Source organism: Pistacia vera, unplaced genomic scaffold (assembly GCF_008641045.1).
Source record: "Pistacia vera cultivar Batoury unplaced genomic scaffold, PisVer_v2 Contig688, whole genome shotgun sequence".
Taxonomy (NCBI): Eukaryota; Viridiplantae; Streptophyta; class Magnoliopsida; order Sapindales; family Anacardiaceae; genus Pistacia; species Pistacia vera.
Window position 1 is genome coordinate 173,450 of NW_022196543.1, and position 70,623 is coordinate 244,072.

Below are 70,623 nucleotides of genomic sequence, written 5' to 3' on the forward strand. Positions count from 1 at the left end.
AGTAGGGGTGGTCCGCAGTATCAAATCACTATTGGCATAACCCTGGTAATTTATCTTTGTGGTCAGTGTGATTAATTTGAATCTATTAGTAAATATAAACTTGATGTTAATTTTTTCATTTCAGGATCCGAACTTAGGTAATTGGTGGTTAAAGTACAACAATAAAGTTGTTGGGTATTGGCCAGCAAATCTGTTCAGTCTCTTAAAGCATAATGCAATTTTAGTGGAATGGGGAGGACAAGTGTTTAGCCCGAGTGTGAAGAAAACTCCGCACACAAAAACTGCTATGGGAAGTGGAGAAATGGCAAATGCTCTTTTGGGTAATGCATGCTTTATCAAGAATGTAAGAATTATAGACAATTCTCTTCAACTGAAGTACCCTGAATGGGTAGCCACTTGGGGTGATGAATATTACTGCTACAATGTATTTAATGACGTCAAAGACTATAGAGATGGACCTATATTTTTCTTTGGAGGGCAGCCTGGAAGTAATCTATACTGTCTTTGAGGGTACAAATTGCAGTGAAACAGAATGTAATCGGTTAGTATATTTCAGTGATTGTCACAGCTCTTCAGCTGCTGCGATAAATAAATGAAATTGATGCGTCATTCGAATAATTCTATCTTTTACTCTCTACATGTAAAATACTTTAACTGCAAAGAGTTGATAGAGAATAATGAAGATTGACGAATAAAGGGCAAACGGAAAACTGATTGAGAATAGAAATTGATCGACAATTGGGGTGGGATGAGAGAGAAAGTAAATAGTACAGTCAAAATCTAACTTCTTTTTAACAGTTAAAAAGAAAAATAAAAAAGATTTTAATTTAATTGTCTGAACACATGGCCATGTATTAGTGGGCAGTCTTACCACATTGCATGATAAGGTGGTAAGCTTATCCCATATAAGTTTTTCCAAGAACTCGGAAGAAAAATAATTACAGCCGAAACTGTTAATAGAATAGTGGTTTACGCCAAAATCTCCATGCTCAAAGCCTTAAAACTGTACAGGCTCGCATTTATGGTTTACAACCGGCACATCTCGGTCACCCGAGTCTCATGGGAGCGTCCGAATTTCGTGGGATAGGGAGAATGAAATGTGAGAATAGGCATTTAATTAAATGCTAGCATTAACAGCGATAAGTAATGACATTTGCAATTGGGATCGCATTTTTAAGAATTGTATTGAACATTTTCCTTTTCTCACATCTCTTGCAGTTTTCTTTCTATTGTTTTTAATAATTTTGTCATTATCAATTATATCTAGATTAAACGACATGTTCCCACCAAGGTTTGCCAAAATTGAAGGTTACCACCCTTGGTTTCATAAATCCCATATTTCCACCCTTAAATGAACACCGTGGTGGATGTTGAGTGCTATTACCCTATTGTCCTTGACAAAACCCACCCATGGATTCATAAATTCCAACACCATTTGGTTGCTTCCTCGCCAGAAGATCCACTAAACCTAGCATGAATCACTCCCCCAACATCGTTTGAACTCCCCCAGCTGCTCTTTGACCAAATTTGGCCAATTGCACTGGATTTGCACTGCCACTAGTGACCTCCTCTGCCTTGCGATCACCGTTTTCTGACCAAATTGGCCAACTCTGATGTCTTTGGAATGCCCCGACACCACCAAACACACCCCTCACGCTCTCATCGAAATCCCTATCATCTCTGCCCCTCTACACTACCAAATCGTCGGCTGCTGCTAGTGGAATCGGTGCTTCTTGCTGATTTCCAGCCAATTCTAGCGACAAATACCCACCTCGACACCACCTTTTGATCCACCAACATCCCCTCTCTAAAACCCCCACACCCCAAGCTTTGATTGCCACGAGGCCCTCACGTAGCAGCCAAAATCTGGCCACCGTGAGGCCAAGAAGTAGCCATTTGGCTACTGCTTCTTGGCCCTTGTGTTGGCTAGATTTTGGATGTCGCGCGAGGGCCTCAGGCGGCTGGTTTTGAGGCCACAAAGCCCTCATGCGACGGCCAAATTCTGGCCACGAGAGGGCCAAGAACACCATTGTGCGCTTTTTGGCCCACGCAAAGGCCAAGTCTGGGCCATGAAAGAAATGTTAGAGAGTGGTGCTTGTGAGAGAAATTCAAGATATGGAGGGTCATTTGAAATTGTTATATTCAGACTTATTATGGATAATGACCATTTTACCCTTATCCGTTAAATTAAACGTTTTTCAGTTAATTTAAGAGTGAGAATATGGAATTTATGAAACCAGGGTGGTAACTTGGGTTTTCGCTAAACCTTGGGTGAGAACATGTCGTTTACTCATTATATCTATGATCATCTATAAGTAAATCGATGGGTAAACACAACGGAAAAACGAAATTTTTTTTCATCGATTACTCTAAAAACCCAAGATCAGGGTCTGATATGTATTATTTTATATGCTTAAATTGAAAGAACAATATGACATTAATCCAAACAAGGATCAGAAATCACACGCACTTTGGAGAAACCTTCAAATATCTCTGAATGCGATTTCGCTATCGATCAAAGAGTAGAATCGAACTACATCGTCCACATGAAGACAGTACAACAGAGACCAAAATGATTTTGCTAGAATCAATCTTGGCTTTAAGGATTCAATGTTTGGAAGAAAGAGTGAAGAAAATGAAGAGAGAAAATATTTCTCTCAAAATCACTCACGGCCAAGAATGAAGTAATCTTTTAAACCTAACTTTTGCTTCCTTGATATAAAAAGCAAAATATCAACCCAAACTTAGGTGGAATCGCATATAAGTCTCTGTTTAATTATTTAGTTAAATATAATATTAACTTCAATAATTAAACTGTAATTTTGCTAAATTATTCCAATAATAAATTGGACACGGGCTATAACCTAAGTAAAATTAATTACACAGTAAAATTGACAATATGCTATTTCATCCAAAAGATGAATACCCTTCCATAGTTAACCATCCTTAAACTGTCTCCTTAGTGTGTGACCCGTAGGCTCCTCATCATACCAGTAGTGAGTAGTATCGCGATTGACATCAATCAATCGTCTCACTACACATAGACCAAGATTGACCTAGTAAGATATCATGCCGATAGATTCAAATTCAGCGAAATAGCTACCTGTCAAGATATGGTTACCGTGCAATCAAATCTTTTCATCATCTGTTATCTCATGAGACTGTGGTATAGAAATAGTGTCAACCTATTTATCCTTGATATATTTGTTTCAGTTACTAGACCAATGACCGAATAATAAATTAGATTCAGCAACAACTCAATCCCACTGTGATCACAGATTTAGTGTCATTGTCATTAACTGAATTGCACTGTGAGATAATTCTCTCGTACCTGGGAATGATGAATCATTGTCGATCCACCATAGTCTTGATACACTCTTGCTACAACCAATCACTACCGTATTGATAGCTCTAAATAGAACTACGTTAAGCTAGTATCAAACTATACCAATCGGTGCACAAGACGTTCGTGATCTCAAGTCTAAGGATCACATGCACTACCATTCGTTAGAGGATTTGTTCCACAGACACTGGGATTATCATCTATATGAAATCATTAAGTGGATAAGCTTTAATAATGAGTGCCCGAGGACATATTTGGCTGGATTATTTATGTCAGCTATTCATATTAGAAAAAAGTATTTGGCCCTGCTTGAAATAGGCTATATAAATAATTATTTGACAGGATTTTGGGCAGGCATTAAATGGAAAGGGAGTTAAATATTCTAATAGAGTTTGACCTTCCAAATTGACTTGGAAGCAGGATCATTACACTGTACTGAGTTATACAACTGTAACTTGAAGATTAATACTGGGCTGCAAATATTTCTAAAATGATCATCATATGTGTTATAGAATTTTCTATCAATATTTAGAATACTTGATACCCTCATTACAGTTCTATTATCTTAAAGAATATACCATTATATAACTATGATTTACATGATATAATAAATAAGTTTTTCTTATTAATAAATATTATTACAAAGAGTCAATTCACGATAATTAATTACCTACACCAACACCATCCAAGCCTGCAATTCGTCCAGCCCTAAGGAACCCTCAACCCTGGAACAAAATACATTAAGCTTTTAAATGGCTGCCCGAGGACATATTTCGCTGGATTATTTATGCAGCTATCCATATTTAGAAAAAAGTTCTGGCCCGCTTTGAAATAGCTATACAAATAATTATTTGACAGGTTTGGCAGAGCATTAAATGGAAAGGGAGTTAAATATTCTAATAGAGTTTGACCTTCCAAATTGACTTGGAAGCAGGATCATTAGACTCTACTGAGTTATAATAATGTAACTTGAAGATAAATACCGAGTACAATCTATCATCCAAAAATAAGACTGAAAATTGATGGTTGAGTTTCATATGGAATAAATTTCAAAAACTCATAAGTTTATCATTAAATGTTTAAATTTTTTTATTGATTATATATTTGCTCATTGGGAAATTGGAACACAGTTAACTGGAACATGGGGGGTCTGATGTCGGAGGCTGGGAAAAGGGCGGCTAATGCGGTTGTGGAGGTGTTATTAACAGGAAAAAATGGACGCTGAAGCAGTGTTGGAGGTTGTGATAGACTGATAGTGACGTAGGCGATGTAGAGGAAGACGTGGTGATAGTGACTAATGGCATGAGTTAGGATAGAATTCTTGGAAAAAGGTTTTCTCCTAACTAGTTAGTATAATATTTTCAATATACTTGACAGATGTTAATGAATAATTGGTTAGAATAGATTTTCTCTGTATAAAAAAAGAAAAAAAAAACTCATATTTTGGTTTCTGTTTCACAAATCCCAATCACTCTTACTACCATTCAACAACATCAGCGGCCATGGACGACAAAGTAAAGCTTCACATTGCATTGTTCCCATGGTTAGCTTACGGTCACATTATGCCATTTTTTCAGGTGGCTAAGTTCTTAGGTGAAAAGGGTTATCATGTCTACTTCATCTCCACCCCAAACAACATTAATCGTCTCCCTCAGATCCCTAATAACTTATCTTCCCATCTAAACTTTGTTCAACTTCCTTTGCCTCACGTTCAAGGCTTACCACAAGGAGTTGAGTCCACCGCAGATTTACCCATTCAAAAAGTCCCTTATCTCAAACAAGCTCACGACTTGCTCCAGTTCCCTTTAATAAACTTCCTCAAATATTCACAAGTCACTTGGATCATTCAAGACTTTGCCTCCTACTGGTTACCCAGTGCCGCCGCTCAACTAGGTATCAAGACAGTTTTCTTCAGCATATTCAGCGCTACCACCTGCTGTTTTTTCGGCCCACCCTCAGATTTAATCGATGGTCACCGTCAGAAACCCGAGGACTTCACGGTAGTCCCCCAGTGGATAAACTTTGATTCTAATATCAAGTTCAAGCTCCACGAGGCGACGGGTCACCAGGAGTGCATGGACTCGGTGTCTGACTTTTACCGTCTTGGAACGGTGCTTAAAGATTGCGGAGCCCTGATTGTGAGGAGCTGCCCTGAGTTTGAGCCTGAAGCTTTTACTGTATACAGAAAACTTTTAGAAAAACCAGTACTTCCGGTCAGCTTATTACCACCATCACTGCAAGCTTATACCGTGACGGATGGAAAATGGCAAGTGTTAAAAGACTGGCTTGACAATAAGGAGGAGAGATCTGTGGTTTATGTTGCACTCGGTACTGAGTTGACTCTGAGTCAAGAACTTATGCACGAGTTGGCTTATGGCTTAGAAAAATCTGGGTTGCCTTTTATTTGGGTGGTTAAAAAACGGCCACTTGTTGAAGGGAAGATGGGTTCGGATCAAGTTCCGCTCGGGTTTGAAGGTCGGGTTTCGGGTCAGGGCTTGATATGGATGGATTGGGCACCTCAACTAAGGATCTTGGCTCACTCATCGGTTGGTGGTTTCTTGACTCACAGCGGTTGGAGTTCAGTTATTGAGGCGCTTGGATTGGGGCGGCCACTGATCATGCTTACAGGGGGTTCGGATACGGGGTTGGTCGCAAGGATGATGCATGGGCGGGTAGGGTTAGAAATTGATAGAGATGAGGGAGATGGGTCATTTACAAGTGAGTCGGTGGCTACGTCCATTGGGCGAGTTTTAATTGAGACAGAGGGCGAGCCACTGAGGGCAAATGCATGGGCCATGAGAGAGATTTTTGGGAACATGGAGTTACGTACCAAATACTTGGAAGAGGTGGCTGGGTTCATTGAAAACGATAATACTCCAAGCCTCACTGTTTGACCGGTTGGTGTTATTACACATGGATATGGAAATTCAAATTAGTTGTGGTTTGTGAAGATAAAAATCTAAATCTTCTGTAATGATTTTTATTTTTGTTTATTAAATCAGAAATTTGAATGTGATATAAACTCCAAGTCATCTTTTTGAAACTGCATAAAATTGTTAAGTGAAGCAAAGACAATAAAATGTGAATCCATTGACTCTCTTTCTCCATCTTCTCACTAACTGTGTTATATAATTTTTTTAGCATATGAGTTACAATGTGACTAAAGGTGTTTTCACAGTAAAAATCTCTTTTTCAGTAAAACATAAATTTAGATGAAAAAAAAAATATATTTTATATTTCATTAAAGGATTTTGATACTTTTATGAAAGATGCCTAAAAACATAAAAATATATACAATAACACTAAGGCCGAATGACATCTTCCCACCCAAAGCTTGTCCTAAAGACAATTTATTACTTGAAAAGTTTCACACCAACATTCATCCACTTTCCGCGAAGATTTTTTAATGATGAATTAAAAAGAAGGTTTTATGAAAGTTTATACATAAAAGCATATTCACGGGTTTTATGGTTTTACACACGGCACATCTCGGTCACCCGAGTCTCATGGGAGCGTCCGAATTTCGTGGGATAGGGAGAATGAAATGTGAGAATAGGCATTTAATTAAATGCTAGCATTATAACAGCGATAAGTAATGACATTTGCAAATTGGGATCGCAATTTTTAAGAAATTGTATTGAACATTTTCCTTTTCTACACTCTCTTGCAGTTTTCTTTCTATTGTTTTTAATAATTTTGTCATTATCAATTATATCTAGATTAAACGACATGTTCCCACCCAAGGTTTAGCCAAAATTGAAGGTTACCACCCTTGGTTTCATAAATCCCATATTTCCACCCTTAAATGAACACCGTGGGTGAATGTTGAGTGCTATTACCCTATTGTCCTTGACAAAACCCACCCATGGATTCATAAATTCCAACAACCATTTTGGTTGCTTCCTCGCCAGAAGATCCACTAAACCTAGCATGAATCACTCCCCCAACATCGTTTGAACTCCCCCAGCTGCTCTTTGACCAAAATTTGGCCCAATTGCACTGGATTTGCACTGCCACTAGTGACCTCCTCTGCCTTGCGATCACCGTTTTCTGACCAAATTGGCCTAACTCTGATGTCTTTGGAATGCCCCGACACCACCAAACACATCCCCTCACGTCTCTCATCGAAATCCCTATCATCTCTGCCCCTCTACACTACCAAATCGTCGGCTGCTGCTTAGTGGAATCGCGTGCTTCTTGCTGATTTCCAGCCAATTCTAGCGACAAATACCCACCTCGACACCACCTTTTGATCCACCAACATCCCCTCTCTAAAACCCCCACCACCCCAAGCTTTGATTGCCACGAGGCCCTCACGTAGCAGCCAAAATCTGGCCACCGTGAGGACCAAGAAGTAGCCATTTGGCTACTGCTTCTTGGCCCTTGTGGTGGCTAGATTTTGGATGTCGCGCGAGGGCCTCATGGCGGCTGGATTTTGAGGCCACAAAGCCCTCATGCGACGGCCAAATTCTGGCCACCGAGAGGGCCAAGAAACAGCCATTTGGCTGCTGCTTTTTGGCCCACGCAAAGGCCAAGTCTGGCCGCCATGAAAGAAATGTTAGAGAGATGGTGCTTGTGAGAGAAATTCAAGATATGGAGGGTCATTTTGAAATTTGTATTTCAGACTTATTATGGTATAAATGACCATTTTACCCTTTATCCGTTAAATTAAACGTTTTTCAGTTAATTTAAGAGTGAGAATATGGAATTTATGAAACCATGGGTGGTAACTTGGGTTTTCGCTAAACCTTGGGTGAGAACATGTCGTTTACTCATTATATCTATGATCCATCTATAAGTAAATCGATGGGTAAACACAACGGAAAAACGAAATTTTTTTTCATCGATTACTCTAAAAAACCCAAGATCAGGGTCTGATATGTATATATTTTATATGCTTAAATTGAAAAGAACAAATATGACATTAATCCAAACAAGGATCAGAAATCACACGCACATTTGGAGAAACCTTCAAATATCTCTGAATGCGATTTCGCTATCGATCAAAGAGTAGAATCGAACTCACATCGTCCACATGAAGACAGTACAACAGAGACCAAAAATTGATTTTGCTAGAATCAATCTTTGGCTTTAAGGATTCAATGTTTGGAAGAAAGAGTGAAGAAAATGAAGAGAGAAAATATTTCTCTCAAAATCACTCACGGCCAAGAATGAAGTAATCTTTTAAAACCTAACTTTTGCTTCCTTGATATAAAAAGCAAAATATCAACCCAAACTTAGGTGGAATCGCATATAAGTCTCTGTTTAATTATTTAGTTAAATATTAATATTAACTTCAATAATTAAACTTGTAATTTTGCTAAATTATTCCAATAATAAAATTGGACACGGGCTATAACCTAAGTAAAATTAATTACACAGTAAAATTGACAATATGCTATTTCATCCAAAAGATGAATATACCCTTCCATAGTTAACCATCCTTAAACTGTCTCCTTAGTGTGTGACCCGTAGGCTCCTCATCATACCAGTAGTGAGTAGTATCGCGATTGACATCAATCAATCGTCTCACTACACATAGACCAAGATTGACCCCTAGTAAGATATCATGACCACCCGATAGATTCAAATTCAGCGAAATAGCTACCTGTCAAAGATATGGTTACCGTGCAATCAAATCTTTTCATCATCTGTTATCTCATTGAGACTGTGGTATAGAAATAGTGTCAACCTATATTATCCTTGATATATTTGTATTCAGTTACTAGACCAATGACCGGAATAATAAATTAGATTCAGCAACAACTCAATCCCACTGTGATCACAGATTTAGTGTCATTGTCATTAACTGAATTGCACTGTGAGATAAATTCTCTCGTACCTGGGAATGATGAATCATTTGTCGATCCACCATAGTCTTGATACACTCCTTGCTACAACCAATCACTACCGTATTGATAGCTCTAAATAGAACTACGTTAAGCTAGTATCAAACTATACCAATCGGTGCACAAGACGTTCTGGTGATCTCAAGTCTAAGGATCACATGCACTACCATTCGTTAGAGGATTTGTTCCACAGACACTGGGATTATCATCTATATGAAATACATTAAGTGGATAAGCTTTTAATAATGAGTGCCCGAGGACATATTTGGCTGGATTATTTATGTCAGCTATTCATATTTAGAAAAAAAGTATTCTGGCCCTGCTTGAAATAGGCTATATAAATAATTATTTGACAGGATTTTGGCAGAGCATTTAAATGGAAAGGGAGTTAAATATTCTAATAGAGTTTGACCTTCCAAATTGACTTGGAAGCAGGATCATTACACTGTACTGAGTTATACAACTGTAACTTGAAGATTAATACTGGGCTGCAAATATTTCTAAAATGATCATCATATGTGATTATAGAATTTTCATTATCAATATTTAGAATACTTGATACCCTCATTACAGTTCTATTATCTTAAAGACATATACCATTATATAACTATGATTTACATGATATAATAAATAAGTTTTTCTTTATTAATAAATATTATTACAAAGAGTCAATTCCACGATAATTAATTACCTACACCAACACCATCCAAAGCCTGCAATTCGTCCAGCCCTAAGGAACCCTCAACCCTGCTGGAACAAAATACATTAAGCTTTTAATAATGGCTGCCCGAGGACATATTTCGCTGGATTATTTATGTCAGCTATCCATATTTAGAAAAAAGTATTCTGGCCCTGCTTGAAATAGCTATACAAATAATTATTTGACAGGTTTTTGGCAGAGCATTTAAATGGAAAGGGAGTTAAATATTCTAATAGAGTTTGACCTTCCAAATTGACTTGGAAGCAGGATCATTAGACTCTACTGAGTTATATAATTGTAACTTGAAGATTAAATTTATCTTTATACTTTCTCCAGACCAAACAGAGCTTCTCTTTGTGGTGCTGGCTGTTTTTCCCGTTAGTTGTTAGAACAAATGGAGAAAATTATTTCTATGATTTTGTTGGCAATGGTTGTATTTGTTTTGAATGATGGAGTATATGGTACAGCCAATGATAGAGAAACTCTTTCTGAGATTGATAGGAGGTTGAAGCTTCTCAACAAACCTGCAGTGAAGAGTATTAAGGTATGCCATATTCTACCATCTAAAGAACTTTCATAAAAAACTTGATATCTCTAACGCAATGAAATGTTTATTTAGAGTGAAGATGGAGATATAATTGACTGTGTTGACATCTATAAACAACCTGCTTTCGATCATCCAGCTTTGAGGAACCACACTCTTCAGGTTCTTTCTTCATTACTCTCTTCTCTTGTTCGGACCTCTTTGTGAAAAGCATAGATAGAAAAAGATAGCACTAATTAAACATACATAAGAATCTCAAATATGTTTCACTCGGTAAAAAAAAACCCCGGAACATAATCTTTTCTCATCTTAGTTCATGTAATGTGCAGTTGACACCGAGTATTGATCTACCAACTGAGAAGGTGGATAAAATAAATGAATCTGGTTGGCCAGTGGTAATTCAAACTTGGCAGAAGAATGGAACTTGTCCAAAGGGAACTGTTCCCATTCGCAGTATCCGAAAGCAAGATTTATTGAGAGCAGCTTCTCTTGAGCATTTTGGAAGAAAAACCCCAGAAATTTCCTATACAGCAAATCGAAAAGAAGCAACTAATAATAGCAAATTTATAAATATAAACAACACCAAACTCGACACTCGTGATCTATCTATGGTTAACCGTTCGGTGAGCATCCTTTAAGCTGTTGTAGCTTTTCTATGTCCTTAACATAACTTTGCCAGAAAGTAAACAATAATATTTTGTTGTCTCACTTCCCCTAATTTACTCGATCGCATTTCCTAAACCAGGCTGCAGTTCTAGTTACAGTTGGATACAACTATTTAGGAGCTCAAGGAGATATTAACGTTTGGAATCCTAATGTTGATTTGGAAGACGATTATACTACTGCTCAAATTTGGCTTAAAGGTGGCCCTGGTGACCGTCTCGAAAGTGTCGAGTCAGGATGGATGGTTAGTACATTATTCAATTCGTACTTGAGAAATCCGATTTTTACAATTTCCCTTACTTATCACACTGTTTTCAGGTAAATCCCAAGCTATACGGTGATAAACGCACACGATTTTTCACATACTGGACTGTAAGTGTCATTGCGGCTTTGAACGAAATTTCAGAAACATATGTAACTTATCTTTGCTTATGCAATTGTTTTCATCTATCCTTAGGCTGACGGTTATGACACAACTGGTTGCTTCGACCTCACTTGCACTGGGTTTGTGCAAACAGACTCCGAAGTAGCCCTTGGTGCGAGCATTGATCCTATATCCAGTAAGGGCGGTCCGCAGTATCAAATCACTATTGGCATAACCCTGGTAATTTATCTTTGTGGTCAGTTTGATTAATTTGAATCTATTAGTAAATATAAACTTGATGTTAATTTTTTCATTTCAGGATCCGAACTTAGGTAATTGGTGGTTAAAGTACAACAATAAAGTTGTTGGGTATTGGCCAGCAAATCTGTTCAGTCTCTTAAAGCATAATGCAATTTTAGTGGAATGGGGAGGACAAGTGTTTAGCCCGAGTGTGAAGAAAACTCCGCACACAAAAACTGCTATGGGAAGTGGAGAAATGGCAAATGCTCTTTTGGGTAATGCATGCTTTATCAAGAATGTAAGAATTATAGACAATTCTCTTCAACTGAAGTACCCTGAATGGGTAGCCACTTGGGGTGATGAATATTACTGCTACAATGTATTTAATGACGTCAAAGACTATAGAGATGGACCTATATTTTTCTTTGGAGGGCAGCCTGGAAGTAATCTATACTGTCTTTGAGGGTACAAATTGCAGCGAAACAGAATGCAATCGGTTAGTATATTTCAGTGATTGTCACAGCTCTTCAGCTGCTGCGATAAATAAATGAAATTGATGCGTCATTCGAATAATTCTATCTTTTACTCTCTACGTGTAAAATACTTTAACTGCAAAGAGTTGATAGAGAATAATGAAGATTGACAAATAAAGGGCAAACGGAAAACTGATTGAGAATAGAAATTGATCGGCAACTGGGGTGGGATGAGAGAGAAAGTAAATAGTACAGTCAAAATCTAACTTCTTTTTAACAGTTAAAAAGAAAAATAAAAAAGATTTTAATTTAATTGTCTGAACACATGGCCATGTATTAGTGGGCAGTCTTACCACATAGCATGATAAGGTAGTAAGCTTATCCCATATAAGTTTTTCCAAGAACTCGGAAGAAAAATAATTACAGCCGAAACTGTTAATAGAATAGTGGTTTACGCCAAAATCTCCATGCTCAAAGCCTTAAAACTGTACAGGCTCCGAGTACATCTAGGAGTTAACAAGAGGCATAATTGAGTTACACAGATAAGAAACCGTACACGAAGGTGAAGGGTGTTGGAAAACTGCAGAGTTGACCTGATGATCAAGAATGTTTACTCTTTTTTATTAGTTCTTGAATTCAACCTTTGAGGTCATTTATCATAATAATATTATGGTTTATCTAATCCTTTGGGTTTATAGAATGTTCAATAAACTCTGAAGATTAGTTAAGGTATGTTTAAGCTATCTCAGAGTACTCCGATTACAAAAAAAAAAGTACTGGATAACTGTATGTTCGATTTCGAGGTCTGATGACTTTGATTCACAGTTATTGAGCAAATTATATTAATATTAGGTTTTTCACTTACAAAATGTGTTGAGTTAGCCACAACATGTCATCACCAAGAAGTCTTTTTTCATAAAGTTTTAAATAGATATGATTTTTTTTTTTTTTTGGGTGACTTAGGATGTTCAGGTCAATTTATGGGCACCTGTACTAATTCTCTGTGGCCTTAAAATTGACAACTGAATAAATTCAGTAAGTGGTCACCCTTATTAACAACCTATGTGGAATTGTGGATCGAACTCATAACCTCTTGAATAATACATCCAAGAGTCTTGGTTGACCGTTGAGCTACCAGTGATGGTTTTTATATAGATATGTTTCCATACTTCTAAAAATTTTCAAATTTATATTTTATACAAGGTGAGCTTTCAAATTTGAATATACAAAAAATATAATCCAAGATTTCAAATTCGATCATATTTTAAAAACCATTTAAGAATTCGAAAAGACCCATATCACAGAAATAGCCATTTGTAAAAACAAGGACACTTCACATATCAGAAATTATCGATCATCATATTACATTAACTCTGTTTCCATTTTATTTTACATAATACTGCCCCAACCCAAAGCCACCATTTAGCCAATTGCATATGATGCGGATACAGTCATGCAACATCAAATGGCATTAATATTCTTTAAAGAACAAACACTAATGAACTAAATACAACAGAAAAGATATTTTAGAAGTATTCTTTTTTTTTTTTTAAAAGGTTTAATTTCTAATGACTAAACTATTTGCACCCATCATCTTTTTTCTTTTGTTTTGACTAATGAATTAATCTTTTACTAAACAAATACGATGTTGCTTGTATTACTGAATTAATTTTTTAATCATTTTTATTGCTTGAAAAGATAATCACAATTTCAAATTATAATTTGCCTTTTAATAATCAGAAGATTGGGCCTTCACTGCGGAGCCCAAAGGCCGAAACTAGTACAGGTCAATGCCACCATTTTTTGGTCAACTCCGTGGTCCCTGCAACTTCCGAGCCACAATAACTCTCAATCAGAAGTCAACAAGTTTAATTGAAACCACCAAAATGAGCCTCTCCATTGATGGTGTTGGAGGTGCTTCGGCAGAGATGAAGTCAGTGGCGGTTGCCGTGAACGTTGGAGAAGGAAGTGGAGGAGGCAATGGAAGTCGACGTGCCGTGCGGTGGGCCGTGGAGAATCTCATGAACAAAGCTGATCGTTTTATCTTAGTCCACGTTATGCCCCCCATCACTTCGATTCCAACTCCGTGTAATTATCTAGAACATGCAATATTTTAATGAGCTTTTGGTTTGGACGTTGAATTGAATTTGTTTTGTGGTGCTGTTAAATCAATCTGTGTGATCACACTAGAGTAAATTCTTTTAAAGTAATGAAACTCAATATAGAGTTGAAACTGATGATTTTGTTTGATTTCTGAGATTTCTTAAGAGATTCTTAAGAGAAGAAAGAAGCGTCATATTACAATACTTATACTTTGCCCGTTTTATATATAAAAATATTATCAATTTGTTACAATATCAGACGTATAATATTGAATTCAAGAGTTGTAAAGCTTTTTAGCTATAACATTAAACCTCCGAATTGTATGTTACATGTTTCAAGTGTAACATTAAACCTCTAAATTTTGTAAAGTTTTGTAGCCATATCCAAGAAAATTAATGCCAAAGCTTAAGCAAAACCCTTCACTAGAAATTGTTTATTTAAGTAAAAGCTGTTTCCAAGGCTGGTAAATTGATTGTGGATACATATTCTACAGCAGGAGAATGTATACCGGTAGCTGAGCTGGATGAGAATGTGGTGAAAGTGTATGTGCAGGATGTCAAATTAAAGACGGAGGAAATCTTTATTCCATATAAAAAACTATGCAAGACAAGGAAGGTAAGTTTGAGCTTCTTTGGTGCTTTAACCTAGGTTGATTTCTACTGAATTCTGAGTGTGAGAATTTGAATTTGTGCTGAATCTTTTGCAGGTAGAAACGTTGGTCTTGGAGGATGATAATCCGGCGTCTGCACTTCTAAGATATGTATCTGCGGCTAGGATTAATAACTTAGTTTTAGGTTCTTGCTATACAAATTGTATAGTGAGGTAAGTTTTCATCTTTTTAGTTCTTTATCATTTGCCATTCAATGTCCTGTCCTAATGATAATTGATGATATTTATTATAATGTAAGGATTGCTGAATTATTCAACATCACTATCTTCAAATCAGTATATATTAATTGTGAAATCTTGTCCACACACTTTTGAAGTCGATCAAAATTGCTTCAGAGGGGTGTGTGCAAGACAGCGGGAGTTTGAATCAATGGAATATCATATGCTTGTATGTGGTGCTGTCCCTGTGGATGTTTTTTTACTATGAACTTCGTGTTGTTGATTATTTTGTGGCCAGTATCTTATTAATCATCTCTCTCTCTCTCTCTCTCTCTCTCTCTCCATCTTCCTTTGATTTCTTCATCTTTCTTTCTTATTTTCTTATTTTGGTGTAATTGAAATAAAGCATTTTTTCTCTTTTGCACATGTCTGCTAAGTTTCTGTCACTTTTCTTTAGGAAACTGAAGGGACCTGGGGTACCAACAACTGTCCTGAAATCTTCTCCCAGTACCTGCGATATTTATGTTGTATCAAAGCGTCGAGTCATCACAGATTCAGCTAATTCCACATCAACTAGTGGTATGTTGAAACTGCTTTCTTTTAAGTTAATGTGTTGTCATGCCCTTGATTGTCTCTTTTTGAATCTTACAGAGACCAGCACACGCCTCCAAGCACTTACTCAAAGGGATTATGGAGAGGGCTACAATGGCATTAATGAACAATTATCAGGACTAAGTGCTTCCTCTGTGGATACAAAAGTTCATAAAAACTTTGGAGCATCATCAGAGAATTATCCAAGTTCTTATGCATTCTCAAATATTAGTTCTCCAGTAAATGCTAGTGTAAATATGAACTTTAATTGTCAAAACTTGGGAGATAACTTTGAAACTACTCTCGTTAAGCAATGCAATTCCATGGCTTCTTCAATACCTGAGCAGGTGAAATTTTGAAGTATTTTGTTGTGTTACTTGCATGTTATTTCCTTGTAACTTTGCAGAAATGTTTCCTTTTTCAAGGTGATGGCGATTTTAATTTGCTAGCACTTTTTGCAGTCAGCTGTGCATGCTGAAATTGAAAAGCTGCGGCTAGAATTACAAACTACTGTTGCCATGTATGAAAGAGCTTGTGAAGAGGTGGTCCATGCCCAAAACAAGGTGGGAGACTTTCAGAAATTAAAGGAATGGAAATCAACACTTAGATTCAATTGGAGTTTAATTAGGTTTCTGAAGATTTTAGTACAAAAGAAAGTACTTATAGCTTTCATTTTGCATATATTATGGCACAATTTCACATATTCATATAAATGCATGAACGTGAGCTTTGAGAAACAATTTCTAATTCAGTGAGGTCCAAGAAACGCATCACTCTATCTCCCATACCATGGAACATTTATCATTGGTGCTTAAGTTTGCAGGTTCAGTTACTTTCTTCTGGGTGCGTTGAAGAGGCAAGAAAAGTGAATGCTGCCTTGGAAAGGAAAGAAACTTTGTCAAAAATTGCTGCTGAAGAGAAAGCAAAGCATTTGCAAGTCTTGAAGGAGGTTGAGGAAGCAAAAAAATTGCTTGATAAAGAGGCTTATGAAAGGCAAATAGCTGAAGTGAAAGCCCAGAAGGAATCCTCAGAGAAACAAAAAATTGTTGATGCACTCTTATATAATGACAGGAGGTACAGAAGGTATACTAAGGATGAAATTGAGGTAGCAACAGATTTCTTCTCTGAAAATAATGTTATTGGTGAAGGAGGTTATGGGAAAGTTTATAAATGCAATATTGATCACACTCCTGTAGCTGTTAAGGTTCTTTGGCCTGATGCTGTTAAGAAGAAAGATGAGTTTCTAAAGGAGGTAATTTTAGCTCAAAATTGTTTTTTCAATAATCATAAAGTGAGAAGGCCTACTTAATCTATTATGCCTATCACCATACTATTGATAATTTGTCTAGAGAAGTAGAGATGGAGTATGCACCATACACAATTATATAAGAAACTATAGACTTTATATTAGTAATGAAAATGAGAAGTTACAAAAGTAGATTAGTAGACCATCAGGAGAACTAAAATTCTATGCACAATATTCACCCTGCAATTTGTTTGTGGTTCGATTTGGATTTGTCAAATTCACTGGTTAATAAAACTTTTACTGACATTTTTGCAAAATGTTCCACACTGTTATAAATATCCTAAAACTAATCCGTTGGCAAGAAAGGGATCCCTCTTTGTTGATTCCTTTACTAGGACCATATTCCTGACATCGTCTCCATTGGGGCAAATGATTCTTAAAAATTTTAAATTATCGTCCCTAAATTTTTTATAGTTTTTACTTTTTCTGGTTTTTTTCTTTTCGTGGTTCTTTTGCATATATTCAAGTCTGTTGCTACAATTATGATATAAAATTTCGTTTCTATATATGTCCAGCAATTTTTCAGATACTCCTGAATTTTCCTAGGTGCTATTTCGAAATTTAGAAAATCATAGTTGGTGATAAAATTACTGTTCCCTATTTTTGCAGGTTGAAGTGTTAAGCCAGATACGACATCCACACATGGTTCTGCTGCTGGGAGCATGTCCTGAGATCAGTTGCTTGGTCTATGAATACTTGGAAAATGGAAGCCTGGATGAATATATTTTGCACCAGAATGGAAAGCCCTCACTTCCTTGGTTTGTTCGGTTCCGCTTAGTTTTTGAAGTAGCTTGTGGGCTAGCATTCTTACACAACTCAAAGCCAGAACCTATTGTCCATCGAGATCTGAAACCGGGTAATATCTTGTTAGATGGAAATTATGTGAGCAAAATTGGGGACGTTGGGCTAGCCAAACTCATGTATGACATTGTGCCTGATAACATCACAGAGTACAGAGACTCTATTATTGCTGGTACTCTTCACTACATGGATCCAGAGTATCAGAGAACTGGCACCCTTCGACCAAAATCAGACCTGTATGCTTTTGGAGTGATTGTGCTCCAGTTGTTGACAGCTCAGTCTCCAAATGGACTCATATCGAAAGTTGAAAATGCCATCAAGAGCAGCACCTTTGCAAACATATTAGATAAGTCGGTTACAGATTGGCCAGTTGCTGAAGCAGAGGAATTGGCTCAAATTGCGTTGAAGTGTTCAAAGCTTAGATGTAGAGACAGACCAGATCTTGATACTGAAATTATGCCAGTTCTTAAGAGACTCAAAGATTTTGCAGATACTCATGTAAAGTTGAATAGAGATAATATTTATGCACCAAACCACTTCTTTTGTCCGATCCTTCAGGTGAAACGTAACACTGAATTAGAGAAACATATGATTTACAAATCTGATTCTCTTTAGCCTACATCTTATATACAGTTTTTTTTGTGCTTCATCTTGTGAATAATGCAGGAAGTAATGGAAGATCCATACATTGCAGCTGATGGTTTTACATATGAGCACAGAGCAATCAAGGCATGGCTTGAAAGACATAATGTATCACCAGTAACAAAGCTTAGGCTCCAGCATTCAATGGTCATTCCAAATTACACATTACGTTCTGCCATACAGGAGTGGAAGTCACCTGTGACATATTCAGGTGCTATCTCTGCAAAAGATTGTTGAAGTGCCTCACTTTAGGAGAGCTTGGCATTGCCCGAATCCTCTTTCAATGCCATTGTGATGAAGGAAAATTAACAGATGCAGCTGGCGTATGGTGTAAAGTAATCAACTAAAGTAGTATGGGGGTGAGAGTTCAAGTGCCTTTGACATGATTCATGAGTGAAATGATTCATGAGAAGTAATTTGCTTTATTATGTTTTACGCATTTGGAAGAGCATAAATCCTGGTAATACGAATGTACAGCATAGATGTCTCGTTAGAAACAGGTTATGGTATACGCATTGTTGATCAAATTGTTATTATATTGGGAGGTGTTTCCAAAAGGGCATAATTTCATTTTACACGTTAATTTGCCAATATGAAGATGAATTCCAAAAAATGTGGATGGCAATGCAAAAATTGGGTTATGAATTTGAGTTATGCGCCACCAGGCCTACAAAAAAATTGATCCCTTTTTATCGTTTCCCAGAATTATTTGAAGTCTCAGACACTAAATTATTAAACCGAAATAAGATTCTGATCACCGATATGGGCTCAACATAATTGTATCAACACAATTCATTTGATCAATCACATCCTTGCATTTTTATATAAAGCTACAGCATAAAAGGCAAGATCCAGCTTGATACTAGTAATTATCTATACATACAGTGCCAAAAATATTTATACATTTTACTAGTTTATGCTATAAGGTGCTGAAAGGTATCAGTTATCCACTTGTGTAAATTCTAAAGCATTTGCATCTGGATCTCGTGTGAAGATCGCTGGCCGCCCAGATTTGCTAAGTGTGTAGGGAATACCTACAGAAGAGAACGGCTGAAAAAGTTATCTATGTTCACTACCTGCCAAAAAAAAAAAAAATTACACATATGGATGGATATCTTGAGAATAATCTACCTGCTTTATCAAGAATTGTTTTGAGTTTAGACACATCCCGAATTGCAATACAAGTATGACGATCTCGACCTCCATGTTCAGGTCGTCCAGTTAAGGGGTCTGGATTTGGAAGCTCCATCAAATGAATCATTTCAGAACCCACCCACAACCAAGCACCCCTGTAGGGAAGCTTATCATCTGGCCTTGCCTCATTGGTTTCAAGACCTAATTTTATGAATTGAAAAGAAAACTTTATTTCCTTTTCTCCTCTGTTCATACATAACTATTGTAACTGAAATAGAAACGCACCTAGAATATTCTGATAAAACTCAAGTGACCTTTCAAGGTTTTCACACAGAATTCCAACATGATGCACGCTTACAACTCCATAATCTGTACCAATATCAGAAAATAAATAAATATGACTTATTTGAAAAAGGAAGAAATACAAAATAATTTAACAAACAATAAAATTGGATGATATACCACCTCTTTTTTTTTTTTTTTTCCCCCTTAAAATTCTAACTTCTACGTCATGGTTGCCCATAATAATGCAATAACAATTATGGGAGTTGTCGACCGGCAAGAAATTTCCAGAACAGCATTTAAGAAGACATTTAAGGACAATTTTGATACAAAGAATCTATACAGGAAAGCAGAAAAACCAACTCTGATGAACATATGGAACTTTTTCATTCCCTGTTATTGCTTGCTTGTATATCATCAGTCAATATTAAATTAAAAAATAAGCGTTAACCCAATACAGCCAAACTCTCAACATGGAATAAATTAGTTGCATGAAGTTTCAAGGCCCGAACTCTTTTTCCTGGAAAGCAACTAGTAGGAAATGTATCCTGATCTATCAAAGTGGATGATGAATTAAGAAAAGTTACCAATCTTGTCACTGACTCTAACTGAATCTTTCTCAAGTACACCTCCTTCGGCAGACATCTTTGCTTTAGTCGTGAAACAAAGCCCACTGTATCTACCATTTCTCACAGTCATCTGTTGAACATTGGATGATGTGTTTGAAAATATGGAGCTGACACTTGTACAATTCACCTGCAATCAAAGACAGGAGATTAACAGCCATCAAGGATAACAAAAGAAAATGGCCAAAATGCTTTGAGAAGTACAAATTTGTCAGCAACGAGATCTAGAAAACTAGTTTTTAGGCCATGTAAAACTGCATAGGTTTCATTTTGAAATGTGGAACATTGCCAGTGCAGTTTTTTCCATCACATTATGGTAAAATTAAAGCATTTATGAAGGACCAAAATGCTTTCAATATCCCAATACCTAGATATTTGCAGGAACTGACGGTAAAACTCGATTAAAAGCTATAAATCTGTCCAGCGACAAACCTAAACTTCTATCTCTCATATTGCCAGCCTACAAATAGACAGAGAATAAATTATGTTTTCCAGCAGCAAACCTGTGGTAATAATTTAAGAGATGGAAGTATTACAACATGTTTTATTTCAGCAGCTATCTGTTGTAATAATTCAAGACCCTTTATACTTCTTCAATGTTATTCAAGTCATCACACCAAATATCACAGTATAAGTAATCTTACAGGCACAAAATCATCCTTGTCTATTAAAGATTTTAAACCAAGTGGAACACAGCACCAAACATAGTTTAGATTAATTCCCCTCACTCCATTTTCTGGGTAGCCAAGCAACAGATAAATTTAATTAAAAAAAATGCAAAATACAAGTGTTGTTAGGTAGTGTTTGGTTATCAAATTATCAACTTGAAAATGCAAACTTCAATGCAATTTTTGCTTCGCAAATCAAAAACAAACAAACAGTAACTCACTCTCCATATCAATCAAATTAAAAAAAAAAAAAAAAAAATCCAGGTCCCGACCTAGCTCATTTCAACCCACTTAACAAATAATGAACAATTCAATTGCCACAATAATTCAAGTAGTCCAGCTAGTTTCTACAATTAATGAATCTCTGAAATCGTTCAATAATGCAGTCAGAGATGATAAAGTTACCTTATGTTGACCAGGAACGGTGGCAGCTGGACTGAGAAGAGACGCCATCGATGAACACTGAGTCATCTGTTCTGAGTCAGTTTTCTTTATTTATTCAAATAATTTGTGAACCAAAATCGCAACAACGACTCTTCCCAGTTGATTGGTTCACAAATTTCTTGCGAATAAACGTCGAACCACAGCCACAAACTTCCTCCTAGGGGTAAATCTATAAAATCAAATAAATTGACGGTACAACAGAAAATAAATAAAACTTTAGGGAAATTTTCGTAAAACAAATAATTTGAATATGAAAACAGTCGGCCAAAGACTACCTATTATCAACCGTTCGACATTTTTATGATTCTACACTCTGTCCCGCGTCAACTCAACTGCCCATTGATTTAAAGATCTATTACTTTAATTAACTCTAATTAATAATTAATTATTTTATGCCAATAAGTAGGTAGATCTGCCGAGTTTTAACAGGATTTCAATATAATTAATATTTAATTAGTTAAATTGTTTTTTCATATGTTATTTTCTTTTGAAACTAGAGCTTATTTGCTCCTGTTTAAGTTGATATTCTCTAGCACAACCAACCAGAATATTGATTTGTGTAATTTAATATGCTCATAGTTATAGGCTATACTATAGCTGATAAAATAACGTATTAAAATTTAAATGAAAGCGAATCTTATCGTACAAATTATGGAATAAAGGAAATCTGGTTATTTATTGGGAAGAAACTATGAAAAGTGAAAACGTGGTACACAAGTTGCCGACATGGGGGCACAAGTCTAGACTCGGGATGAATTATGAATTATCTTGTGAATATTTTTTAAATTAAAAGAAAATTGAGAATTATGATGTATGCGATGACATGGAGGATGACGGTGACAAGGACACCTGGCAAAATATCTGAAGTAAGATGGAATATCTCTGGATGGAAGATATGTGATTCACGGGGTTGGTCAGTTGGATGATCAAATCACATGCCTATTAACTATTTTTTTCATCGATATCTTTCTCAACCATTCTTCCCTTACTTGGGCTGAAATAAATCACATGCTTATCAAAACATTTTTTTATATATTTAATTACTTTAACTTTAAATCACATCTTACCACCCTTTGTAATTGTTAACAAAAGTGATTTATACAAATAATGAAATTAAAATAGAAGCTAATTTGAAAATAAAAACATAATTTATTTTACTTCTTCAATTATAGAAATTCGGTTTAAAAAAAAAAAAAAATCCAACGGTTAAAAGCATGTTTCATAAAAATATAAAAATTAACTCACAATCTAATCTTATAAATTTTTACTCATAATCCCGATGTGATAATTTGTAATTAGTTAACTTACAAATAGACATGTCTGAGAGAAAATTTCATGAAATGTTTTCAATAGGAAATTCGTATTTGACTTGATTATTTACATAAGCATCTATACAAGTCATATAATAATATTTGATAGTTTATTAATTTTGATCTGACATAAAAATATTGTGCAAAAATATTGTAAAATATAATGATAAAATCTTGCAACGTGGGTTTCAGGGCAATAAAAACGGCGTAGCTCATGGTGTTGAAAATTTTGTTCAATGTTTTAAAATACGAATTTTACTATGGTGTCCATAACCATAAGCTGTGCCTGTAAAGATTTTTAACATTCAAATACTTAAAAATTAGATGTCTAAAAATGACCCACCAAATCAATCTTTGTCATTATTTGAACACCTTTAGGGTCCTTTAGTTCTTTATTTTATACCCTATTTCCAATCTTATTCTTAAAATAATTGTTTGTTTCATTATTTAAGAAATACTATTATATTATATTTAATTACTTTTAGACTCCATAAATTTATTAATTTAATTAAACACCCCAGCAAAAAAGTTTAAAAATTAACAAAAACACTCTCACCCAGGCATCCACTCATAATTGTCAGATTCCAACAACCACCGTTGATGGTAACTAGAAACTGTCACAACGGCATATAAACGATCGGAACTGGCTGGTAATTTATCGATCTGGCCAAAAAAGTCCAAATCGACGTACAACCAGTCTGCATCATAATGCCAGATTCCGACCAGATTCCGACAGTGGTGACCGAAATCTGGCACTATGGGTGGGTGGGGGTGTTTTTGTCATTATACAAATTTTTTATATATTAGGGTGTTTAGTTAAATTAGCAAGCCTATGAGGTTTTTTGGTTAATTTTTAAATTTTACCTCGTAATAATCACCCTACTCAACTACTTAATACTATTTACAAAATCCTATCCAAAATAACAAACCAAACCAACTCTTAAATATTAAGTAATTTAATAACGTTTTCCCCTTCTTATATTAGTTAAAAGCTTGATTGTCCATACATCATTGTCCAATAATAAAAACTTGTCGTTTTTTTTTTTTTTTTTTTTTAAGAATAAATTAATGGCATTATTTTATAAAAAAAATGGAAATTACATTAGCTCTTTTAATGATAATATGTCGCATAAATTTGTTTGGTATAGTTTGAATAACAAGTAGATTGTATATATTTTATTTAATTAGAGGGAATAAATTCGATTAAATTTTAATGTGTTGATGAATTTTCCTAATCGAACTATTTCTAAACTTTGAAAACCAATTCAAATTGATGAATTTCAAACTCAAGAATCATCAAAGTAAATTTGATGGACGATTAATATTGTAAAGTTAATTCAATGTATTAGATTCCAATCCACCTAATATTGGATTGATTTATATTGAATTATTCCGTTAATCCGTTTCTAGATATTGAATTACCTTTTAGACCCATCGTATTGTACTTTATCTGACCAACACTCCACTAATGTATTTTGTCACTTTTAATATTTTTACTCAATTCAACCATGTCTATATCTTATATCTCACGAATTATATTTTTAATCTCTTGTCCATTGAAATGTAATTCTCTAATATTGGGAAAGATTAATATTTAATAAGTTTTGTTCAATTAAAGTAAGATTTTTGTTGATTGACACAAAAATATCATTATTAAACCAGATATGTATAAAGTTAAATTGGATGATAAAATCTTAGACTTTAGGTTAAGATGAGCTTCTAGATAAGGGTTCATAACAATCTCCTCCTTGTGATTTGAAAAAAAAACAACAGATCCAAGTGTTCTAGAAAGTCAACAAAACCACCCAAAAAGTTAACAAAATCCAAAACTTTTTTTCTTTTTTCAAAAAGACTTCAATATCCTTTGTCTCATTACACTTCCCTTTCTGATTTTATTTTATTCAATTTTTATTTTAATAATTGATTTAGTTTTTATATAGTAAAGTATTAATTAAAATAGAGCCTAAGTTTCATATAAAAAAATTATGTTTCCCCAATCCGTATGAAATGGTTAGACGGAGAAAATGTATGATGACAATCAATATTAATTAAAGTTAGCTATTAAATATTACTACATCTTGTGCCTAATTCCCTGACGATCAGATTTGTGTCACGCGTCCTTAAGGTGTATCAAAGTCTGATGGCCAAGTTCCTTCCACGTGTCGTCCCATATATCTGTGTTTACCTTTTCTCACAAGATGATTACTATCACAAGCATAGGTTAAACTGCCATTAGCATGATTTGGTTTGTCACAAGCATGAGAATTATTAACTCAGATCCTAATTAAGGAGGATTACGCGTGCAAACTACCCCGTAATACCTACTCTCAACCATTGTCAGACGAATCAAGTATAAAGAAAGCCTACAACCTCCGTTTCAAATGTTGAATTCTAGTTTTAGTAAAGTTCAAGAGGAAAACACACTTGTACGTGTGAAAGAGCGTTAATGAAGAAAAGGTCGCTAGAGCTAAATGTTCTCCATTAATCTCGCGTCCATTCCCCTTGTAGTTTCACTCGATTCTGTAATACTTTTAAACAATAGCACAACAGTTGATGTAGACTTAGTCTTGATACCATTGAACCACTATAAAAATATTTTTTGTTCTTTACTTATTTATGTCGTTTTATCAACCTCGTTAGTTACCAATAACCAAACACACATTTTACTTTGCCCCTCCCAAAGTCGACTTAGTATCTCTGATTGATACAAATCTTTGCATCAAAACTACCTATACAATTAAAATAAAATAAAATCAAAGAAATAAAAAACCAAAGATTATTACAGTTAGGCAAAAAGTATTATAGCCTTTATAAAAAGTCAAATAACGAATATAAGGGTGTCTTTGTGACTTTCCTTAAACCTTGAGGAGGAAATTTTATAAGCCCTATTAGCCGAGGAAAAAATGCTTTTGCAATTGAGTACTATTAAAGTATCCTTTTTGTACAAGATTCCCTAACTCAGGTTCGCCTATTTCCCCCTACCTTCCTTCTAATCTCCCTTTAAACCCCGCCTTCTTAAGAAGCTTCCCAATTCCCAACGTTCCCAATTCTAAAACCAGCAAAGCCAAAAACAAAAAAAAAAAAAAAAAACAAACAAACAAAACGTAGGTTCCCGAACCGCGTAATTTTTTTTACATAAAAATCCAAAAAGTCAAGTCACCGTCAAAGGCCCACATCGCGTTCACATATGCGCACACGCTTCCTTATACTCGGTTCTCTTCTGTGTTTCACCTGTTATATAAACACTCATTCTTATCAATTCCTTTCCAATTTGAAATCAATCGTGTTCACATTTCTTTCTTGTTCTTACAACCATTTTCTTCGCATATTTTGTCAACCCTCCAATACAAAGTACACCAGTAGACTTATTCTCGTTGATGGAAATTACTCCTTTCCCATTTCTTAATCAAGAGGAGTTTTCCCATTTCTTGGGTCTGTTCCCTGAAATGGATAATGGGAACACCAATTTAAAGAAGCGGAGAAGAAAGGAAGACGAAGAGCAGAAGGGAGAAGAGTTAAACAAGAGTGCCTGGAGTGATATACTTACTTCCTTAATTATGTTAGATGAAGAGGAGAAACGCGAACAAGAGCAATGGTCCACCCAGTCTCACCAAGATGAAGCTCTTTTGGAAGACAACCAAAAGCGAACTAATCATGCTATGAATGATTACTTTACTCAATTACAAGACCAATATGTTGAGTCGGATGCAATGGATCAGTTGAGGACCAAACGGTGTCGTCGTGCGGCTTCGGTGGTCGCTACTACTGCTGTAGCTGCAGCTTCATCGGAAGACACCACCGCTCTTCCGGATAATCCGAACCAGAACAATTCGGGTGGGCCGAGTCACAGGCGGTTGTGGGTGAAAGACCGGTCCAAGGACTGGTGGGAGGAGCGTGACCACCAGGATTTTCCGGACGAACAGTTTAAGCGTGATTTTCGGATGAGTAAGGCCACGTTTAACATAATTTGTGAGGAGCTAAAATCGACGGTTATGAAGAAGAACACCATGCTTCGTGATGCTATTCCGGTTCGCCAAAGAGTGGCGGTCTGTATTTGGAGGCTGGCCTCGGGTGAACCGCTCCGGGTCGTGTCGAAACGGTTCGGACTGGGGATATCCACTTGTCATAAGCTGGTGCTGGAGGTTTGCTCGGCGATTAAAACGGTCTTGATGCAGAAGTATTTACAGTGGCCCGATGAGCAGAGAATGAAACAAATTAAGGAGGAATTCGAGTCTTTTTCTGGGATTCCAAAGGTTGGTGGATCAATGTACACAACTCATGTACCAATCATTGCGCCCAAGGCCAGTGTCGCCGCTTATTTTAATAAGAGACACACTGAGAGGAACCAGAAAACGTCTTATTCCATTACTGTTCAAGGAGTTGTTGATCCAAGAGGCGTTTTCACTGATGTTTGTATCGGGTACCCAGGTTCAATGCCGGATGATCAAGTTCTCGAAAGGTCTGCTTTGTCTCAACGGGCCAATCGCGGGCTTTTAAGAGATGTTTGGGTCGTGGGAAATTCTGGGTATCCTTTAATGGACTGGGTTCTGGTGCCTTACACTCAGAAGAATTTGACATGGACACAACACAAGTTTAATGAGAAAATTGGGGAGATTCAGAGGGTTTCTAAGGAGGCTTTTGCAAGAATGAAAGGCAGATGGGCTTGCTTGCAGAAGAGGACTGAAGTGAAACTACAGGACTTGCCTGTCGTTCTTGGAGCGTGCTGTGTTTTGCACAATATATGTGAGATGAGAAATGAAGAGATGGATCCTGAGCTCAAATTTGACCTCTTCGACGATGAGATGATTCCTGAAAATATTTTGAGGTCCCAATCTTCTGCACAGGCCAGGGATCACATTGCCCACAATCTTCTTCACCATGGGCTTGTCGGGCCTTCCTTCTAGGTTGAATTCTGTTTTTGCAAGACTCTTATCAGAGTCTAGCTATTCTTTTTGGGGTATACCTTGTTGGTTATTACATAGTTATGTTGTATGTTGTTGTAGGAATAAATTATCATTGAATTTTTTGATGGGTTCGCTTCTGTATAAAATTTGTTTGCCCTCTTGGCTAATAAATGATAATATTTGATTTCTGTATCGAACTTTGGCATTCTTACATTCCTTTCCGAGCATCCTCTACAGTTTCCGACTACTATCAGTTTATTAACAAAAACAATAAGAAGAATGATAGCCATCCTCATCCTGTCCGTTTCATATGTTGAATGTCAATACAATTTTATTTTTCTAATAATTAATGGTTGGCTCCACAGTATCTTGACTTTAGCCAAGTAAACGGGCCGCTTTTTAATTGTTTGACTACAATGAACCCTTAGTCAAAATAGGATTAAATAAATCAAGACAAACAACCAAATTATGGACGGTGATTCATTTTCCCTTTTAAGATAAGAATTAAGCTCTCCGCGTAGGAATGTATCCTTTCACATCTCCTAAAAATATCAATTAATATCTGGTAATTACTAATTAATGTATATTTTTAATCTACATTCACTTAATCACTTGCCATTTTTCAGTTAAATTTCAATAATATATATATATATATGGTCGAAGGTGTTCGAACTAACTTACATGCACCCCAACTAATCTTTCAAAATACTGGAACTATCAGTCGGATAAGAGTTTTTAATGACTATCCCTATTAACAATTGAGTATAGACTTGAATTTATAATATCTTGAGTAATATACTCAAAAGTCTTTATTAAACTATTCAATCACCCAGAAGTAGCTATCTATCATAATATTTTGTTTAAACGTAAACATGTACAATGGTTTTTCATTTTTTTTTGTTAGAAAAAAAAAATTTCCTACAATTATAATAAAGATTAGAAGAAATTGATGAAATCATTAAAAGGGTTATTCAATAATCATTGGAATAACTTAAAAAAAAAATTAAATAAATTGAATTCAATGGCTACCCAAAGCTGTTTGGGTCAATGTTAGACCAATTTCAATTTGTATTTTGTATTATAGACTAGTAGATTGAGAATTTTATTTTGGGTTGAGGTCACAAATGACGTTAAATTCATACCCGAATCTTCCATATAAGTAAAACACACAAATTGGACCCTTATGTCCTTACGCCGTTGATGATGGAAAGCATTGATGATTAAAGACCGTTGATTACTGAATCACAATTAATCGGGTCCACCTTGATCTAGTTGGGACGCGCTGCCTCCTCACACGTACACTTCCAGGGTCCAAACTGTTGAAGGGCAACAGTTTGTAGGACCCAAGCCAATCTATTCCCTCCACGTGTCTTTGACAAATAGGATGTTGAATTCAGCAGCTTTCATTTCTTTCCTGGGAAAGAAAACAAAACATAACATGTAAAAATAACCTGAGAGGCTGAGACCCTCCTGCTTCGTTGTCACAATCACTAAAATTCACAAATTAAAGAAGCGAGATAGAGAGAGAAGGTAAGAAAGAAAGGCATGGAAAATCAAAACAACAAGGTGGAGAAGGACAAGGAAGAGGAGGATGACGCGGTAGGGCCGATGGCGGGAGCGGAAGAGGAAGGAGAGGTGGGGTCCAGCTTGACCATGGAGAGGGTGGCTGCGGCCAAACAGTATATCGAGAACCACTACAAGGCTCACAAGAAGCACCTTCAAGAACGCAGAGAAAGGTTTGTTTCCTAAAATACGTATTGCATTTTGAAATTTCTCAATTGGATTTTCGTTTCTCTTATTTGCATGCCTTATTGAATTCGATTAATTTCGACGTTTCTTTGTATATTTAAACGGCTGACGATTAAGCATTCATCATTGCATCTTCTGTGAATTGTAATTCTTTTATTTGGTGTTTTGATTGAGGCATTGTTATTACATTGCCTCAAGGGTATCGGTTAATTAAGGGAATATGGAATTATGAGAATATTTCACAATCAATTTTATTTTGATATTTTATACGGTACAGTGCAGTGAATTATGTTGAGCAGCTGGCACTGTCATAATCTTTAATGTACATGTGCTTGGGAAAGAAAATGTGGAGGGGAATTTATTGTTAAAGTTGTATTTGTTGGGAGTGTCTTTGGAATTTTTGGTGGGCAAACCTAGGTGTGGCCTTTTAAGAATGTGATAGCTGGTAGTGTTATAGTCCTCGAAAATTTGAATGCTAATGCTAGACTGCTTGTGGACATTTGCAGAGGTGTTGAGAGAAAACTACTTCTAAGTAGTTAGCTAATAGTTTGTTTACCTTTATAACAGAGTTGGGAATTAGATAATAATATTGGTGAATAAAGAATAGAGCGGTAAAGAGCTGTGGAGAGAGGGAAAGAACGAGATAGAGAGGTCGAATAGCATCTGTGCTTCTTTAGTTTAGAGACTGACTGGGCCAATTTAAACTGAGAAAAAGGATAGGTTTTACCTTTTTCAGAACAATTTGAAACTTTAAGTTTAGAGCCTAGAGGGGCCAATTTAACATCAAGTCATCAACCATAAACTGTGTGTTCTGGTGCCAGCTGAGAGGGGGCAATTTAAAATAAAAAATAGAAATGGTTTGTTTTGGGGCAAGCTAATAAGGAGGAAGATAAAAACGATGAGCCCTATGCTGCCTCCATTTCTTTATACTTTAATGTTACTGTTAGATGATACATACAGTTTTTTCTCAAACCATTGGTGTGTCTAACTTATATGACTGGTACTTTATTTGATTTCCATTCTGGTTTCTTGTTTCGTGCATTCATACAGACACAAAACACTGCATTGTAGTGCAGCATAGTTGGTCTTCGGGGGTTAAAAGTTTCAAATTCTCCTGCATTTCTTGTAATGATGTTTTATCATGAGATATTGTTTTCCTTAATCAATCATTTTTTTGCAACACTGGAGTTTTCTGTGTTTAATAGTGGTCCTGGAATAATTTTATTATTGGCAGGCGATCGGACCTGGAAAAGATGTTGGCATGTTCAGATGTTTCAGAAGAGGAACAAATCAATCTGCTGAAGGACTTGGAGCGCAAAGAGACAGAATATATGCGTCTTAAAAGGCATAAGATATCTGTTGATGATTTTGACCTTCTCACTATTATTGGAAGAGGTGCATTTGGAGAGGTTAGATGCATGAAATATATATAAATGTGAAGAGACTTTTTTTTGACAATTGTCCTTAACACTTGGTTGATAAAAGGGCTTTGGGCTAAACTCCATTTATATTTGGAAATCAGTTACAATAAAATTTACAGTATGATACCTGTATGAAGCAAAAAAAATTTCTAAGTATTTTTGAATTCGATTTCAATTATCATCAATCAATCTGACCTCAAAATCATATCAAGTAATATTGGGGAAAAAAAAAAAAAAAGAATAAAGTATGCCAACTCAGGGTAAGATTTAGGTAATCATTGCATAAGAAAGGTTAGTGCACTGATTATTTTTGTAATGTGTACTCTCATTGCTCAGTCCATGTTTTTGATCACCTTCTTGGTTTCTTGGTGAGAATGGAGATTTTCTAGTACATGTTGCCCTAATACTTCCCATTTTATTGCTCAGGCTCCTTATCTAATGGTCTATGTTTCATTGCATTAGCTCAACTGAATCTGATTTTTCCCTAAGCTAAAAGCAGTTCTCAAAATGTTTTATGTACCACTTTTTATGAAAATATATGAGGGGGATGGGCCAGAAATATCTAGTCCCATGTTATTAGCAGTGGCTGTTGAGGAAACATTTGGTGGTAAAATTAGTATATAACAATTATGCCACTGACCTGTATGAGGTGAACATTGGTGGTATAGTTACAATCCATGTTGCTGGTAATGAAGTGTGATGGTGGTTATTGAGAATTGAATGCAGTAGCAGTTGTTTGGGCAATCATAGAGGAACTGATTATGGAAGTAGGTGCAATAGGTGATCATATTGTGGTTATTTGAGGACTCATCCATGATGTGATGTCTGTGGTGATAGTGGTGGAGTACGTTGCATGTTGACATGGTTCAGTTGTCCATCATGAATTAGTAGGTAGTAATGTCATGGTGGTGCTGCAAGGGTATGTAAGCTTGTAGCTTTAGTGAGTAGAATGGTGGTATTCGTCAGGTTGTTGGTAGAATTCCTTGTTTAACATGTTCCAGACAATAGGTAATTTGGATTCTTGAGTCCAACCTTATGATTGAGTAGTGCATTGTTACTCTTTTAAGTTTCTGAAAAGTTCCCTGTAATTAAGTTTTGCATTAGGAAGCAGAAATCTAACTGCAGTGTAGTTTTTAGATCTTGAAACTCCTTGCCATTAGTTGCAATGAAGCTTGAAAGACCTTATTTAATGACCTGTGCTTAAGCTTTGTCATAGGAAGGTGTCTCTCTCTCTCTTTCTATCCAAGTCCAAATATATAGGCTACACAGTGGGGGATAGCCTTCCTCATCCTTTGAATTCCCCCTTGCATGCCTTTAACCATAGTGAGCTCTGATTTGAGCCCAGATCATTTATATGACCCCGAATGACTTACCATTAGAACTAACTAGCACTTTCTTTGTCATACAAGGTCTAGTTAGACTACTACGGCATTTGAACAACGATGTTTCTTTTAACTGAATTTTGTGGAGTTTCTTGCAATTCTTACTCTTCCTTATTTTGCTCAATTACCTCTTTGATATTAATTTTACTTTGTACTTAAGGCTCTTTTTTCCCGTTTTAGCAAGACACCAAAATTTAAATTGAGGTGAATGATGTTATTTGTAGATTACTATCTTCATTTTATTACCCAAGTGCTTCATATGTTACCTCCGTTTTCTCAATTGTTGCAGTGTGCTTGCTGTTTAATTTATTTCTAGGAAGCTTATATATTTTCATTTTACAGGTTAGATTGTGTCAGGAGAAGAAATCAGGCAATATTTATGCCATGAAAAAGTTGAAGAAGTCAGAAATGCTTAGCAGGGGACAGGTGAGATATGAAATTATTAAGTTAATTTTGTTCTAAGAGGTGCTCAAAAACTTCTATTTTGTACCAAAATTATTAGTATTATATAAGGCATGCTATGTTGTTTAGAATCAATGAAATCTTTGTTTTCATATCTATGGCCCATTCCTCTCTGTAAATGATGTAGGCTGTGTGTTAATAATCTAAAGAAAAAGGTTGCTATATGCTCTGTGTTTCCTCTACCTGTGTATTTTCTTGATTTGTCTTTATATAACTTTTCAAGCTGCATAAAAGTTTCAACTTTGGTCTAAAGTGTTTCATGCAACATGACGTACAATATTAACAACAATGAGGACACTTCCCATCTTCCCATCTTATAAGAACCATGAAGTGTTAGCTGTTCTTTTGGACACTTATTTTTAAATTATTTAATATGCCTTACTTACCATCTTCCCTTCTTATAAGAACCATGAAGTGTTAGCTGTTCTTCTGGGCACTTCATTTTTATTAAAATATACACCTTCTGAACTGTGAGTCAGATGCATAGAATCGTTGTAGTTTGTGAATTGATAATAAGCCCAATCTCATGGTATCCTATTATGTGAATCAGTATTACTGCATCTTTAATTTTTTAAACTTCTAAGCAACTTATTTTGCAACTACTGTTGTCTCAATATTCTTGAATAGTCATGTCACTAAGGGACATCATTCACTGTCTAGATAGTTCTTCTCTAATTTACCATGTCCCTTTACTACTTGTTTGAACCTCTTAACATGCAGTTGTGTATATGCTACAGGTTGAACATGTTAGGGCTGAAAGGAATTTGCTTGCTGAAGTTGGCAGTCACTGCATTGTGAAACTCTTTTATTCCTTTCAAGATGCCGAGTACTTGTATCTAATTATGGAATATCTGCCTGGTGGTGACATGATGACTTTGCTGATGAGGGAGGAGACCTTGACTGAAACTGTGGCTAGATTTTACATTGCTCAAAGTGTGCTGGCCATAGAATCTATTCATGAGCACAACTACATTCACAGGTCTGTATTTTCCTGTAGTGACATGTTTATCAAAAAACATATTTAGGTACTGAGTTTCTTGAAGTGCAATGTATTTATAACTTGGTCTACATCTTGTTGGTTTATATTCACAACCAGTGTTGTGGTTATATTTCTCCAGAGATATAAAACCTGACAACCTGCTGTTGGACAAAAGTGGTCATATGAAGCTCTCTGACTTTGGTCTTTGCAAGCCTCTTGACTGCACAAATTTGTCTGCTATAAACGAAAATGAAGCTCTGGATGATGAGAATTTGAATGAATCAATGGATGTTGATGGCCGCTTTCCAGAATCTGGTAGTGGGAGACGCTGGAAAAGTCCCCTTGAACAATTACAGCATTGGCAGATAAATAGGAGGAAATTGGTATGCATTAAATCCTCTTTTTCTTGAGAACAGATATGGCTTTACAGCACATTTCTCTTCTGTTCTGATTGCAGATTACTTATGTACAAGACAGAAATGTTTCTATTTGTCTTTTGAAGGTTTATATAAATAAAAATCTAGATCGTGATATTATAATGGATGGAAATTTAATTGTGGCTACATTTGGTATTTGTTGATGAGTTTGTTTGCCCAAAGAAGGGTCATGTCTTAAATGAGGCATGGAAATGCAAAGTGATTTTTGGAGGCTGTGTTTCAATTCTCAGACTCTATAGGATATATTGGTTGTCACAGAATGCATGCTTTAATCATTGTCATGGTTGGAGTGGTTAATAACGGATCTACCTCCTTGTTCCTGTAACTCAAAATATATATATATGCTTTGCATTTTCTGCGTGAGTGTTTTTATCTAGATGCTTCAAAATTTTTGATTTAGTTTCCTTCATTATCTTTTCCTTTCTGTTTATCAGCATTTCTCCCTTATGGTTCTGTATGATTGGGTTGTTTATCTCTGCACATTGACTGAATTTTTACTTACAGCAAAAGAAGTGCAACTATCTTACTTGTGTTATTAGATGACTAATCTAGTCATTATTGTTGATTCCAATTACTTATATTTTGAAAGTTCTTTGTTTTAAGTTTCTGTTTTCTGATTATTCTATTAACAGGCATATTCCACAGTTGGCACACCTGATTATATTGCTCCGGAAGTGTTGCTGAAGAAAGGATATGGAATGGAGTGTGACTGGTCAGCTAATAAGATGAATTATGCTTTCTTTAGTTGATACAGCATAGATCTGTTACTTTCTCTATTTCACTTAAATGTCAACAGTACACCCTAACTCAAATATATACACACTAAATAATTACAAATATACCCTTTACCCTTTACACTATATATATACACATAGTTTCCAACAAGATCTTGTTGAAGGATTTATGCTATTCATGTCTGTCCATTTCTTGTGGCCATTATGTTTTCTTCTAATGTTTCTAAATGTATCCATACCTTAAGTGTTAATGTATCGAACTGTCGAAATGAAATTAGATCTTAAGCGTTGATATATGTGTATATGCATATACATGTTTATTATGGCTGATATATTATTGTGATCGGATAGTCTTTTTGTTGCTTCTACTTTGGTGGTTAGTAATGACATTTCTGTTCCATCATTTACATGAATCTTTATTTTGTAAAAATGGTTAATTTTCTACCAGAAAAGCCAAAAAGTATTTTGTATTTATTTAATATATTTTTTACTTTCCAAAAGGAAAGGATGATATCTCAGAGAAAATAATTTTTTTCCCCTTTAACTTAAATGGGGTTATATTTCCTCTATAATGAATCTATCCATTTTCGTGCTTGCAGGTGGTCACTTGGTGCTATAATGTATGAGATGCTTGTTGGTTACCCACCATTTTATTCTGATGATCCAGTAACGACATGCAGAAAGGTTTGCTTGATTTATTCTCTTGAGCTGAATATGTGATAACTGATAAGCTTTTCTGTTTTATCCAATTTTTAATATGTATGACCTATATCAAAATATAATTATTGAATCCAGTCTGTGTTAGGTGTCATATCCTCACTTCTGACATGCTTTTCAATGTTGCTGTACCTGTTTTCTCTGTTAATGTATATAATGAATTCAAATTATTTTATTACTGGCATCAAATAAGAAGAATTAAGTTAATGTCCTTATTGCACCACTTTGAATGACACATTAGAAGTATCTAATTATGAGTTGATTTCACTAACCTCATGTATTTCAGATTGTGCATTGGAAAAATCACTTGAAATTTCCAGAGGAGGCAAGGTTAACCCCTGAAGCAAAGGATCTAATCACTAGGTTGCTTTGCGATGTTGAGCATAGGCTTGGTACTCTAGGGGCAAGCCAAATTAAAGTACTTTTCTTATATGCTACAATCATCATTGATTTAAAAGTTTGCTATTGCTCTTTAGGAAGTCTTTTAACACCAAATATGATCAGGCTCATCCATGGTTCAAAGATATTTTATGGGACAAACTCTATGAAACGGAGGCAGCATATAAACCTGAGGTCAATGGAGAACTTGATACTCAAAACTTTATGAAATTTGATGAGGTAATGTATTCAGCCCTATCTCACTTTGGAACTGAGTCATTAATTGTGTTTCTGTCTTAACTATGTCCAGTTTAAATTAGGATGGGGCTAGTCCTGCTGATAAATTTAGGGTGCTGCATCATAAACATTATGCAAATCCATCTTCATCAGGCATGATGGTTTATAGGTTTCCTTAAGGCTATATCCTACATTATGTAGACTTGGCCCTTAAGAAATAAATCCCCATTTGGTACAAACTAAAATACCTTGAACCATTTTAAGTTGCCTTGGCTGGTGTTCAGTTATGTTCACCTTGATTCAGAGTGGGTGACGTGGGTTCACTTATCATGTTTGAAAAAGCACTCATGCAAAAATAAGAAAATTGAAAAAAAAAAAAAAAAAGAGATAGTATTGAGAGCTTTTCTTTCTTCTTCTTCTTCTTCTAAAAGCAGTGTGCAGTTTTTACCATTAATGATAGGTTTGTGTTTTTTTTTTTTGTAGTGACACATGAAGTTGTGTAAAAATGTGTAGGCTTGATTTCTTTCTTGTGCATTGAGCACGTGTTAATTTTGTTATTCTAGGAATTTATGTTCTTTGAAGAGGACAGAGGTTCTTAAACAGTTGGAATATGAATGTTAATATTTATCATCCCTACTTCTGTGCATTTATGTTGCTTACAAACTCTATAGTCTTTATTTATCTTTTCATTTATATGGATTTCTTAAGATTCTTTCTCATTGTTGATATGAAGTCATTCTAGTAAAATATTTGTACATAATTCTGATTGTGCTGTAGGTGGATGCCCCATCTGCAAAAAGAACAGGATCAGGGCCCATGAGGAAGGTACATAACTTTCTGTGCAGATGCATTATAGCAAAACCTGTTGGATTAAATTTAAATTACCGGTGTGTTGTGTGATTGTATTTCATTGAAGTTGAAGAACTTTATTATGAAAACTAACTCTAATTGGAGCGTAAACACTCATAGCCAAAGTACTTTGTGGCAAATAATGTCCAATCAGTAGACTTTTAGTACCAAGATTTTCTTTGGAGTTAAATGTAAGATGTGCAACTGAAATGTTAGCAGATTCCTAAACTGATGACCATGGAGTTAGCCCATTAATTGATGTATGCTATTCTGTTTACAATTTATTAACAATAAGATTTTGTTTGAGGTGAATGGAACTATATTATAAAGTGGATTCCATTGAGGTGATACCAATATATGGAATTGTGTTCTGATAGAACTTTAAGTTGGTCTCATCTTCATCAGTATAGATGATTCTCATTTTCTAAAATTTGATTCCAAATTATGGTCTCGGTCAAGGAGCACTGCCATAGCTCAATATCCACGACCTTATCAGCTAATTGGAGATTTTGCACATACTATCTGTTCTTTGAATAATCATTTTTATAATCTGGTTGTGTGAAAATGGGATATGCATTTAAAATGGATATAAGAGTTTTTATATATATCATGAGGAAACCATGGTTACGCAGCTCTTTTTTGGATATTTATGTTATCCTAACTTGAAAATGTTATAAAACGGGTTATTATTTTTTATGTGGCTTGCTGAAGCTATGTTATATGTTTGTCTGCAGATGCTCTTAACTCCCAAAGATCTTAGTTTTGTTGGCTATACGTACAAAAATTTTGCGGCTGTCAAAGGGTTACGTCATTCTCTGGGTATGAGAATACTACTCCAATACAAATTTCACTCTACTTATTTCTTTTTCTATTTGTTGATTTCTTGATTTAAACATGGTGTCATCTAAATATTCTTATACTGCAGTTCGGCTTCTTTTAGTATTGCATATTCTTGCAAGCGAAATTAAGTATTAATATTAACATGTAATAAATTTAACATTTCTTTTTTCTTAATATGATATTTGCATGCGCACCTCATGGGGATCAGAAGCTATATGATAATCTCTTTGCAGAGCCTTTTTTCCATATGTTTAATTTGATTCAGTGCTTGAGTTTTCTGATTCTAACGTTGTGTCATGGTTTTTTGGCACAGAGCACCTTGTGAAAATAACTATTTGTATTAATTAAATGTTAGAAAACAATTTTACATGTTACTTTTTGGAGCTTTTGCTCTTTGTGATGGACAGTAGTCCTGGGTGACCTTGACATTTACCTTTGAGACAGTTGACCGCAGGCCAAGAAATAGCTCAACTATTAAGTTTTCATCTCAAGCAAGTGATAGTTAGCAGTTATGGGCTCATATGCTTGAGTAATAACTGAAAAACCATTTTCGTGTGAATCACTGCCCATTAATGTCAGCACCATGCAGAATATTCTTTTCACTGAACAAAAAGGAATCTTTTGTTATTACTTCCTCAGATTCTATTCTCTTTAGAAGGCTTCAAACAATTGCAAAGTGCAAGTGCAATTGAAGAGAATCCATGATTTCAATCCATATTTATGTTGCTTATTTATGAATGAATCAATATTTTCTTCATTATACTTTTTCTTCTATGATGGCCTACTCAGATATTTTTCTTTTGAATTTATACAACCATTGCAGAAAAAAAGGGGAGCACATCGCCAAATCGACTTTCCACTGACTCTCTCAACAGTAATAGATACCTCTTTATAACATCATTTTCAAATGCATTGTGTTGTATCATATTCAGTCAAAATCAGCTAATTGATAGTTTTCTCTTCTAGGCGATTCTGCAGAGGACTACTCTTCTAAACTCTCAACTGACAACACAGAGACAGAGGTGCGTGCAGCATCAGGGGATACCATTTGACGTTGAAGTGGCTGAATCCTCCCATGTAAAGCTTCTCACTAAAGAGTGAAGAAGCCCTTTGGGTTTGACCTGCTTATTTTTCAGTCAGGTTTTGCCCTAGTCTAGTCTACCTTGTTAATGTAGTTTGCTGCCACTTATTTTATGGAACTACTAATTGTACAGTTATACTGAAGAATTCTGGTTCTGGGAAGCCCTTTGATGGGTTGTTTGGTAGCAACAGTATTGTAATTGAAAGTTTTCTTTGAGATAATATTGAGGTCCTGATTACCCAGGTTGGCACAAAAGTAATATGCCATCTCTTGTGGCTGCTTCGTTTTCCACTTGTGAAATGGTGTGTGGTCTATAACTGTTTTAAAAACACCAACTGGATTTCTATTGACAACTACGGGGCTTAGGTGAGAAGCATGAACTTGGGACTCTTGACCCTGATGTGAAAATATCATATTCAAAAATCTCTTGTAACATTTGTAGTTCTGCCATTTTAAATCAATTTTTTTAGTTCTTTTAATGTAGTTATAAATTACTACCCATCCCGAACGGCTTTCATTAATTCAGATATTTGACCATCTTTCTGATTTATCTTGACAGGACCCGAACCTGTTTTTTTTTTTTTTTTTTTTAATTTGTTGGTCACATTATTTAACTATGCATTTATGAAGTAGAGATTTTAATCTTTATGAACTCTGATCTGTTCTTTGCTATGACTATGAAGTGGAATTTGCCTCAACAGCTTTGCCTCAGCAAAGTTTAATTGTATATTTAGGAATTTTTTAGAATTTATTTTATAAAAAATAAAAAGTGTTTAATTTGTCTAAACATGATAAGTTAGATATATATATAAAAGAAAAACTTTTGAATTGACAGAATTTATTACAATTCATTAACCTAGTTCAATGCGTTGCGCCAGACCCACCCTAAGTTCTTTGAAACTGACAGTACTAAGTTCTTTGAGATTGACAGTACAGATGCGGAAAAAGCACTTGCATCGTTAACACTTTTTAGACACTGTCAAAATTGATGAATAAATATATTTTTAAAATATTAGGGGGCGTTTTAGTAAAATTCCGAAAGTTGATGTGCTTTTGTGAATATCATAAAACTTAGAGGTAATTAAAAAAGGTTACCTTCAGTTCGTTGAGATGAAGTATTGTCATCGTGGCAGGCTAGCTCGACACACCACAAATGTCTCTTTTTGGTACAGTAAAAATAAAACAATTTTTCTTTTTCTATTTTCTGCATTTGCAAAATTTATTTGTCAAAATCAAAAAACAATTTCAAGTTATTTTATCTTTTATAAGTTATTATAAGTTGTTATGCCTGGATAAGTAGGGCTGACATAGGGCCCAGTCAGCACAAGTGGTCAAGCTCTAGGTAGACCCTGCAGCCATTTAGGCCCGGCCACGTCGCGTGTTAGCGTGAGCAGCATGCTACTGCCAGTACAATGGGTATGCGCCAGACTGAAGAAAGGCTGGAGGTTGCCCACGTGTCCAATCCCTGCATAAAGCGAGGAAATCATGCGAGCAAGTGAATAACGGGACGCAAATGAGGATTTGCACGGTACCTGACCCCTTTTTACGGATTCAGTAATGATTACGTCAATGTATCCCACTATAAATAGAGAGCTTCTTTCCCGTTTGTGGGATTCGCTCATTTTTTACTCATGATTAGCTAATTTCGCTCTGTAACAGCTCTCTCCCTCTCTCATTTGTATTCTCAATATTTCATAGTCAGCTTGCTAAGCCGCGACCTGACTCTTCAAACATAAATACAATATCAGTGGACGTATGATTTGCTTGTTTAAGCATCCGAACAACTTTAAACATTGTCTTGCCATCATTTACATTCTCAATCCCCCATTCACGTGTGTCTTTTAGGTCAGCTCAACATTTCACACGTGCGTTTAGTTGGTGTCAAAATCACGCATCAACATAAGTAACTCTAACTTAACCTGTAAATTATTACTGTTATGCCTAAAAGATCACACTGATGTCAGCTCTACCTAAAAGACAAAATATACTAGTTACCAAGCCTATATCGCCTCAAAGATATTTATACCAACCATCTCTCATTTCAAGATATGGACGGATGAGAGCTCTTTATGTGTCAATGTAATTTGTAAAACACTTATTACATTGACCTCAAAGATATATAAATTGGCATCTCTCTTCATGAAAAAAAGAGGTTGGACAGATAAGAGCTGGGTATAGATTTGAGCTTCATTTCATTATTTTTCCTTTGTAAACAAAGTTTTTCTCTATTCTTTGTACGTGTTATGGGCAATATCATAGAAATAGTCAGAGAATAATAAAATCACAATGAACGTAGGATTCGCTTTTGAGCTTCCGAACCACAATAAAAACCCCTCTTACCAATCTTGTAATTACGTTTCAACATCATATTCAAATCTCTTGAATTTATCACGTGTAATTTTTAAGTGCGCTTAACAGTTTACACAGGTGAATCGTTGGTATCAAAATCAAGCATCAATAATTAATAATATTAATATTATATTTCAAAATTATTATTATTATTATTTTTTATTATTTACAATTATGTCAAAGGCATCATCATCAAAGATTTTTGTAAATCTGAAAAATACAAAATCTTTAAAATTATTTTATCATGACAGAAAATAAATTCATGATCAAACTACCTTCGTTATAGATGCATTCAATGAGGGAGAAGCCAGATGAAACTTTTCATAGTGAATTTCAATTATAGAAATCACCTTTCATATATATATACATACAAATTTTGCATATGTAGTGATTTACATCACCTTATATACATAGCATTATCTATACCATGTTCTGTAAGACGATTCAGTTTCCCTATATTTTTTACTACAACTATATTGGAATGCTTGTTGCTAAGATATTATAATCCAAAAGTTCAAACCCTTTGAACAACACAAAATCTAAGTTTGATATTTTCATTGAACTACTTCTACACTTACATTTGTTGGAATTAGCGAAGTTGTACAATTTTTAGATTTAATATTTCCAGTGCCAATTTTCATCTGAATACTTGGTTGAATATAAAATCCTGTAACACCTAAGTTAACCCAAATGAAACATAAGTAAAGCGTTTTTAACACACTTAAAAAATAAGAAACAAGTCAAGTAATCCAGCTGGTTTCTACAATTAATGAATCTCTGAAATCGTTCGATACTGCAGTCAATAAAGGGTATTAATAATTTTGAAAATGAACAAAATTAAATAGATATATAATAAAAGTATAAACTACATGGGGTCAGTGGGGTCAGCACCAACCCCCGCTAGGTGGACCGTCCATGGGTAATAAAACATTCCTAAACTCACCATAAATTTTGATTAATTTAGTATTTTTTTTTTTAAATTAACTTTATATTAGTTAGGGGTTTGTTTATAAATTTTATAAATTTGGGGTCATAATTAATTCTCCTAATTTAAAGGGGAGTACGATATTTTCCCACCCAAGGTTTGGTGAAACAACACTTTCCCACCCTTCAAGTTTCAAAATGACACTTTCCCATCTTTCGTTAGGTTCTGTTATGTTTTCTGTTAATATTTTACTGAAATGATGAAAATACCCTTAAATATTTGACTTCATAATTTTTTTTTTTAATTAGCCAAAAATTCAAATATTAAAAAGTCAATAATAATAATAATAATTAATCCCACCTAAAAAATTAGGAATAATACTATAGAATTGTTTAAAGTTAAAAGACCTTAATATTTATTTATTTATAAAATCATTAATATCTCATCATTATTATTTAATAATCTACTAAATTTATAATGTTTTTCATTTTTACTAATTAACATAGAAAATCAATATTCTTAATTAATTAAATAAACAAAGGAAAAAAGATATATTTATACTTGAACTAATAAATAATCGAGAGTAAAGACTTTGGTTTAACTAAATTTTAATTTATAATAAACTAATTAAGAAATAAACTCTTTGAGGGTATTTTTGTCTTTTTAGTCAAATATTAACTGAAAACATTAATAAGACCTGACAAAGGGTCATTTTGAAACTTAACGGGTGGATAAGTGTCGTTTTGCCAAACCTTAGGTGGGAACATGTCGTTCTCCCTAATTTAAAGAGTAAAAAGAGACAGTATTACGTTGATAGTGTTATTAAATTCAATAATAAGCATTAATTAAATTATCTGCAATCATAATCATATCATCATATTGATGTTAATTAGAGTATAATCTTTTTTTTTTTTTTTTTAAATGTTTTGTTCCATTATTATAGCATCTATCTTAAATAAATGCAGTCTTGTGCTTTTCTTGCATACTACTTTAGTGACATAAATCTATCATCTTTTATGGACGTTCCTGAGTAATAAAAAGTTATTAAAGGATGTTTAAATATAGAAATGCTTTTATAAAAATCTAAAAAATATTTTTAATTAATTTATGTTTTGATATCTCATTAGATACCGTATAATAATAAGAGACAATTAAAATAATAACTAACCAAACTTTCACATGCATAAATTGTCATTTCATTTAGTACAAATAAATAAATATTAAAACTTCTGACATTTTCCACGTCAGTTAATGTCGTCCAAATTTAGACTCACATTCACATATCTACAGGTCAACTAGGAGCTGTCTGACGCTTGGAGCCGGCTTAACACTTTTCTTCCCAAAATATCCCTACCCAAAATTCCAATTTTATTCGTAAATAAAACAAATGATGGATGAGGCAGTAATTGTACAACGGCTAGTTCCATTGCCGATCAAAACACAGGCTTCAATGGCTTTGTACGAACTTTGATTTCGATTTCGAGCTCCAAATCACACAATCTCTCGCAATTTTCCAATTAAAACCCACAATCTGTAGATTCTTTAATGCTTCGTAACACCTCTTATAGAAAGATTCATCATTGTCGTGATTCAAGGTAGATTCAAATGTCTTCATTTTTTACGTTTCTTCTACTTCTAGGGTTTACTATTTTAGCTCTTAAGTTGTTATTTAGGTTAATTGAAGGTAGATTTCGTTATTTTTTTAAGGTTTGTGTTGTATTGAAGTTCTAGGGTTTTTATGGTTATTAATCTTTGCAATTGTCTATTTAATGGTTTTGCGGAGGTTTTGTTCAATGAAGGGAGATTGAACAATGAAATAGAAGAATTAGAGGAGAAAAAGTGATTTTGAGCTTGCACTAAGCATGTTTACGTGGCTGAACATGTCATTTGATACATGTGGTTTTTGTTGGTTAGAATGTGTTGAGGAATGGTGAAATGTATGTAAAATTAATGGGAAAATTTTTTCACGAGTATTTTCTTGTATTTGTGTATCATTATTGGAGAATTCAATGGACTGAGAGTGAACTTGGAGGCAGTCGCAAGTCTGTTAAAAATAATGGAATATCTTTGTAAAAAGAGGGAAAATCTAAAGCCTGATTTCTAGTCATACCTTACTGATATGTAACAGAAACTACATTCCAAGTGATGTTGCTTTATTGCTTTCTAAATTAATTGGATGCTAATCCGCATTTTGTATTTAGATTAATCGACCTGTGGTGGGCCCAACTGTGGGTATAAGATTATTACACTAGTATTAAACACTTGTATAAGACAAAAGTATTTGTTCTAGGTTGGGAAATTGCATAAGTACTTTTTATAATTTATAATATTCTTTTACTGCTCTTCTTAGGTTAGTTAAGTTTTTATTGCCTTAAACACTTGTATAAGACAAAAATAAAGATTTCAGTGCATTAATTGATATTTGTTTTTCGTAAATTTTTGATGTCTTTATCTGAGCCAGTTACATTTGATGTTGTTAACAGTCCATTTTTGTATTATTTTCTATCATGTTATTGGCTTAAAACTGATGTCAAAATAAGTTTCTCGCATGATGGAACTCTTGAGCTTTGGTTTCCATTAATGTTTGTCACATCTTGCGTGCTTGGTTTGTCTGTCTGTGTTTTTGCTGCAAAGTGAGCTGCAGTGGTTAGTTTAGGAGACAGCAGTTGCTTTGAACTTCTGTAATAATCATATATCTCTAAGTTTTGCTGCCTGTAGCTAGTTATGATCGTCTTGGTAGTTGAAACAGAGCTTGAATTCTTTTGTTTATGTTGGCATAGCTTATTGATGAAGTTGTTAACCAATTCAGAGACTGGTTTTCTATGCAAGTGGGGCATAAGCATTTGGATTCTGTCAAAGATCTTTATGCTAGAAGGATCTTATCTCCGTATAAAATAGGATGGATGGTGAGATCAAAGGTTTATTCTAGCTTAGTTGTTTGAGTATATATGCTTAGTGAGAGAAAAAGGGAGAAAAGTGGATTGTTATAAAAGTAAGAGATACTTGGAGTTGTTAGAAAAACTGTTTTAATATACTGATGAGTTACATGATGGCCTATGAACGAATACATGATATTGTCATATATAGAAGTTTTAATGAGAAAAGATAGAAAAAGTGCAATGATTTACCTCAAGCAATCAGGTTTTGAAAATTTGTTATGTTTGAGTTGTATTTTATTTGGTGACTGCTAGCAGTTATTCTTTTTTAAATGTGGTGTGCCTTGCCTCTCTAGTTGATTAGTTCAGAAAATTGATTTATCATTAAAAAGAGTCCATTTTCACGGTTGAGAATTTCATAGCTTCGTAACTGGACGGGGAGGTGTGAATAGATGAATTATGTACTTATAAGTGAAAAAAGAAAGTTTTATATGTATCTTTTTGAACCATTATGGAAACCGAAATGTGGATCCACAACATCTATAATTGACCTGAAGAAACTAATACGGGAACTTTATGGTGTAAAAGTTTTCTGGTTTATGAGTCAATTGAGCTTATTTTCATGCTCATATATTTCTGCAACTGAAATACTTGTGATAATGTTGAATCAGTCCAACTTTTTATATTCTGTCACACTTCTGTTGTCAGCATTAAGTATTTAAAAATGTGAATCTGGAAGTATCATGTGAAGCTTAGTATAGAATTTTGAAGGAATTAAGATTTGTGTGCCTGTTCTTTAGTTTTTCCTTTTTGCAGGTGCATTGTCTTGTCATTTTCCTCAGAACATCGAAATTGGCCTTTATGTACTGTGCTGCTCCAATTTTGTCATGCACCACGGCATTTTTTTGGTTTGTAACAAAGAGGATGAGCAGAAGCTGATGCAATGGCAATGTCTAGCAAGTTTGATCTGTCTTCTGGTAGCCCAGATAGGCCATTATACACCAGTGGACAGCGTGGATCCCACTTAGCTGCTCAACTGGACAGATCAGGCAGCTTTCGTGAGAGCATGGAGAATCCAATCCTAGCTTCTCTTCCAAACATGTCAAGAGGCAGTTCTGCAGTAACACAAGGAGATGTGTCAAGTTTCTTCCGATGCTTGCTTTTTGATCCAAAGGATGTTGTTGCAGATCATAAGTCTAATCGTCAAGGAGACTTTAGACGACACATGAATATTGCTCTTGGTGTTCCAGTAGATGATTCTCCAAATGGTTTGTCAAAAGGCAAGCTTCTGCCGTGTCCCGTACCGGAGGAAATTAAAAGAGCCAAGGCTGGTCTGCGTGAAAACTCTGTCAAGGCCAGGTAGTTCTTTGTAACTTATGTATTTTGGATTGGAATTATTACTAGTTTGTTGTAATTATTTTATATTTTTGGCTGGGTTAACAGGGAACGGATGAAACTTTTCAATGAAGCCTTATCTGTTTTTAACAAGTGTTTTCCAAGCATACCCTCAAAGAAGAGGTCACGATCAGAAAGTTTTGCTAATGAGCAGCGCAGTGCCTTGTTATCAAGTGAGAGGTCTGTCCTGGGACCAAACCTTAGTAAGATGGGGATTCCTAGTCATGCCATACCTGGTGGCTTTGAACTAGAGCAGCAAAAGTCAGAAGAGCGAACAAAAACTGCTGTTCCAAATAAGCGGACTCGAACTTCTATGGTGGATGTGAGGGGGGTACGTAACCTGAACTTCGTTCTTCAATGTCTTCTTTCTGTCTCACATTTTTTCAATTTTTATCCCGTATTAAGTGTTCTATATAAGTAATATTTGTGGTTTACTTGTAACAACTATTTAATGCACTTATTGTTTATTGATTGGGTATTGCCTTTTCTGTTTCTTGTTCCTTGTAAGAATCATCATCTGCTAATGTATGATGTAGATATTATAATTGATATCCCTGTTTCTTTGACGCCACTTAAGTTTTATGTTTGAAATGAGATAGACAAGAAGGGGTTAGAGACCACTCAAAAAATGAAATGCTATTATTTGTGGAAGCCCAGTTAGTTTTCTTTCCAGCTGTCACTAAATTTGAAGCTATTCATTTTTGTTTTTTCTTGGTTGAGTGTGGGGCCCAAAATATCCCTACCCAAAATTCAATTTTATTCTTAAATAAAACAAATGATGATAAGGCAGTAATTGTACAACGGCTAGTTCCATTGCCGATCAAAACACAGGCTTCAATGGCTTTGTGCGAACTTTGATTTCGATTTCGAGCTCCAAATCACACAATCTCTCGCAATTTTCCAATTAAAACCCACAATCTGAGATTCTTTAATGCTCGTACACCTCTTATAGAAAGATTCATCATTGTCGTGATTCAAGGTAGATTCAAATGTCTTCAACTTTTACGTTTCTTCTACTTCTAGGGTTTACTATTTTAGCTTTTAAGTTGTTATTTAGGTTAATTGAAGGTAGATTTCGTTATTTTTTAAGTTTGTGTTGTATGAAGTTCTAGGGTTTATGGTTTTAATCTTTGCAATTGTCTATTTAATGGTTTTGGAGGTTTGTTCATAAAGGGAGATTGAACAATGAAATAGAAGAATTAGAGGAGAAAAATGATTTTGAGCTTGCACTAAGCATGTTTACGTGGCTGAACATGTCTTTGATACATGTGTTTTTGTTGGTTAGAATGTGTTGAGGAATGGTGAAATTATGTAAAATTAATGGGAAATTTTTTCACGAGTATTTTGTGTCTTTGTGTATCTATTGGATAATTCAATGGACTGAGAGTGAACTTGGAGGCAGTCGCAAGTCTGTTAAAAATAATGGAATATCTTTGTAAAAAGAGGGAAAATCTAAAGCCTGATTCTAGTCATACCTTAGTGATATGTACAAAACTACATTCCAAGTGATGTTGCTTTATTGCTTTCTAAATTATTGTGCTAATTCGCATTTTGTATTTAGATTAATCGACCTGTGGTGGGCCCAACTGTGGGTATAAGATTATTACACTAGTATTAAACACTTGTATAAGACAAAAGTATTTGTTCTAGGTTGGGAAATTGCATAAGTACTTTTTATAACTTATAATTCTCTTACTGCTCTTCTTAGGTTAGTTAAGTTTTATTGCCTTAAACTTTGTATAAGACAAAAATAAAGTTTCAGTGCATTAATGATATTTGTTTTTCGTAATTTTTGATGTCTTTATCTGAGCCAGTTACATTTGATGTTGTTAACAGTCCATTTTTGTATTATTTTCTATCATGTTGATCCCATGGGCCCAGGACCGGTCCTAGGACCAGTCCCATGGGCCTTGGACAATTTCATTTCCCCCCTCAAATTTTTTTATATTTTGGGAGTAAAATGAAATTTTATAGGGGGTTTTTAGTATTTTTTAGGGGTAAAATTTGTAAATTTTATAAAATTTTTAGACCTGGAAGATTTTTTTTTTAATAAATTTTGTAAAATTTCATTTTAACCCTCGTAATTTATATCTATTTAGAATTAACAGGGGGTTTTATATAGTTTGACAAGGGACTACATTGAAAATATACAAAAATTTTTGGGCCCAGGCCTGGGACCAGTCCCAGGCCCGGGCCTTGGAGGAGGGCCCAGTGGAGGGCCCGGGCCCTCCTCCTAAGGCCTGGTCCCGTTTTGAGACCAGGCCTCCTAGGACCGATTTTTGGAGCTGGGCTTTTGGGCCCGGTCCCAAATGCCCAGCTCTAAGTAACTCTAACTTGACCTGTAAATTATTACTAATACTAATATTATATTTCAAATTTATTTTTATTATTATTATTTTTTATCATTTACATTTATGTCAAAGGCATCATCATCAAACATTTTGTAAATCTGAAAAATACAAAATCTTTAAAATTATTTTATCATGATAGAAAATAAATTCATGATCAAACCATTGTTTTAAAACCCGGACCGGAGAGCAAACCATTGTGCTATCCGGGTCACGGTTTTGGTTGTACCGATGACGTCAACAATATTTTATTTTTAAAAATTTACATATTAACCTCTTAAATCTTATATATTACAAAAATTCCCCTAAAAAAGTTCAAATTGGTCCCTAAAATTTTTATTTATTCAAAAAATGCCCCAATAAAATTACCAATTAATTCCTAAACTTTTGATATATCTTCAAAATACCCCTATAAAATTACAAAGTAACCCTCATAATTTTAAAATATTTCAAAACCCCCTGAGACCTAAACCGGACCGGAGAAGCTACCGGTTCCTGATCTAACTGGTCCGACCGGCAGGTCCGGTCCGGTTTTTAAAACAGAGGATCAAACTACCTCTTGCCTTCGTTATAAATGCATTCAATGAGGGAGAAGTCAGATGAAACTTTTCATAGTGAATTTCATCCACAGAAATCACCATTTATATATATACATACAAATTTCGTATATGTTGTGATTTACATCACCTTATATACATAGCATTATCTATACCATGTTCTCTAAGACAATTCCGTTTCCCTATATTTTTTACTACAACTATATTGGAATGCTTGTTGCTAAGATATTATAATCCAAAAGTTCAAACCCTTTGAACAACATAAAATCTAAGTTTGATATTTTCATTGAACTACTTCTGCACTTACATTTGTTGGAATTAGCCAAGTTGTACAATTTTTAGATTTAATATTTCCAGTGCCAATTTTCATCAATAATAAAAGTTAATCCTTGCATTTTGATTATCTGAATACTTGGTTGAATATAAAATCCTGTAACACCTAAGTTAACCCAAATGAAAATATGTAGAAACATAAGTAAAGCGTTTTTAACACACTCAAAAAATACGAAACAAGTCAAGTAATCCAGCTGGTCTCTGAAATCTTTCGATAATGCAGTCAATAAAGGGTATTAATAATTTTGAAAATGAACAAAATTAAATAGATATATAATTGAATAAAACATTCCTAAACTCACCATTTTAATTAACTTTATATTAGTTAGGGGTTTGTTTGTAAATTTTATAAATTTGGGGTCAAAAAAATTCTCCTAATTTTATTTTTTAGGGGTTTAGGATTTATAAAAATACAATAGATACTTCAGTGATCAAAATCAAGTCAAATTAGAGTTTAAATAGACAAAAACTAAACTAACCTGGGGATTAATATAATATATATTGTACCCTCTCTTCACTAAAATAATTCCAGGCACCTAACTCCTCGGTTATGGTTTTGATGAATTTAAAGAGTAAAAAGAGATAGTATTAGGTTGATAGTGTTATTAAATTCAATAATAAGCATTAATTAAATTATCTGCAATCATAATTATATCATCATATTGATATTAATTAGAGTATAATCTTTTTTTTTTTTTTTTTAAATGTTTTGTTCCATTATTATAGCATCTATCTTAAATAAATGCAGTCTTGTGCTTTTCTTGCATACTACTTTAGTGACATAAATCTATCATCTTTTATGGACGTTCCTGAGTAATAAAAAGTTATTAAAGGATGTTTAAATATAGAAATGCTTTTATAAAAATCTAAAAAATATTTTTAATTAATTTATGTTTTGATATCTCATTAGATACCGTATAATAATAAGAGACAATTAAAATAATAACTAACCAAACTTTCACATGCATAAATTGTCATTTCATTTAGTACAAATAAATAAATATTAAAACTTCTGACATTTTCCACGTCAGTTAATGTCGTCCAAATTTAGACTCACATTCACATATCTACAGGTCAACTAGGAGCTGTCTGACGCTTGGAGCCGGCTTAACACTTTTCTTCCCAAAATATCCCTACCCAAAATTCCAATTTTATTCGTAAATAAAACAAATGATGGATGAGGCAGTAATTGTACAACGGCTAGTTCCATTGCCGATCAAAACACAGGCTTCAATGGCTTTGTACGAACTTTGATTTCGATTTCGAGCTCCAAATCACACAATCTCTCGCAATTTTCCAATTAAAACCCACAATCTGTAGATTCTTTAATGCTTCGTAACACCTCTTATAGAAAGATTCATCATTGTCGTGATTCAAGGTAGATTCAAATGTCTTCATTTTTTACGTTTCTTCTACTTCTAGGGTTTACTATTTTAGCTCTTAAGTTGTTATTTAGGTTAATTGAAGGTAGATTTCGTTATTTTTTTAAGGTTTGTGTTGTATTGAAGTTCTAGGGTTTTTATGGTTATTAATCTTTGCAATTGTCTATTTAATGGTTTTGCGGAGGTTTTGTTCAATGAAGGGAGATTGAACAATGAAATAGAAGAATTAGAGGAGAAAAAGTGATTTTGAGCTTGCACTAAGCATGTTTACGTGGCTGAACATGTCATTTGATACATGTGGTTTTTGTTGGTTAGAATGTGTTGAGGAATGGTGAAATGTATGTAAAATTAATGGGAAAATTTTTTCACGAGTATTTTCTTGTATTTGTGTATCATTATTGGAGAATTCAATGGACTGAGAGTGAACTTGGAGGCAGTCGCAAGTCTGTTAAAAATAATGGAATATCTTTGTAAAAAGAGGGAAAATCTAAAGCCTGATTTCTAGTCATACCTTACTGATATGTAACAGAAACTACATTCCAAGTGATGTTGCTTTATTGCTTTCTAAATTAATTGGATGCTAATCCGCATTTTGTATTTAGATTAATCGACCTGTGGTGGGCCCAACTGTGGGTATAAGATTATTACACTAGTATTAAACACTTGTATAAGACAAAAGTATTTGTTCTAGGTTGGGAAATTGCATAAGTACTTTTTATAATTTATAATATTCTTTTACTGCTCTTCTTAGGTTAGTTAAGTTTTTATTGCCTTAAACACTTGTATAAGACAAAAATAAAGATTTCAGTGCATTAATTGATATTTGTTTTTCGTAAATTTTTGATGTCTTTATCTGAGCCAGTTACATTTGATGTTGTTAACAGTCCATTTTTGTATTATTTTCTATCATGTTATTGGCTTAAAACTGATGTCAAAATAAGTTTCTCGCATGATGGAACTCTTGAGCTTTGGTTTCCATTAATGTTTGTCACATCTTGCGTGCTTGGTTTGTCTGTCTGTGTTTTTGCTGCAAAGTGAGCTGCAGTGGTTAGTTTAGGAGACAGCAGTTGCTTTGAACTTCTGTAATAATCATATATCTCTAAGTTTTGCTGCCTGTAGCTAGTTATGATCGTCTTGGTAGTTGAAACAGAGCTTGAATTCTTTTGTTTATGTTGGCATAGCTTATTGATGAAGTTGTTAACCAATTCAGAGACTGGTTTTCTATACAAGTGGGGCATAAGCATTTGGATTCTGTCAAAGATCTTTATGCTAGAAGGATCTTATCTCCGTATAAAATAGGATGGATGGTGAGATCAAAGGTTTATTCTAGCTTAGTTGTTTGAGTATATATGCTTAGTGAGAGAAAAAGGGAGAAAAGTGGATTGTTATAAAAGTAAGAGATACTTTGAGTTGTTAGAAAAACTGTTTTAATATACTGATGAGTTACATGATGGCCTATGACCGAATACATGATATTGTCATATATAGAAGTTTTAATGAGAAAAGATAGAAAAAGTGCAATGATTTACCTCAAGCAATCAGGTTTTGAAAATTTGTTATGTTTGAGTTGTATTTTATTTGGTGACTGCTAGCAGTTATTCTTTTTTAAATGTGGTGTGCCTTGCCTCTCTAGTTGATTAGTTCAGAAAATTGATTTATCATTAAAAAGAGTCCATTTTCACGGTTGAGAATTTCATAGCTTCGTAACTGGACGGGGAGGTGTGAATAGATGAATTATGTACTTATAAGTGAAAAAAGAAAGTTTTATATGTATCTTTTTGAACCATTATGGAAACCGAAATGTGGATCCACAACATCTATAATTGACCTGAAGAAACTAATACGGGAACTTTATGGTGTAAAAGTTTTCTGGTTTATGAGTCAATTGAGCTTATTTTCATGCTCATATATTTCTGCAACTGAAATACTTGTGATAATGTTGAATCAGTCCAACTTTTTATATTCTGTCACACTTCTGTTGTCAGCATTAAGTATTTAAAAATGTGAATCTGGAAGTATCATGTGAAGCTTAGTATAGAATTTTGAAGGAATTAAGATTTGTGTGCCTGTTCTTTAGTTTTTCCTTTTTGCAGGTGCATTGTCTTGTCATTTTCCTCAGAACATCGAAATTGGCCTTTATGTACTGTGCTGCTCCAATTTTGTCATGCACCACGGCATTTTTTTGGTTTGTAACAAAGAGGATGAGCAGAAGCTGATGCAATGGCAATGTCTAGCAAGTTTGATCTGTCTTCTGGTAGCCCAGATAGGCCATTATACACCAGTGGACAGCGTGGATCCCACTTAGCTGCTCAACTGGACAGATCAGGCAGCTTTCGTGAGAGCATGGAGAATCCAATCCTAGCTTCTCTTCCAAACATGTCAAGAGGCAGTTCTGCAGTAACACAAGGAGATGTGTCAAGTTTCTTCCGATGCTTGCTTTTTGATCCAAAGGATGTTGTTGCAGATCATAAGTCTAATCGTCAAGGAGACTTTAGACGACACATGAATATTGCTCTTGGTGTTCCAGTAGATGATTCTCCAAATGGTTTGTCAAAAGGCAAGCTTCTGCCGTGTCCTGTACCGGAGGAAATTAAAAGAGCCAAGGCTGGTCTGCGTGAAAACTCTGTCAAGGCCAGGTAGTTCTTTGTAACTAATGTATTTTGGATTGGAATTATTACTAGTTTGTTTTAATTATTTTATATTTTTGGCTGGGTTAACAGGGAACGCATGAAACTTTTCAATGAAGCCTTATCTGTTTTTAACAAGTGTTTTCCAAGCATACCCTCAAAGAAGAGGTCACGATCAGAAAGTTTTGCTAATGAGCAGCGCAGTGCCTTGTTATCAAGTGAGAGGTCTGTCCTGGGACCAAACCTTAGTAAGATGGGGATTCCTAGTCATGCCATACCTGGTGGCTTTGAACTAGAGCAGCAAAAGTCAGAAGAGCGAACAAAAACTGCTGTTCCAAATAAGCGGACTCGAACTTCTATGGTGGATGTGAGGGGGGTACGTAACCTGAACTTCGTTCTTCAATGTCTTCTTTCTGTCTCACATTTTTTCAATTTTTATCCCGTATTAAGTGTTCTATATAAGTAATATTTATGGTTTACTCGTAACAACTATTTAATGCACTTATTGTTTATTGATTGGGTATTGCCTTTTCTGTTTCTTGTTCCTTGTAAGAATCATCATCTGCTAATGTATGATGTAGATATTATAATTGATATCCCTGTTTCTTTGACGCCACTTAAGTTTTATGTTTGAAATGAGATAGACAAGAAGGGGTTAGAGACCACTCAAAAAATGAAATGCTATTATTTGTGGAAGCCCAGTTAGTTTTCTTTCCAGCTGTCACTAAATTTGAAGCTATTCATTTTTGTTTTTTCTTGGTTGAGTGTGGGGTGCTGTTCTGTTTTATGCTTAGATATTGTTAAACTTTATTTTATACATGTTTTTGGGATAGAGTCATACATATTCTTTTGTGGGGTGCTGTACTGTTTTATGCTTAGATATTGTTAAACCTTAATTTATACATGTTTTTGGTATAGAGCCATACATATTCTTTTGTGAGGGTGGTTGGTTTACCCTTGTGATTTCTTCATATCAATGAATAGTCTGTTTCTTTCCGAAAACAAAAAATAAGAAAAGGAATATGTATAAACTTGATTAGTGGTTTGTGTTGCATTTTCTTTCCACGAAGGAACATGGTATCTTTTGAGATTGCTTGCTTATCTAACTACATTCTCCCCATGCTATATGATTTTATTGTTGGTAGTCTGCTATTTATTGATGCTGAATTTGTAAATGCCAATTCTTGTGTCATTATCACATGAATATTGATATTTCCATTGTAATAATTATAGATGGATGTTCGGAGTAATGCTGTTGTCAGACCGCCTGGTTCTGTAGATAGGGATAGGGAAATGCTAAGACTTGCAAATAGTGGTGGGGTTCAGGGTGAGGATCGGACTTTATCTATTGGTGTTGATGCTTGGGAAAAATCAAGAACGAAGAAGAAGCGTTCTGGAATAAAGCCAGAAGCATCTCAAAGTTTTGTGTCACCTAAACCTACTGATGGTTATCGGGAACCTAAACAGGGGATGCAGCAAAGACCCGTTACTGATGCCCGATCAAGGATAAATGACTCACATGGCTTCAGGTATGATATCTGACACTGCACTATTCTTCAATACGAGGAATGTTATATGTTCATATACCCAATTCTGACTGCTTGAAGCCTTGGCATAGTTGCGTGTATTAAATGTCGCCTTTTGGGATTGCTAGGAGGGAACTTTTTAAAACATGGCTTTTGTTCGATGTTGGTGACCTTAATTATGAGCAGAAGCTTTTAAAGTAATGATAGCAAACAACAACAATAATAATAATTTTGCTGTAATTATCTATTATTTTCTAATTGGGGAAGTTCAGGCTCTTAAATTAGAGCCAAGTTTCAAGAATTTGAGTTTTGTGCTAATTGCAGCGTTTGTTGCTCTTTATGCCCTAAGTTTCTTATTCTGTTGTAAGCCCGCTTTTAATTATGATAGAGATATAAGGGATAAATTGGTACACCTTTGAAAGCTTCCTTGACCGACGTTGTGGTAAGAATTGGGGAGAAGAATGACTGACATGTATGTAGATGTTTTCAAATAACTTTATATTTATTGTGCTTATGGTAGATTTTATCATCCTGTGCTATATTACCACTATACAGTTTAGCCTCCCGGCAATAATGAGGAAAACCATCTCAATATATGGTATTAAGATTAATTCACCGATTTTTATTTTCGCCTTATTGTTTAGGGCATTGGTTGAGATGTTGAATTTCATGCATTATGTGAAGGTGAACTTACCAAATTTAAATGAATAAATTTATAATTATCAATTGACCTTATGTTCTGCGGAGGGTTTCAGTATTCCTCTCCACAGATACTACCCGCTCGATTGCCAATTTTGAGTAGCATGAGTGCTTAATTGATATAAGTGCTTGACATCAAGGATTGCCATAATGAATACCTTAATCGATTTGGAGTCATAAGCCTAGTTGTTGGATTCGTTAACTTCTTGCAACTATTAGTTGCCCTTAATTTGAATTGAAAACAGTGGAGAAGAACCTTTGAAAAGAGTTTTGGCCACGAAGTATGAATGGGACAAACTTTCTTTCTAATCATGTTGAATGGGACAAACTTTCTTTCTAATCATGTTCAAAAGTAAGTATGGTTTTCAGAATTTGTGAGTTAGGGATTTTTGGTATGTCATTTCACTGAAATTCTTACTTCAATAATATATTAAAAAATCATCTCTTTTTCAGTTTATTTTTTTCCATCGATAATTACCCTTTCAAGCTCCTTTTCTGAGATGATATTAATATGCATCTTAATATAGGCCAGGAGTTGCTAATGGAGCTGTTGGAATTGGAAAATCAGATGGTATCTCACAACAGACTGGCTTGGGTGTGCGTACATCCATCCCTAGGACTGAACTGGATAACAACTCCATTCTCAATGAAAGGAGAGACCGTTCTATAGGTTCAGATAAAGAAAGGGTGAATCTCAGAGCTGTCAATAAGTATGCATTGTGTCCCTTATCATATCTTTTATTTATCATCATAATTGCAGCGTCTTCTCCTTTTCTTGTTTATGGGAGTCTTGTGCTCATTTTTTATTTTAAAATTATATTCTGCCATCTCATTCGTACTCCTTTGAGATGTTTTATTATATACTGTGTTTATTTACATTATAAATGTTCTAAATAATGCTTAGGATGAATGCTCGGGATGAATTTAAATCAGCTAGTCCTACTTCAAACACCAAAATGAATGCATCTGTTCGAGCTCCGCGATCAGGTTCAGTTGCTGCACCACCCAAGTTGTCCCCAGGTTTCCATAGAGCAACTGCTCCTAATGACTGGGAACTTTCTCATTGTACAAACAAGCCACCTGCGGTTGTTGGTACTAACAATCGCAAGCGCACAGCATCAGCTAGATCTTCATCACCAGTTGCTCATTGGGCTGGCCAGAGGCCGCAGAAGAACTCCCGTACAGCAAGAAGGACAAATTTGCTTCCTATTGTTTCTAATAACGAAAAAACTCCTGCTTTGGATGCTTCATCTGATGTAGCAGGTAATGAAGTTGGAATGGGATTTGTTAAACGCTTGTCTGGCAACTCTCCTCAGCAAGTTAAATTGAAAGGTGATCCCTTGTCTTCATCGGCATTATCTGAAAGTGAAGAATCGGGGGTTGCTGACATTAAACCTAAAGACAAGGTCAGAAAGTTTGATGAGGTAGATGAGAAAGCTGGGCAAAATGTTCAAAAGAAGTCCACTTTAATTCTGCCATCCAGAAAGAATAAGCTGGTTTCTGGGGAAGATCTTGGAGACGGTGTACGGAGGCAGGGGCGAACCGGGCGGGGTTTTACATCTACAAGGTCTCTCACGCCAATGATGGTTGGGAAGCTGGGTCATGTAGGAACTGCAAAACAGCTTAGAAGTGCCAGACTTGGATTTGATAAGACTGAAAGGTTAAACATTTTCTCCTTACCTATTTTGTTTTTTGGACATGTGTCTTCCCTAATTTGTAGTTGCAACTGTGTCTTAGTTGAAAATCTCACAGCTTTTTGAAATATTTTTTCAGCAAGGCAGGTCGTCCCCCAAGTAGGAAATTGTCTGACCGCAAGGCTTATAAACGTCAAAAGCATACAATGACCAGTACAGCAGCTGATTTTCTTGGTAGTTGTGCTTCAAATTCATGAAGAATTTTTTTTTTGGGATTGCTATTTAATTGAAGTTACTTATTTTGTTTTCCATCTATTTGTGTTTCAAAATTTTCGTAGTTGGTTCAGACGATGGTCATGAAGAGCTACAGGCTGCTGCAAAGGCTGTTATTAATTCTGGTATCATATCAATTAATTTTTTTTGTCATTCTATTGGTAACCACTTGTCTTGTTGGACTGATGGATTTAATTTTCACTTCAGCACATGCTCTTTCCAGCTCATTTTGGAGGCAGATGGAGCCACTCTTTGGTTTTGTATCTGATGGAGAAATTGTTTACTTAAAGCAACAGGTGATGCTCTTTATGATATGAATTATCAAATACTGTGTTATTACAGGTGATGCTTCCTTTGATTTTAATTTTAAGTTTTTTTTTTTTTTTTTTTTTTTTTGGGTTTAAGCTATCGTAACACAAATTTGTGACACAAATTCATGACTTTGATACATGGTAATTTGTGGCTTAGAAATTCTTACTTAGCTTAAAAATAACTAACTAATTCTCATCCAAGTCGTTGTTTACATGGAATCAAGGAAAAGAATTTGTGTCACAAATTTGTGTAAAACATTTCTGTTACAATAGCCTAACCCCTTTTTTTTTTTGGTCATATTGTTGTAATATTGTGACATGGTATATGCAGTTTTGTAGCTGGACCAGCTTGTTTCAGGCCTGCTAATACCTAATTTTAAATTGCGGTCACATATTTTTATTATATTTTTTTACGCATCATATGGTTATATATTAACAAAATAATTATTTTTTTCTTTGTCACATATCTTGAATGCATTATTGTGATCTATAATCAGTTTTCCATGTAGTTGGGATTAGATGATACTATAATTTATTCCTCCACCCTACCAAAGAAAAGGAAAAAAAGTAGTTCACGGTTAAATTAACTTTTGTATTTTTATCTACAGTTCCTTTATTTGTGCGTTTTAATCTCTCAAGTGTCTGTTTTTTGTCATTAGTAATGTTATTCTAACTGTTTCTAATTCTTACTATCTTTTAGGGAAATCTTGAATCTGCCACACCAACACCAAAACTGTTTCCTTCTAACACAGGTGGTTGCACTTCTGTACCTAATGGATATGGGTTGGCAGAACAGGAGAGAGAGGTTGGGCTTGAAACAGGGAGAGGTGATCTCCTTATGGAACAGTTAGTAACTGGTGCAAGAGATCATGCTTCGATCCCGCTTTACCAGAGGCTCATAGCTGCTTTAGTTATAGAGGAAGATTATAGCAGTGAGAATGAGGACCTCCAAATTGATGCATATGGAGTTGGATTTGAGCTAGATGGAGAGATGGAACCTAATCTTTTGGATCATCTATTGAACTTTCAGTCTGAGCATACTGGTTTTAATGGTTATAGGATAACTGGAAAAAGAAATATTGATGATGAGCCAGAAATTGATATATTGGGAATTTCAAATTCTGGGATTAACTCAAACTTTGGTCAGTCCCTAAGTGGTGTACTTCCTGATCAAGCATTGATACCTGGCATGACCTTTTCAGAATTTCAGTATGATAGTATGCAGATGAATGAGAAACTTCTTCTGGAAGCTAGGAGTGTTGGTATTTTCCCAGAATCGCTGGTAGGTTTATTCTACCAGAAGTCTTCTAATTCTAATTCAGTAGTATTGCTTTAATTGGCCATTTTATCCAAATCTGATTCCAGCTGCCTCCTCAGCCTCCACAACACAAAAACACTCTCTCAATTGTTGAATAATGCACTCCCATGGAATTTTCACTTCATGTCCTCTCATCTTTTTGCCCTTACAGGATCCTGTGTGTCTGTGTGATATTTGGCTTTGGCTCTAGGGTTATCTTGTTCTTGGGATATGCTTAGCATTTTGTTGTGTGTTGTTTTTATCTTATTTTTATTTGAAGATATTTGACTAGTTGAACATCCTTCTTTTTCTCAGACTGACATAGTACAGTTAGAAGATGAAGGAATCAGTGATGAAATCAAAAAATTAGCAAAGAGGCACCACGAACAGGTAATTTACAACCTTAAACGCCTTTATTTGAAATCTACCTTTTCTTTTATTTGTACAATATTCATTTTCACCCTTCTTTGAGTTGTCATGGGATATTCCACAAATTTGAACTTTCTGTGCACAACATATTATTTATGGATATTGCTTGCCCTGAAGTAAGTTTTATTCTTGAGAATTTCATCTCTTGATCTGATTTTGATGCAATAGGTATCCAAGAAGCAAGGGTTGCTTGATAAACTCTTGAAGTCTGCCTCAGAAGTGAAAGAACTTCAAGAAAAGTAATGAATTTGTCTTTTTCTTATTCCCTAGAGATGAATGTGTGTGCTTTTGTCTTTTAGCTCAATTTTTTTTTGGTACTTATGGTGTTCGCACGTATTCTGCTTTTTGTATAGGGAGTTTGAACAAAGTGCCCTTGACAAACTCGTTGCAATGGCATATGAGAAGTATATGGTAAGCTCTCTTAACGATCAATATCTTTTTTCATTATTAGTTGCTCTTTTCATTTTCCTGTTATGGTCAAATGGATTATTGGGATGCTGCATTTAAGTGCTGCAGTGCCAAATTGATGTTGTACATTCCTTTGACTAGGCATAAAGCCATCTAGGATAGTCTTCAAAGCAGGTTCTAGTTAAAAATGTGCTATGCTGGAGTTTTGGTCAAGCAGGTTTCAGAATTAACTAAATGAGTCAAGAATTTGAGAGATATATAGGGGCAAAGAAAGATTAATTTGAGGTGTTCCAGACCTTTCAAAAATCTTGTCTCTGAAGAGAGTAGGCATGTCATTGATTACTGTTAGATTCTGGAAGGACATTTGGCTATTTTCGAGTAAAGATGATCTTAGCGGTTATACTTTTCTCTTCTGCTTAAAGAGGGCAATACTGGAAAGAGGTCGTTACCCAGTGTTTGTACGACCTCAGCAGGGTGTTCAAAGGTGGCAATACTAGCGATTTCATTTTTTTAATTGGAAGGACATCTATACATTGAGATGAAGAAAGAAGAAAGAGCATCTATATTCATTTTGAACAAGCCCATAGATTGAGTGGTGTAGGACAGGTTGAATGAGATATCAGATCCAAATTTCCAACCGTAATTGGCTTGAGCTACCCCAGAATTTTCTGAAGAATATACCTAGACTCTAATCTTCTGCAGTCTCCTTCAATATAAATAATGTCTTTCACTGAACAGGAATCTATCTGTTGCTAGGTTGGATGTCTACATAATTACTGACCCACAGTTCCTGTTTGAATGGATTTTTTTCCTATTACCGTTTTGTGTTATTTTATATCTTATCCTCACTATATGTAAATTGAAGTGCTTTATTTAAATTAAATTAGTGATCTCATTCTTTCCTCTGGTTATCTTGATTATGCTATAATACAAAATCGAGCTGCTGCATTTTATTTATGATTGATTAATTTATTTTTGGTTTGATAGACTTGTTGGGGTCCTAATGCCACTGGTGGTAAGAGTTCCAGTAACAAAATGGCCAAGCAAACTGCGCTAGCATTTGTAAAACGAACATTAGACAGATGTCATAAATATGAAGATACGGGTAAGAGCTGCTTTAGTGAACAGTTATTTAAGGATATGTTTCTTTCTGGGTATTCCCACCTAAATGGTGGACAGCCCATAAATGCTCCCACAGATGGTGAATCTGCGAGATCATTTGCCAATACCTCTGGCCATTCTCTGGAAGTTAGAGTTTCAGGTATCTTTATATTGTCCCTCCTGGATAAAATACTTGGAATTTACTTTTATTCTTAGCGCATATATGAATATTCAAATGGGCTAATACAAGTCTTTGGTTTCTTATAAAAAAAGAAAAAATGATTTTTTCTCTAGTATTCTTTGATAAATTTGGCAAATATCTTGGTGAGCTTTTTTGTGCGTGCCTTTTTCTCTCTTTTATGTTTCTGCATTTTTTTTTTTTCCATGTGTCATGGTTAACATTTGGATTATTACTTTTGCTCTTTTCTGCAGCATCCATGGGCTCACAGCCAAGTCCTTCAACATCACAGTTGGGTCAGAATGGGGATAGTTCTGATATGCTTCCAGCAATAAATCGCTCATCTGAACAAAGTACTGGTAAAGAAGATACATGGTCAAACAGGGTGAAGAAAAGGGAGTTGTTGCTTGATGATGTGGTTGGTACTATTGGTACCACAAGTGCCCCATCAAGCATTGGAACTTCCCTATTAAGCAGTACAAAGGGAAAGAGAAGTGAAAGAGACAGAGATGGAAAGGGACATAGCAGAGAAGTTTTATCTAGAAATGGAACTAATAAAATTGGTAGGCCAGCATTATCAAATGCTAAGGGGGAAAGGAAATCTAAAACAAAGCCTAAGCAGAAAATTACTCAACTATCTGTTTCTGTAAATGGCCTTCTTGGAAAGATGTCAGAGCAACCCAAACCAACAGCATCCGTGTCAAAGTCAAGTGAAATGGCTACCAACAGTAATGCCAAAGTAAAAGAAGAGTTTAACTTGGATGTATTGGATGGTTCTGAGCCTATTGACTTCTCACAGATATCATTAGATGTCTTAGGTGATTCTGATGATCATGCTCAGGATCTTGGTTCATGGTTGAACATTGAGGATGATGCATTACAAGATCATGACTTCATGGGCCTTGAAATTCCAATGGATGACCTTTCAGACTTAAATATGATGGTTTGAAGTTACGCTTTTTGTATAGTCTTGTTCATTATACTATTGACAAATCAAACATAATTGCTGTTGTCAAGAAATGACCAGTTACGTGGACGGTCATTCAGCTATCCAGTCCACAATTAGGTTATATAGATTCTTTTGTAGACCCCTCCACAAGTTGATTTTCGAGTGATCCTTTTTGAGATTTTGGATTTTGCTCCTGTATTAAGTTGGCAACTTCGACTGTAAAGATCTGCTGTTCCAAGGTGCAAATTAGCATGCCCTAGCATTATGTCTTAGCCAACTCTGTATCCTGGCTGTAGCTTTTACCAATCAGAGAACAATGATGTTTCTTGTATATACATTTATATTTTCAATAAAATTATCTTTTTATTCAGTGTATTATCCTTTGCGAGCATACTCGTATGCAGAGTTTTCTATCAACACTTAATGTCGTATAATAATTTTTGGATATATTTTGTCCTGGCAATCACTCATGTTGCAGATTCGATTCTCAATTTTAAATTCTTTCTTGGTTTATATCCCTTTTGATGCTGTCTCTGGTTATAATAGATAAATCTCTCAGGATATTGTTGGTAAAGTTTTTCATAAGTTGTTTAGTTCAATAGAATCATCTGCTGCAGATCTTATTTCTTTATTTTTGGCCAGTGCAGATTGGAAGAGATGATGAGCTGTGATTTTGTGATCTTGTGTACTTTTCAAATACGAGGTCATGACATGATTGCAGGACCTCCCATATGCCTTTCTGATAAATCATAGTTTCTTCTGTTTTGGCGTTTAAGTGCTTGGTGGTTGCTGGAAAATCGCAGGCGTTTCTAATTGTCTTATTCTTGACAAGAGTTAATCGTGATGTAGAGCTATGCTGTCATCTTCACAAGTCCAATTAACTGGTATTCAGCTATATCGGGCTGAAACAGGTACATCTCTCTTTTTCTTACTTTCTTTTGTTTTTATAGCTAATTGGTGGTGTTGAAGTCCTAACATTTTTTTTTGTATTAGCGGTTTAGCAGTTTTTATTCAATTTATTTATTTTTACCTTCTGTGTTCTGCTAAAGTTATCTGCAAGCAGAAGTTTAGGAACATGCTTAAGGCCTGGCAGCATAGGCCAGACTCTATTGGGGTGTTTATATCTCAGAATTTTGTAGCTCACCTAGAGACAACTTGTTTCCTCAAACCTCAGGCCTAGTTTTGGCCGGGAATATGCCTTGCTAGGAAGCTCTGTTGCTTCACATTGAAGCTTAATTTTTTTTTTTTTTTTTTTCACTTTTTGTTGGTTCAATATGCAATATTCAAACCTAAGACCTGCTATAGTCTAGTCATTGTTTGAGCCAAGGCCTTGGGGCTGATATTTCCAAATCAGAAAATGTCTGTAACCATAATTCATAATACTAATAATTATGCTTTTAAGATGATTAGAGTATTCGATGCCTTTTTACATTTGAAAGATCTGGCTTTTATATTGTAAACAATTACTTCAATCTGTAAACTTAAAATGGAACTTGTGGTTTAACCTGGTTCTCATTTCTAGCTGGTTTTTGGAGGTGAAATAAACTGTTTTATGTTATTTGGTTTTCATTATAATTTAATTTCTGTATCTCATAGCAAATCATTTAGTTTCAATTGCCGGATATATTTTGGTAGTTGTACTCTCATTGGCTTTGTTATGCATATTCCAATGAAGGGTAAGGGTATTCACCTCCAAAGAATAGTGAACGATATATATTTGGTAGTTCATTGAGTTCTTTGTATCTGTTAAAATCAACCTTATACATACATTTGAGGTAGTGAATACCAGTAAAATGTAGAACCCATTTCTTTGGTATTTGTGTCTGCATATGAAGACATTGGGTTTGCACACAAGAACATTTGCTGGTTTTCTTCCCTTAAATAGCTGAATTGATTTAACAAAGGAAAAGTGGGATGTTCATGTTCAAACAAGAATACATGTCCAAGGTATATTTTCTCTGGTGAACCACCATTATTTCCATTGCTTGTTTTTCAACTTTCAGGTGCAGGAGGATGGGGCTATTACAACTTTGCTCTTTTCTATTTCTATTTCTAATCTTTATCTTCTCATTTAAGAGTTTCAGACTTGACAACCCCATAAAAAAGATCACATTTCTTTTTTGCATCGCTTCTATGTAAAACCATACTATTGTTTTTGTTTATTCCTCGTGATGTTTACGGTGAATTTTGATTGAAATTCATTTAATTTCACTACAAATTACAATCCGTATATAGTGTATTTGTACAGTATAACCTCTATAAATTAATATTCGATAAATTAATAATCTCTATTATATAATAATTTCTTATAGTCCCGGTTATTAGATTAAATTAATAATTTTAATAAATTAATAAAATAATACTTTTCTAGAAAACCTTATATAACTTTGTGGTTCCGTTCATATTATAAATAAATAATTTATTAATTGACCAGATATTTTATTAAAATATGACTCTATTGTTACTTATTTTTTCTCAAAATTTAAATTTGGTTAGATCTCATCTCTAACTTTTTTCATTGCATTTAGAAGTTTTAGGGTTAAATTGTCGAATTGCTATAAAAAAAATTACTATACTACGCATCTCATCTGTCATGTTAATTTTTTAACACTTTTTAGATAGAAAGTCATTGTGATTATGAAATATAATAAGACTTTGTATTTGTTTATATAAAGATTATTTTTAATCTAGTTGGTTAAATACATTTAATATAATTAAAGATATTAAATACAATAAATGCATTTAATTTAATTTAATTATACACATATTTTTTTTGTTGAATACATTTAATTAGATTAATGCAATTATATACAATGAATATTTTTTAATTAAGTAAATAAGTACAATCAATTTATTATATACAAGGAATATTATTTAATTAAGTAAATAAGTACAATCAATTTATTATATACAAGGAATATTATTTAATTAAGTAAATAAGTACAATCAATTTATTATATATAAGGAATATTTTTTAATTAAGTACATAAGTACAATGAATTTAAATTAATGCTTTAATGCATATTTATTGGATTAACTCAAATTCAATTTATTAGATTGGTAATATACACTGAATTTTTAGTTGATTAAATGTATGTTTGTGTAAATACACTCTATAAATTAATAAATTATTAATTTATCAACGTAGATGCTAAAATCTATGGTTACGGAAAGAAGGTTTGACCTTGTGAGGTTGAAGGTACTGACAATCCGTTGTACCTCCACACAAAGTAAACAAGTGTGAAGCTTACGTAAACACTGATGTGGTGTTTGCCGTAGGCAATCCGACGCCCAAGTCAGCAAGGCTGAATGAGACAATTTAGTGAGGGCTAAGAGAATGAAAGGTTATCGGAAGTCTAATCGGAAACTAGAACTACGGCGTAGATATATAACTCTTAAGAGTAGGAGCTTTGGAGCAAGTAAATGGTATTGAGATTGAATGCCTAAACAGAGGCGTGTCCCCTGTTTAAATAGTAGTCATAGGATCTTCATATCCTAGTAGGACTTTTGAGTCCATAATAGTAGTGGTTTAGTGAATAGGAAAATGGTTTAATGAATAGGAAAAGATCATGATTTACTTGCCTCAGTAGGATTAAGAGTCCTAATTCACATAAGATACAAAATCTTAGGCGAATTAGGATAGAATCCAAATAAGAAGAGTCCTAATTATCTTGGACCAATGAGCCTGGCCCTAGGTGGGCCAATAGTGATGCCCAATCTAGAGAGAGGCTGGGTCTGGGCTGTGCGTTTTGGCCTATGACATGAATTTTGATATAGGCCCAACCAGAATTGGACCACGGCCTTGGGCCTACATGGTAGAAAATACCTGCTTGGGCCTAATAAGGCCCAAGACGATTGTTGGCTCGTACAGTTGGCCCCTCACTCTCTAAGCTAAGGAGTATTTAGCTTGGAGAGTAATCAGTTTGGCTGGAGGTTAACCAGATTGGATGACGGTATCTTCGGTTGAGCGAGCGTACCCTCGATCGAATGAAGGTGTTCTGTCCCAACGAATGATGCAAAGTACCTTTACCTTTATCGTAGATATGCCCACTTGGTTGATCGAGCCGAGTGACGGGATGCGAGGTGAAACCTTTGTAGATGTGCCTACTCGGCTGACTGAGCCGAGTGGCGGGATGCTAAGTGCATCCTTTGTAGTTGTGCCCACTCGACCGACCGAGCTGAGTGGTAGGATGCCAGGGGCATCCTTTGTAAATGTCTTCATTCGGCTGACCAAACCAAGCGAGAAGATGCAAGGTACACTCTTTGTGGATGTCGTCACTTGGTCAACCAAACCGAGTGCTAATGTTTTTTGTCTATGAACTTTTGAGAGAAAGATTTCACCTCTTCAAGGACTGGAGCTCGAATCGGCTTGTCTGGGTGAGATGAGTTCTGTCTGAGCGTGACACTGGGAGAACGAGATGCTTGTAATGTAGGGTTTCATAGGCTTTGAGCAGGAAACGAAAGATTACAAATCACGTGATGAGCCTATCACACGACACGTGTACCATAGGGATTTCATTTTCACTTTGAGTGAGAATTCAAACAGTCATGCTTAATCGGCAGCTACCACGTACACCTCTAACAGGCTAGGCGCTTAGAAAGAAAGGGAAAACACGTTTAGGCAACCACTCGCATCTTCGCATTCCTGAAGAGTTTGCCCTTACAGAGAGGTTGAAGAGGAACATCAACATGGACATCCCGAGGGCAAGTGAAGCAGCTGCACAACACCAACCTATGAGAAAGAGGGAGTCGACGTTGAGGTCGAGAGAAAAAATTCAAATGGAACGAACTGAGTCAACTCTATCAGCTGGGCAATCGTTGGCTAGATCCAGGTTGTCGAAGAGTGTCCAAATCGACAAGGATGCCGAGAAATTGACAATCACCCTTCCGACGATCGCCTCTGTCTATTCTGACGTGGTTGAGATGAGAAAGCTCAGTGTCCTTTCTGCTCCCGACGGATGAGAGTCGACGACTGAATCAGATGGGGATGACTGTTGCAGCTGAGTGGGCTGTGGCTCGATAGTTTCAGGTAAGTCTTGGCTTTGAAATTTTTTGTTTAAGTATACAACTCTTAATTGTATGCTCTTTTGTAGGCTTTGTGTGGGAACCTCTACCTAAAGAAGGTCGTGGTTGCCCAGGACGTAAAAATCCAAGAGTTGACCAAGTCTAACACTAGCCTATGCACTTGGGAGGCTTTGACGTTGAAACTGTCAAAGGAGAGCATCGTCAAGTTGTGATAAGTCAAGTCGGAGTTGGATGAAGCAAAGAAAGCGCTAGCTGAGAAGGAAGAGGAGTCAGTTGCCCTTAGGGAGCGGCGCAAGTCAATCACCACGGACGCTATGATCAAAGCTCCTATTAACCTGATGAAAGAGTACAAGGCCAGGAACACTTCCTATTGGAATCCTGACGATGACATTGAATTGTGGGAAGAGATTGAAGCTGAGTCAACTTGGGGGAGAGGGGGGGGGGGGGGGGGGGGGGGGGGGGGGGGGGGGGGGGGGGGGGGGGGGGGGGGGGGGGGGGGGGAGGAGGAGCGGAGGAAGACCAAGCTGAGCCAAAGCCCAAAGACTTGGAGGAATTTGCTGAGGACTTGGAGTGCACTCTGGCTAAGTTGACTGAGTCTACTCCTCAGGACGAGTTGGCTGTGATGGCGTCCGCTAGCAAGGGGAAGGAAGTCGAGCCATTTGTGGGGTAGTCGACTCAAGATGAAGATTTGGAGCATGGTGCTCCTTGATGTATTTCTTTTTTTTGTTTGCTAAACTCGTGTTTTGGGGTGTTGAACGCCCACTGCCTTGTAATTAACTTAGCCTTATGAAGCTTTATATAAATTAGATGTTTTGTTGATGTTGATTCGTACTTATCTATTTTGCTTGTAGATGTATTGACTTGTTTGAGTTCGAGTCTATGTTGTCTGACTGATTTAGTAGTTGTGAACACTGAGTAATGTTCTGAGGTCAAATCGGCATGACTGACTGGCTTTGAGTCATTGACTTTAGGGTTATTGCCTAAGCTGATGTCCTAAGGCTTGATGGGTATGACTGATTGACGTTGAATCATTAACTTAAAATCTTTGCAATTATTTGTGAATAATAAAACAAGTGCTGAGTAGGTCGAGTTGGTATGACCGACTGAATGTGAAGGTAAATGCATTAGGCCTTCTGTGTTGAGTCGATGTGACTGACTAGATGATGTTGAAAGGCATTAGGCCTTCTAAGCTGAGTTGGTGTGAGTGGCTAGTTGTGAAAGTAAGACATAGGCCTTGTGATCGAGTCGGTGTGACCAACTTGTAGTTGGAGGTTGTAAAACGTATTAAGGATGAATATTCACATACTTCTTATTCATAGAATAAAAGGATACATATTTATATACACTTGTAGTCTTCTAAACTAGGTAAGTGATCAATCTCTATTAGGATACTAGATCAATGTGATCCCTATAATCCTGGATATCAATGTGATCTCTATAATCCAGGATATCAATGTGATCCCTATAATCTAGAAAGTTATATACATCTGTAACACTCCCCATCAAGCTGGAGTATAGATATCAATCATACCTAGCTTGTTACAAAGATAATCAACTCGAATCCCAGTTAGAGCCTTTGTGAAGATATCTCCCAATTGTTCTTTAGTCTTCACGTACTCAGTGGAAATCAGACCTTGCTGTAGTTTCTCACGGAAGAAATGGCAATTGATCTCAATGTGTTTCGTTCGTTCATGGAACACTGGATTAGATGCAATATGAAGAGCTGCTTGGTTATCACACCATAATTTTGCTGGTACTGAAGTGTCAAGGCCTATTTCAGTTAGGAACTGATATATCCACATCATTTCACAAATAGCTTGTGCCATAGCCCTATATTCCGACTCTTCACTTGATCGTGACACGACATTCTGCTTTTTGCTCTTCCATGATATTAAATTTCCTCCAACAAAGACACAATAGCCTGATGTGGATCTTCTTTCTACCTTGGAATCTGCCCAATCTACATCTGAGAAACATTCAATATGAGAGTGACTATGATTGGAATATAATATACCACGTCCATGGGCTCTTTTCAAATAGCACAAGATCTGCTCCAAAACTGCCCAATGATGAACTGTTGGGGAGGCCATAAACTGACTGACAACACTTACTGAATATGCAATATCTGGATGAGTCGCCGTAAGATAGTTCAACTTCCCGACCAATCTTCTATATTTCTCAGGATCTCCAAATAGTTCATCATCTTTCGTAAGCAGCATATTAGGAACCATCGGAGCACTACATGGCTTTGCCCCCAATTTCCCTGTCCCAGTTAATAAGTCGAGCACATATTTCCTTTGAGAGGGGAATATACCTCGTTTGCTCTTTGTAACTTCAACCCCAAGAAATACTTCAATATCCCTAAGTCTTTTGTGTGAAACTGGGTATGGAGAAAAGACTTAAGAGATGTGATGTCCACACTATCACTCCCAGTAATAACTATATCATCCACATACACAACTAGAAGAATGATGCCAGTTTTAGACCGTTTGTAGAAAACAGAATGGTTAGTTTTACATTTTAGCATACCAAATCTCTCAACAGCCTGATTAAACTTTCCAAACCAAGCATGAGGACTCTGTTTTAAACCATACAGAGATTTGCGAAGATAACATACTTTCCCATACTCCCCTTGAGCAACAAACCCAGGAGGTTGCTCTATATATACCTCTTCCTGAAGATCGCTGTGAAGAAAAGAATTCTTGATGTCTAGCTAATGCAAAGGCCAATCATAAGTAGCTGCCATAGAGATAAACAACCGAATAGAGGTGAACTTAGCCACAAGGGAAAAAGTATCAGAATAATCAACTCCGTAGGTCTGAGCATATCCTTTAGCAACCAGACGAGCTTTTAGCCAAGCAACTGACCCATCTAGATTAGCTTTAACTGTAAACACTCATTTGCATCCAATTGCTTGTTT

The 70,623-nt window shown here is 35.3% G+C and overlaps 8 protein-coding genes across 12 annotated transcripts in view; 7 read left to right on the forward strand and 1 right to left on the reverse strand.

Moving 5' to 3' along the window:
- Positions 1–508, forward strand: part of LOC116113666 — a 1,880-nt gene extending 1,372 nt beyond the window's left edge. Inside the window, exons 6-7 of the mRNA XM_031399824.1 lie at positions 1–45; positions 125–508. The exon at positions 1–45 is cut by the window's left edge and continues 102 nt beyond it. Of these exons, the coding sequence (XP_031255684.1) occupies positions 1–45; positions 125–508 (429 nt within the window). The remainder of the gene's footprint in view (positions 46–124) is intronic.
- A 4,260-nt stretch (positions 509–4,768) lies between these two features.
- On the forward strand, positions 4,769–6,450 carry LOC116113687 (UDP-glycosyltransferase 91C1-like). Its single transcript, XM_031399845.1, has one exon. It carries the CDS (start codon positions 4,846–4,848, stop codon positions 6,235–6,237), a length of 1,392 nt encoding a protein of 463 aa, XP_031255705.1. The 5' UTR covers positions 4,769–4,845; the 3' UTR covers positions 6,238–6,450.
- Positions 6,451–10,286: 3,836 nt separating this feature from the next.
- On the forward strand, positions 10,287–12,166 carry LOC116113668. Its single transcript, XM_031399825.1, has 7 exons — positions 10,287–10,436; positions 10,512–10,598; positions 10,766–10,889; positions 11,189–11,343; positions 11,418–11,471; positions 11,557–11,703; positions 11,783–12,166. The coding sequence occupies exons 1-7, from the start codon at positions 10,287–10,289 to the stop codon at positions 12,164–12,166; spliced, it is 1,101 nt and encodes a 366-aa protein (XP_031255685.1).
- Positions 12,167–14,012: 1,846 nt separating this feature from the next.
- LOC116113675 (U-box domain-containing protein 34) lies at positions 14,013–18,921 on the forward strand. The gene is made up of 9 exons (XM_031399831.1): positions 14,013–14,264; positions 14,773–14,894; positions 14,986–15,101; positions 15,565–15,686; positions 15,759–16,045; positions 16,160–16,261; positions 16,522–16,950; positions 17,614–18,363; positions 18,472–18,921. Exons 1-9 carry the CDS (start codon positions 14,063–14,065, stop codon positions 18,682–18,684), a joined length of 2,343 nt encoding a protein of 780 aa, XP_031255691.1. The 5' UTR covers positions 14,013–14,062; the 3' UTR covers positions 18,685–18,921.
- Positions 18,922–19,224: 303 nt separating this feature from the next.
- Positions 19,225–21,729, reverse strand: LOC116113676. 3 transcript variants are annotated; one of them, XM_031399833.1, is made up of 5 exons: positions 21,563–21,729; positions 20,451–20,619; positions 19,867–19,950; positions 19,579–19,782; positions 19,225–19,497 (listed from the first exon to the last, which is right to left on the reverse strand). In XM_031399833.1, the coding sequence occupies exons 1-5, from the start codon at positions 21,626–21,628 to the stop codon at positions 19,463–19,465; spliced, it is 558 nt and encodes a 185-aa protein (XP_031255693.1). In that variant the 5' UTR covers positions 21,629–21,729; the 3' UTR covers positions 19,225–19,462. The 3 variants fall into 3 exon arrangements, with proteins under 3 accessions (XP_031255693.1, XP_031255692.1, XP_031255694.1); XM_031399832.1 differs by having other exon boundaries at positions 19,225–19,481; positions 21,563–21,718; XM_031399834.1 differs by lacking the exon at positions 21,563–21,729 and adding an exon at positions 20,857–20,999 and having other exon boundaries at positions 19,225–19,481.
- A 4,436-nt stretch (positions 21,730–26,165) lies between these two features.
- LOC116113679 (protein ALP1-like) lies at positions 26,166–28,008 on the forward strand. The gene has a single exon (XM_031399839.1). The coding sequence runs from the start codon at positions 26,289–26,291 to the stop codon at positions 27,813–27,815; it is 1,527 nt and encodes a 508-aa protein (XP_031255699.1). The 5' UTR covers positions 26,166–26,288; the 3' UTR covers positions 27,816–28,008.
- A 1,235-nt stretch (positions 28,009–29,243) lies between these two features.
- LOC116113683 (serine/threonine-protein kinase 38-like) lies at positions 29,244–39,473 on the forward strand. The gene is made up of 13 exons (XM_031399841.1): positions 29,244–29,551; positions 30,799–30,973; positions 32,710–32,793; positions 33,567–33,808; positions 33,948–34,191; positions 34,878–34,957; positions 35,579–35,663; positions 35,983–36,114; positions 36,201–36,314; positions 37,089–37,136; positions 37,895–37,979; positions 38,824–38,874; positions 38,967–39,473. Exons 1-13 carry the CDS (start codon positions 29,361–29,363, stop codon positions 39,050–39,052), a joined length of 1,617 nt encoding a protein of 538 aa, XP_031255701.1. The 5' UTR covers positions 29,244–29,360; the 3' UTR covers positions 39,053–39,473.
- An 11,606-nt stretch (positions 39,474–51,079) lies between these two features.
- Positions 51,080–63,053, forward strand: LOC116113678. Of its 3 annotated transcripts, none has more exons than XM_031399837.1 (15): positions 51,080–51,242; positions 53,324–53,882; positions 53,967–54,249; positions 55,107–55,402; positions 56,626–56,808; positions 57,003–57,758; positions 57,872–57,966; positions 58,071–58,130; positions 58,213–58,301; positions 59,017–59,598; positions 59,929–60,003; positions 60,211–60,281; positions 60,396–60,453; positions 61,438–61,555; positions 61,984–63,053. In XM_031399837.1, the coding sequence occupies exons 2-15, from the start codon at positions 53,467–53,469 to the stop codon at positions 62,676–62,678; spliced, it is 3,777 nt and encodes a 1,258-aa protein (XP_031255697.1). In that variant the 5' UTR covers positions 51,080–51,242; positions 53,324–53,466; the 3' UTR covers positions 62,679–63,053. The 3 variants fall into 3 exon arrangements, with proteins under 3 accessions (XP_031255697.1, XP_031255695.1, XP_031255696.1); XM_031399835.1 differs by having other exon boundaries at positions 51,081–51,242; positions 61,438–61,711; XM_031399836.1 differs by having other exon boundaries at positions 51,081–51,242; positions 53,340–53,882; positions 61,438–61,711.
- Positions 63,054–70,623: the final 7,570 nt, after the last annotated feature.

Bases quoted from the DNA above. Each gene is read 5' to 3' on its own strand.
- LOC116113687 (XM_031399845.1), top strand. From the start codon at position 4,846: ATGGACGACAAAGTAAAGCTTCACATTGCATTGTTCCCATGGTTAGCT.
- LOC116113668 (XM_031399825.1), top strand. From the start codon at position 10,287: ATGGAGAAAATTATTTCTATGATTTTGTTGGCAATGGTTGTATTTGTT. The intron at 10,437-10,511 runs GTATGCCATATT...ATGTTTATTTAG, and splicing joins CTGCAGTGAAGAGTATTAAG to AGTGAAGATGGAGATATAAT. The intron at 10,890-11,188 runs GTATCCGAAAGC...ACCAGGCTGCAG, and splicing joins GGGAACTGTTCCCATTCGCA to TTCTAGTTACAGTTGGATAC.
- LOC116113675 (XM_031399831.1), top strand. From the start codon at position 14,063: ATGAGCCTCTCCATTGATGGTGTTGGAGGTGCTTCGGCAGAGATGAAG. The intron at 14,265-14,772 runs GTAATTATCTAG...CATATTCTACAG, and splicing joins CACTTCGATTCCAACTCCGT to CAGGAGAATGTATACCGGTA. The intron at 14,895-14,985 runs GTAAGTTTGAGC...AATCTTTTGCAG, and splicing joins AACTATGCAAGACAAGGAAG to GTAGAAACGTTGGTCTTGGA.
- LOC116113676 (XM_031399832.1), bottom strand. From the start codon at position 21,628: ATGACTCAGTGTTCATCGATGGCGTCTCTTCTCAGTCCAGCTGCCACC. The intron at 19,951-20,450 runs GTAACTTTTCTT...ATATTGGTACAG, and splicing joins TAGAGTCAGTGACAAGATTG to ATTATGGAGTTGTAAGCGTG. The intron at 19,482-19,578 runs GTAGATTATTCT...TCTCTTCTGTAG, and splicing joins AACAATTCTTGATAAAGCAG to GTATTCCCTACACACTTAGC.
- LOC116113679 (XM_031399839.1), top strand. From the start codon at position 26,289: ATGGAAATTACTCCTTTCCCATTTCTTAATCAAGAGGAGTTTTCCCAT.
- LOC116113683 (XM_031399841.1), top strand. From the start codon at position 29,361: ATGGAAAATCAAAACAACAAGGTGGAGAAGGACAAGGAAGAGGAGGAT. The intron at 33,809-33,947 runs GTCTGTATTTTC...ATATTTCTCCAG, and splicing joins GAGCACAACTACATTCACAG to AGATATAAAACCTGACAACC. The intron at 38,875-38,966 runs GTAATAGATACC...TTTCTCTTCTAG, and splicing joins TTCCACTGACTCTCTCAACA to GCGATTCTGCAGAGGACTAC.
- LOC116113678 (XM_031399835.1), top strand. From the start codon at position 53,467: ATGGCAATGTCTAGCAAGTTTGATCTGTCTTCTGGTAGCCCAGATAGG. The intron at 54,250-55,106 runs GTACGTAACCTG...TAATAATTATAG, and splicing joins CTATGGTGGATGTGAGGGGG to ATGGATGTTCGGAGTAATGC. The intron at 60,282-60,395 runs GTAATGAATTTG...CTTTTTGTATAG, and splicing joins GTGAAAGAACTTCAAGAAAA to GGAGTTTGAACAAAGTGCCC.